Genomic DNA, 70248 nt, shown 5'->3' on the forward strand with positions numbered 1-70248 from the left:
TCAACCAGGCTGGATTCATCAAGAACTGCGGCACCACCGACACCATCTTCGGTGTGCGGATGCTGATGGAGGCTCACAGAGAGAAGAAAATCCCGCTCCACACCGCCTTCCTAGACTTGAAAAAGGCCTTCGACCGAGTCCCGCACGATCTCATCTGGTACGCACACTGCGAGACCACGGCGTGCCTGAGCTGCTCGTACAATGGGTCCAACTCCTATACAGATGTCACAAAAGCCGTGTAAAAGCGGCAGCTGGGATATCAGAGGAGTTTAATATTACCGTCGGCGTACACCAGGGCTCTGCTCTCTCACCACTGCTGTTCATTCTGGTGATGGACACAATTACACACGACCTGTACACGCCCGCCCCATGGACGCTGCTATACGCCGATGATGTGTTCCTGGCCAACCTGTGCAAGGCTGAACTAGAGCACCGAGTCCAACAGTGGCACGACCGCCTCGAGCAGTTCGGGCCCGGCTGAACCTAAAGAAGTCCGAATACCTGACCACTGACAATGAAATGACAGGCTCCATCCACGTGAACGGGCAGGAGCTACCGCGCGCCTCCACCTTCAAGTACCTGGGAACTACTCTTGGGGAAGAAGGCCTACTACAAACTGAGGTGGCAGCCAGGATCAATGCAGCGTGGGGCAAATGGAAGTCCGTCACGGGCATCCTCTGTGACAAGAAGATGCCGATGCGCCTGAAGGCGAAAATCTATAACTCTGTGGTGCGCCCGTGGCCATATATGGCGCAGAGTGCTGGCCGCGACCAAAGAAGTCGAAAGCAGACTCCAGATAATGGAGATGCGAATGCTCCGATGGTCGGTAGGCCTCACCCTACTCGATCGCGTCAGGAGCGAAGAAGTGCGTAGAGCGGTTCAACGTCGTGCCCATCCCCACGGTCATGAGGCAGTCCCGCACGATGGTTCGCCACGTGAGCCGCGCCAAGGAAGAATCCATCATCAAATCTGTAATGAAGGTGACTGTCGGAGGAGCGAGACCGCGTGGTAGACCTAAACAACGCTGGATGGACACGATCAAGGCCGATCTAGAGATCGCGAAGGCAGACCCGACACACGTGGCAGACAGAGAGGTGTGGAAGCAGTACTCAAGGACATTAGCGGACCTCGCCGAGCGCGAGACAAACGCTGAAGAAAAAGAAGAAGAAGAAGAAGAAGAATTCGTCCTGAAAAGCCTTGCGGAGGCTTGTTCCAAGCCTCTGGGAGGCCAAAAAAGGCCTCAAACAGGCCGAAAATCAGCTGTGAGGCAGGCGCATGTGCAGTGAGGTAAGTTTGCCTGTGGCTCGCATGCCAGCACAAATGACTCTGCGTATCACTTGTGGCACACGGGTCATAGATTCACCATCACGGTTCTACTCTAGTCTATATTCTAGTCCGGTCTATATTCTTTTCTATATTCTATATTCCATTCTATTCTATATTCTATTCTGCATTCTATTCTATATTCTATTCTACATTCTATACTCTATTCTATCTCAAAACCCATTTTTTGTGCAAGGAACAACACAAATGCCACATCTAGTCCTTATTGGTTTTCCTGGCACAAGGCTTTGCGCACTCTTTTACACACTTCCCTGCAGGGATTCCGGAATGAGTTGAATGGGTTGAAAATATACACTTTGATGGTCACTCTCATGACAGGAGGTTTACAGCTAGTCCTCGACGATGACCACAACGGAGCCCCAAATTTCTCTTGCTAAGCGAGACAGTCGTTAAGTGAGTTTTGCCCACATTTTATCACCTTTCTGGCCGCAGTCACGTGAACCGCTGCAGTCATTCAGTTAGTAACATGGTCATTAAGCGAATCTGCCTTCCCCGTGGACTTGGCTAGTCAGGCGGTCGCAAAAGGGGATGATGTGACTCCGGGAGTCTGCGACCATCCTAAATACGAGTCACTTGCCAAGCGTCTGACTTTTGATCATGTGACCATGAAAATGCTGCAACGGTCATAAGTATGAAAATCGGTCATTAGTCACTTTTTAGTGCTGTCGTAACTTTGAACGGTCACTAAATGAACCATTGTAAGTTGAGGGCTACCTCTATGTAAAAATGCTTTCCCCCCAGCCTGCTCTCTGTTGGTCTCTTCAATGTCACATACAAGTAGTCCTCAACTTACAACAGTTCACTTTTAGTGACAGTTTGAAGGAATGACGGAACTGGAAAAAAGTGACTTAGCCCCGTGTTTCACCCTTAACGACCATTGGCAGCGTCCCCAGGGTCACGTGATCCAAATTCATACACCCGGCCACTGACTCAGACGGTCGCAGCGGCCCCGGGGTTACGGTATTCCCTTTTGCGACCTTCCAATGAGCCAAGCCGATGGGGAAGGCGGATTCACTTAACAACCAGGTGACTAATTTATCAACTGCAATGATTCGGGGTGGGGGTAGGGGGGGTGGACTAGATGACCTACAAGGTCCCTTCCAACTCTGTTAATCTGTTAAAAAGATCATTTTTCCCTTAACCAGTGTGGCAAGGAAGGTCCTAAGATGGAGCCAAACGCTCTTTAACTGATGTCTCGCTTAGTGACAGAAATGTAGGGCTCCGTTGTTGTCGTAAATCGAGGACTCCCTGTATGGATTAAAACCAGGGGTCTCCAACAGTGGCCATTATATATATATATTTATTTAATAATTAGATAATAATCTGAGAAACCATAGAGATAGAAAAACACCTACACAGCATGAATAAACGAGATGATACCTCCCGCCTACCAGCCATTTGGAAACCCGCCCTCATGAACAGACGACTACCTAACATGAAGAATGACACCAGACTCACACCCATGACAGCCACACAAGATGCCACCACACTTCCACGTAAAAAGCAGACTCACACCCACACGGAAGATGAGACACGACCACAGACCAGAAGCCGCACTGCAGCTGCATCACTACCCGCTTCAAACCCCTCCGACCCATACATGAAGCGAACTGACGCCCACCATGAAGATGCAGCACGACCACGAATGCGAAGCAAAACAGCAAGATCACAGCTCACCAGCTCAAATCCCCCAGCAACTAAGACTAACCTGAGCACAACCGAGCCCCCACCCAAACAGAACACACCTCCAGCCAATCAGAACAGAGCCAACCCCCCAACCAATCAGAACACAGCCAGCCCCACAACCAATGAGAACACACCCCCACCCCATCAGAACACAGCCAAGCCCCCACCCAATCAAGTCACACCCCCTTTGTTCAGTATTTTCCCATGCGTCATTATAGTTGTGCTTTTAAAGTTGTAGCAACGTTTCAGCAGAATCTCATCTGCCAGAAGCCTGATGATGGCAGATGAGATTCTGCCAAAATGTTGCTACAACTTTAAAAGCACAACTATAATGACGTGGGAAAATACCCGAACAAAGCTGAATACCATTATCTATCTATCTATCTATTTATCTATCTATCTATCTATCTATACATATACATATACATATACATATACATATATAGCGACTGTTGGAGACCCCTGTTATATTGTTTGATGACATTCTGATATTATAACAATGTAAAGACTGCTGATATATGTCAAAAGATCACCACGTTCAAATGTTTTTAAACCTTAATTTTCAATAAAAAATTTTAAAAATAATAATCCATAATTATATTATTATCAGAAATTGATGTCCTTTTATTCATGGAATACAAATGCAAATATACACACCTTAAGCAATTGTTTTTCATAGCTTTGAGCTTCTCCTGATTAAAGTTTTTAATCATTTTACATTGATTCTACTGAAAAAATATTTTAATCTATGTTTTCTAAACAGTACAATATGACATGTTGCCAAAATGGAATCTTCTACCTATATAGTGTACAAAAATATTGAAATGATAGATGTATTTAAATGTCAATAAATACAAAATTATTCAATTGTCCAAAAAAAAAAAAAACCCCAAAAAGACTTGTGGACTTCAACTCCCAGAATTCCTCAGCCAGCAAAGGAGGTGGGTCTCCAAGCTTGGCCCCTTTAAGACTTAAGCAAAGCTGGCTGAGGAATTCTGGGAGTTGAAGTCCACCAGTCTTAAAGGGGCCGAGCTTGGAGACCCCCCCCCCAGGTTAAACCGCAGAAAGCGCTTGCCCGGTTCCCGAGGGAAGAGAAAGGCTTGAGTGGGCGTGGCCCGGGAGGGGGGGCGGCGCTCCGAGGGAAGGTTCGACCTTCTGCAACCCGATCGGTGCTCCCTAGCCGGTGGCGCCCGCGGGCACCTCGTGACTTGGGCAGCCTTTCCCAGCCCTTTGCAACTGTCCAGCCTGGTTGGACCCTCCGCAATTGGAAGCAAGCCTCGGCGAGGACGGGGGGTGCGTCCCGACCCGAGACTCCCCCCCCCGGCCCCGCTTGCTGCTCCGTGTTGCAAAGTCCGCTTCCTTGGGCTTTCTTGCTTGCAAGGGTCGCCTTTTGCTCCGAGGGCTCCGCTGGGCGGTGAGTAACACCCCAAAAGGGTGGGTTGGTGGGCTTCCTACCCCCACCAAGTGGGAAGGGGATCCGGAGGAGACCCTGGCATGGCAAGGCGAGGCTGGAGGTCGACAGACCCAGCTGGGGAGCGGGCACCACCCAGCGATCTGCTTTTAAACCTTATCTAATTTTTACACGGATTAACAGCAGCTGGAATTGTGTTTGCACAACAGTGGAGAGAAACGAAGAGATCCCTACAGAGGAAAATGTAATACTATTACTAATGAGGAGGAGGAGGAGGAAGAGGAAGAGGAAGAGGGAGGGGTGGGGAGGAGGAGGTCCTTGGTTAGGACTCAATCTGTTGAGCTACCAACCAGCCCCAAAGGCTGTGAATCTCACTGAAGATGATATTATTATTATTATTATTATTATTATTATTATTATTATTATTATTATTATTATTATTATTATTATTATTATTATTATATACAGAAAGGTATAGATTAATACTCAAAATTTAAAGAGAAGGAAGAAACCGAATACTTTTTTAAACATGGCATTTGTTTTTATCAAGGGCTAACTGGCAGAAACAGAGGTTAGAAACTTTAAAGGTGTAAGAGAATGATTAATTACATAAAGAAGGTTCACTAAAATGGATAAGCAAATATGATTAATATGTGATCCTTATTAATGTTATGAATATTGTTATGATGATTACATCTTAACACTAATTGTACCCAGACAACACACTTGTTTATGCAGGCATGGAATTTTTTTACGTTTAATTAAAAGGTAGAAATCTGAAAGGGGACAGTTGATTGGATAGGATAATGGCATACATGTTTATTAAAGTGAAGGTCTGAAGGGGAATAAATCGTAAGGAGAAAGGTGGTTTAGGGTTTCCAAAAGAGAGAAACCAGGCCCCAAGTTGTACTAACAATTTTTTCTTATCTGGAGCTCCTCCTGATTCCCTACGGGAGAGGCCGTTCACTGTCCACCTGTGCCTTTACTGGACCCTGGTTCCTTAACTGTTCTCCTGGCAGCTCTGTGCATGCGCACCCTGGGAACAGGCTCCAGCTGTTTATCTGCCCCACTGATCTTCGAAGGCAGCTTGTTTATCAGTTTAGGAATGTTAAAAGCTAATAAATCTGAACCTCCCTTTCAAAGAAAGAATGTCAATCAGATTAAAATACAAAGTAACTATGCTAGTTAACAAATTACAAAACCCGTGTCACAGGAGGTAGATCAGCAGGCCCAGTGATCATACATCATCGTTGTGGCTCTGGGCTTGGATTCAGCTCCTGTGATTGATATGAGTTCAAGTGAAGAGGTCATGGCAGAACAATATGAGCCGGCCTGGCTTACTGATTGGACTGATAACCAGGATGAGGAGAGGGACGTGACAAAGGACGACAGACCTGATGTATTAGAATTGTCAGGACTTTTGACCTCCTCTGGTTCCTTATCTGATCAACAGCCGGGAATGGCTGACAGGGAAGTTTTGAGAGAGTCTTCTAGTGGAGATGAGAACTTGGAAAATTTGTGGTTAAATGTAAAAAATAGAAGACGGTTGAAAAGGCAAAATCAGCTGGAGCGAATGAGAAGGGCAAGTCAGTAAATTAGCACGTTGCCTTAATGAGTATAAAAGGACACAACTGGGCTGGTACATTTCGCCAGGAACAAAATAACTATTTGAGTGAAGACGTTACAGCAAAGAGCTCTGAGGCTGGAGATTTATTGCCAGGACTGGTTTGCCGGACAGAGTAAAGATTTATGCTGTGGTTTCTGCCAGCCGTTATCTTGCAAGACTTCTTTCCGTTTGATTTAATTGTGAAACGGCTGCTTTCTGTTTTGTTCATTTGAATTTCGAAGGGGAGTCATAACACATCGTTATAGTAACATTGTACATAATACACTCGTCTTTCAACTTCTGATCCTTTCCTTTACATACTGATTTTAGAATATTATATAGAAGTATGCAGAATAATATTTCCCTTCTTTCTAATTTCTACCTCTATTCTAAATCTTAATAACACAAAGTTTATATTAGTTGGTATATTTTTGTTCGTTTACTGTTTCAATTCTTGTTGATTTTTGAATGTTTCCCATACTCCTCCTTTGGAATTTTGTATAAATTACATTAATCAAACCTATATCATTATAGTATCATTATAAATATTATGATTAAAGTTGTTAACATTGTAGTATTTGCTCCACCTTGTATATAATCCTTCATTGTTTTAATTATTCAACATTTTAATACACATTACTAATAACCATAATAACACTATTTAATAGAATAGAATAGAATTCTTTATTGGCCGAGTGGGATTGGACATACAAGGAAGTTGGTGCAAAAGCTCTCAGTGTACATAAAGAAATAATAAAATACATTAATCAAGAATCATAAGATATACCACTTAGCGATAATCATAAGTTACTAATAATTACCATCATCTTTCAACTTCTGATCTGTTCATCTACATACTGATTTTAAAATGTTATATAAGAATATACGTACCGGTATTTTCCCTCTTTCTAACTTCTACCTCTATTATAAATCTTATTAGCACAAGTCTTATATTAATAAGTATTCTATTTCTATCCATCCAGATGGCAGTAGATTTTAGATCAAACCCTCCTATTCTAGCACAATGCTAGACAGACAGACAGGCAGGCAGCATCCTTTGATTGGCCAAGTGTGATTGGACACACAAGGAATGTGCCTTCGTGCAAATGCTTTCAGTGTACATAAAAGAAAAGACACTTTAGTCAAGAATCATCAGGTACAACACTAATAATAGTCATAGGGTTCAATAAGCAATCAAATCCTACTAGGAAACAGTCCATATAAATCGTAAGGATACAAGCGACAAAGTTACAGTCACAAGTGGGAGGCGATGGGTGATAAGGAGTGGTGAGAAGGTTAATAGTGATAGTAGTGCAGACTTTGTAAATAGTTGAACAGTGTTGAGGGAATTAGTTGTTTAGCAGAGTGATGGCGTTCGGGGAAAAAACTCCCCTTGTTTCTAATTGTTCTGGTGTGCAGAGCTCTGTAGCGTCGTTTTGAGGGTGGGAGCTGAAACAGTTTGTGTCCAGGATGTGAGGGGTCTGTAAATATTTTCACAGCCCTCTTTTTGACTCATGCAATAGACAGATCCTCAATTTAAGGCAGGTTGGTAGCCATTGTTTTTTCTGCAGTCCTAACTCCTCACTGGAGTCTGTGTCTGTTCTGTTGGGTTGCAGAACCGAACCAGACAGTGATAGAGGTGCAGATGACAGACTCCATCCTTCCTCTGTAGAACTGGATCAGCAGCTCCTTGGGCAGTTTGAGCTTCCTGAGTTGGCGCAGAAAGAACATTCACATAAACAACACTTGCTCAACAGCAGAGACCTTGAAATGTTTAGGAGATCCTATAATATCTCGCGACTTAAAATGGACACCGAACATCAACACCAGCCTTGAAAAGAAGCACCACAAAGAACGTTCTTTCTGCACCAACGGCAAAAGCTCAAGCTGTTGATAGACAGTCCTACAGAGGAATTGTCGAGCCTGTCATTTGCACCTAAATAAACCATCTGGTTTGGCACAGCAATCAAAACAGGGCAGGGAATGAGATCCAACGACAGGACTGCAGGAAAACACACACACACACACACACACACACACACACACACACAATTGCAACCTCCTGTCTTCCATTGAGGATCTAAGTATTATGTACTGCATGAGCCAAAAAGAGGACAGTGAAAATATCTGCAGAGCCCTGGACATCAACTCTTTCAACTGCTTCCCTGCAGGATGCCACTATAGAACAGGGGTGTCAAACTCAACTGCGGGGTGCTTAGATCTGAAATCCAGGAAACAGCCAGCGCCTCTGCCAGCAAAAACGAAGCTCGGGTGGGCCGTGTTGTAGTCTGACCTGGGCTTCCCAAAATCACAAAGCCGACTCCTCGTCCAGACAAAACCCCTTTTATTTAGGCTAATGTGAATTCCTCTCATTCACATCCAGCAAAGTGCCAGCAAAACGGTCTTTCAAGAGGGATTTACAATTATAGACCTTTATTAGGCTGGGAGAGTTGCCAGGCCAATATCTTTCAAACGCCACACTGTAGCAGCCATTACTTGGCAAGGAGTCAGGAACAGACCTTCACCCTAATGAATTGAACTAATTGTCTCCTGCAAACCTCACTCCCCTTTCGCTCCTCTTTTATTCCCTATGGGAGGGGCCATTCTCCGTCCAACTGAGCCTTTACTCCCAAGCCGACCCTTATTCCTTAACTGTTCCCTTCTCCTGGCAGCTCTGTGCATGCGCACACTGGGAACAGGCTCCAGCTGTTCTTCTTCCCCACTGATCTCCGACTCGGAAGGAAGCTGATAATTGTCAGACAGACACTGCTATTCTCATTTTTTTTCCTCTTCTCATCTTCCCTACTACCTTCTCCTATGGATATATTATGATTTATCCACTCTGATTGTATCTTAGGATTTATGATTGCATTGTTAAGATTGAGGATCTATGACTTGTCCCTTTGTTGTTTGTACGTACACTGGGAATCTGCGCACCAGAGACAAATTCCTTGTGTGTCTGATCACACTTGGCCAATAAACTATTCTATATGTGTTGGCTAGGGGAACTCTGGGAGTTAAAGTCTATCCATGCTGGCTAGGGGATTCTGGGCGTTACGGCCCAGCAATTTTGGCTGGGGAATTCTGGGAATTTGTTCCTTTGGGCTGGGGGATTCCTGGAGTTGAAGACCACACATGCTGGTTGGGGAATTCTGGGAGTCAAAGTCCATCCATTTTGGCTAGGGAATTCTGGGAGTTGGCACATACATGTTGGCTGGAACATTCTGGGAGTTGAAGTCATCCATTTTGGCTGGGGCATTCTGGGAGTTGAAGCCATCCATTTTGGCTGGGGATTTCTGGGAGTTTTAAATCCACCCGTTTTAAAGTTGCTAACTTTAGAAAACTGCTCTAAAACCACGCCAGATTTATTCACTGAACATGACCAGAGATTTTCTCCCAAATCTTTGCTTCCATGCTTCGAGCTCTCCTGCACAAGTCTTGTCTTGTGATTTTGCATTTAGATTTTAAAAAATAAATAAAAATCACAAGCATCGATCATTTATAATATCTTTCAGGGGTGCAGGGAATCCTTCATTTACAACCCGTTCGTTCGGTGACTCTTCAAAGTTACCAAGAGACCAAACAAAAAAATTACTTATGTCCGATCCTCGCACTTATGACTTTTTCTTCGTCCAGGAACGTTCTGGTCTCCAGAGAAGATGGCTGACATTCCAAGGGACTCTATGAAGTGGCACCTCTTCACAAGGAATAGGGACGTCACTTACCGCATCCCTGCCCTGATCTACCGGCCTGCGGAGACCATTTTCCTGGCTTTTGTGGAGGAACGCTCCTCACCCCGGGACGAACACGCCAAGGGCTTGGTGATGCGATGCGGACTCAAGGAGGGCCTGTCCGTTAAGGTAACCCTGCAGCCCAAAAGGTAGCCATGATCTTCTCAATCTATACAGGTGTCCTCGACCGTTGTTCCTTAGTTGTTCCCTTCTTCTGGCAGCTCTGTGCATGCGCATACTGGGAACAGGCTCCAGCTGTTCTTCTTCCCCACTGATCTCCGACTCCGAAGGCAGCTGATAACTGTCGGACGGCCCTGGCCCCATCTCTGCCTCCAACACAGAGCCCTCGTCCGAGCCTTCCCCAGACTCCAGGACTGGCCCAGGTTCCTCCCCAACTTCCTCACTGTCCGAGTCTACCGCCAGCTCCGCGGGCCACTGGCGGGCCACAACAGTGGCTAAGGGAAACATTTAAGTGAGTTTTGCCCTGTTTTTACAGCCTTTCTGGCCACAGTTGTTAAGGGAATCGTTGCAGTTGCTAAGTTAGGAGACTCTGAGTTCTAGTCCTGCCTTAGCCATGAAAGCCAGCTGGGTGACTTTGAACTAATCACCAGCTGAAGGGGAGTTGTAGTTCTACTTTTAGAATTAAAGCCAGCTGGGTGATTTTTGAACCATTCACCAGTCTCCTAGTGATTGGCCCAAAGTCACCCAGCTGGCTTTCATGCTTATGGTGGAACTAGAACTCACCATCTCCTGGTGATTGGCCCAAAGTCACCCAGTTGGCTTTCATGCCTAAGGCAGGACTAGAACTCACTGTCTCCTGGTGATTGGCCCAAAGTCACCCAGTCAGCTTTCATTCCTAAGGCAGGACTAGAACTCCCCATCTCCTGGTGATGGGCCCAAAGTCACCCAATCAGCTTTCATGCCTAAGGCGGGACTAGAACTCACCATCTCCTGATGATTGGCCCAAAGTCACCCAGTTGGCTTTCATGCCTAAGGTGGGACTAGAACTCACCGTCTCCTGGTGATTGGCCCAAAGTCACCCAGCCGGCTCTCACTCCTAAGGCTTCCAAAGACTAGAACTCACTTGTCTCCTGGTTTCATACCTTAGGGACCGTCTGCTCCAGCTGGAATCTGTACAGGTAGTCCTCGACTTACAACCACTCATTTAGTGACCATTCAAAGTTACAACAGAGAACCGGTTGCTGAAATTTTTTGAACCCCCATCCCTGATGGTAACCTTCCCTTGGAGCCGAGTGTGCAGGACACAAATATTCTGCCACTGGTGGGTCTGGGTGTGGAGTTGTGTTTCAAGTTCGGCTAAAAATAAACGGCACACACATTCCCGTCGCGTTAGCCTCCAAAATTAAAAATATAGCCGTTTCTAGCACTTCGCTCTGCTAGCATCAAAAAATAAAAATAAAAACATGTCAAGCTCCTCTATAGAGAAGGCATGTGTGACATAAAAATGTACATCAAATGTACATAAAAATGAATCAATAGACTTTTGATAATCTGATCCATAGGATGCTTTGTTAGGGAAAATACTGCAGTATGGACCCTTCTACTCCAGAAAAATGACATTTTCTAGGAGGAAGGAGACCCTTCCATTTAGTGAATACAGCTTATATAAGTTTAGCAAATCACATGGTTACATAATCAGTCCTGTTTCCATATACGGATGTTATACATTTTCATAAAAGGTTCCAACCTCTCGTGGACCACTTTCAACATCAAATTCCAGAGGATTATAAGAAAACATTAATATCTTTGAATGTGACACTTCTAATGACAGAGCGCCCCACAGCACGTACCTCTAAATTCATGCCAAGTACAGAGAGTTGTAATATTATTCCTAGCGGAAAACACATTTCATAACTGTTCTAAGCTATAAAAGTTCAAACTGCAGACACAAAATGGCTTCGGTTCGGCTCTTTATATCCTCAGGTGTAATAACCAAAGTTTACTTATAACAATTCCACCGTTTTTTCCTTTTGTAAGTAATTTACACCTGAGAATTTCATTAAAAAAAAAAAAAATATTTGTCATTACACTCGCAAGCGGGTGCAACGAAATGAGGTGCTCTTCTACAAGTAAAACTGGACAACACCATTGAAAGAAAAATAAAAACTAAACACAACAAACCATACAATAATCTCTATACAATTTAAAAATGTAAATGCCCCATTACTCTCAGCCATTAAATTCCACAAAAATCTTATGACCCTGCATTCAAACTCAAAACTGCCCTTGGATAAAAACTGTTCTTAAATCTAGTCATCCTTGTTCTTAATACCCTGAATCTCCTTCTCGATGGTAATAGTTCAAAGAGCTGATGTCCCGGATGAGAGGAGTCATTCAATATATTAAATATCTTCCTCTTACATCTATTCCTATACCGTTCTTCCAAAGAGGGGAGTGAGCAGCCAATGATGTTTTGGGCCATCTTAATCACCCTCTGAATTGCCTTTTTCTCTGCCACTGTGCAGCTCGAGAACCATACACAGAGACAGTAGGATAATATACTCTCAATTGAACTCCGATAGAAGGTAGTCAGTAGACTCTCAGCCAGTTGTTGTTTCCTAAGAATCCTTAGTAAATACAACCGTTGTTGTGCCTTCTTAATTAAAGCAGCGGTGTTTGCACTCCAGGTCAGGTCATTTGTAATGATGGTCCCGAGATACTTACATTACTAACCTGTTCCACACGAACTCCCTCTATATACAGTGGCTGAATGTCTGCTCTTTTTTTCCTATAGTCCACTATAACCTCCTTGGTCTTCTTAATGTTAAATAGAAGATTATTATTTTTGCACCAGTGAGATAGCTGTAATACCTCATCCCGATATGCAAACTCATCATCCCCAGAAATAAGTCCTACAAGCGTAGTATCGTCTGCAGATTTTATTATCTTATTGTTGGGATGTTTATTTGTGCAATCAGATGAATAAATGGAGAACAGCAGTGGACTAAGGACACAACCTTGCGGAGTGCCAATGCTAAGTGTCTTGACAGTAGAAATTTAATCATTCAGTTTAACTCTTTGTGGACGATTTGTTAAAAAAATCCAATATCCATAAACAAATAGAATCTGGAAAAACTAGATCTTTGAGCTTGGCTATTAATCTGTACGGTATGATGGTGTTGAAAGCAGAACTAAAATCTGTGAGCAACATTCTTACATAATTCCCCGGTGTTTCCAAATTTCCATCAGGCTCTTGCAACATCAGCCTAACTTCCTGCTTACTAAACGTCTTACGTTTTACTTCAGGTTGCTTAGTCTTACAACAGCAGAAACACAACTTACATAGCATCACATTCTGTAAAAGAGGCATCGTTAAACACGAATGTTTTTCCTCTATATTTCTTCACACATTCATCCACAGATTCATGATCGGCACCTCATCGTATAATTTAATTTCTTTGTTTATATCCTTAACATGGGCAGTTGTCACCGGCAGTCCTTGACTTAACGGCCACAATAGAGGCCAGAATTCCCGTTACTAAGCAAGACAGTTCTTAAGTGAGCGTTGCCCCGTTTTAGCTGCGTTAAGCAAATCACTGCAGTTGTTAAGTGAAAGGCGTCCCCCATGAGGAAGTAAGTAACCGTGTTACTAAGTTAACAACTGCAGTGATTCGCTTAACGGCGGCAAGAAAGGACCGCAAAATGGGGCAAACCTCACTTGATAAACGTCTCGCTTAACAACAAAAATGTTGGTCACACGTTGAGAACTTGCCTCTATTTAGTAACAACGAATAGCGGATAGAAACATATATGGAAATAAAAGTGGTGACGCCATTTTCCCTACACCCCCTGAAATTTCTCCTTGGGGTTTAAGGGTTCTAGATTTAGAAGCCCGTATCAATGGACTTTCCAGAATAGAGAATAACAGAGTTGAAAGGGACCTTAGAGGTCTTCTAGTCTAACCCCCTGTTCAGTCAGTGCAGGAAACAGTCTCCTGTTTCAGACAACTGGCTGTCCAGTCTCTTCTTTAAAATCCTCCAGGGATGGAGCACGCACAACTTCTAGTAGCAAGCTGTTCCACTGGGTTAATTGTTCTGTCAGGAAATTTCTCCTTATTTCTAGGTTGGATCTTTCCCTGAACAGCTTCCATCATCCGTTGCTTCTTGTCCTGCCTTCAGGTGCTTTGGGGAATAAGTTGACACACATCCCTTCTTCTTTGTAGCAGATCTTGGAAGATCGCCCCTAAATTCTTTCCTCCGGTAGACCAGACATACCCAGTTCTTAATTCAGACTTATTTTGACCAGGGGTGGGTTTCAAATAGTTTAACAACCGGTTCTCTGCCCGGTTGCTGGGTGGGCGTGGCCGAGTTGGCCTCCTGCACCACCCTGGTTATGAAAACGGGCCGTTGGGGGGGGTGCATTTTCGTCCTCCCCGGGCTCGGGAGGCTTTCCTCGAATCTCCGGGAAGGCAAAAATGGCCTCCTCCGGGTCAGGAGGCTTTCTGGAGCAGTGGTCGCCAGCCAGTGGGCCGGGGACCACTGGTGGTCCACGAGAAAATTTTGGTGGTCCGCAGAGAAATGTCCCTCCCAAAGCAATTAATCCAGGCTGCACGGGAACACAAGGCTGCACCGCCCACATGGCCCGCGGGAACACAAGGCTTGCATTACGAGCAACACGAGGTAGTGAGGGGAGGGGGGAAAGGGCGGAGGGGGAACTTGTCCCATGCACCCCACACGCCTGGCCTGGCCACTGGGCTGCTTCTTTCCGCTTCTTCCTTCTTCTGCTTTTGGCTGCACGCAAGGAAAGCAGAAAAAAATCTTTCTTTCTCTCCCCCAAACTCCGCCAGAAAAGAGTCTTTGGGGACCCTGCAAGGCCTCCTGCTCCAAGAGGCTGCGCCGGTAAAGACTCATTTCTGGCCGAGTTTGGGGGAGAGAAAGAAAGACTTCTGCAGCTTCTGCTGCTTTCCTTGCATGAAGCCAAAAGTCTCTCTCTCTCTTTCTCTCCCCCTGAGAACAGAGCTGGAGACAGTATCCTGCGATCCCAAATAAAGAACAATCAATTGGTAGGAAAACGGGGTGGGGGATTTCCCTGCAGACTTTTTGGGGGGGATTTTCCCAGGGTCTCTGGTCCGCGGGATTTAAAAGGATGAGTTTGGGGGTCCCTGAGGTCCAAAAGTCTGGCGACCCCTGCTCTGGAGGCTGTTTCCAGCCTTCTGCAACTTCCAGAATGCCTATTTTTCGCCCTCCACAAGCCTCCACATGGCCCTGCGCTAATCTGCGATCCAAAACGTGCTGTGTGGGGACTCCTGGGAGGAGTGGGTGGGGCCAGCCGAGGGTGGGATTTGCCGGTTCACCGAACTGGCCATAAGATTAACAAACCAGTTCACCTGAACCGCTGCGAACCGGTAAGCAGCCCACCCCTAATTTTGACCCTTATTTTGTCCTAGTGGGGTCCTTTCACCCGTCTGAAGACAGCTGGGCTGCCCAATCATCGCACCATGAACCCGTGCCCAGTTTACGACAAGAAGAATGACGTCGTCTTCCTCTTCTTCATCTGCGTCAGGGACGGCATTTCGGAACAGCATCAGATTAGGACGAGGAGAAACGCTGTCCGACTGGGCTACATCTCCAACGAAGGTGGCAGCCGCCACTGGAGCTCAATGACTGACCTGACCGAACAGGTGATGGGTGATGATGAGGCGCAGAAATGGGCGACCTTTGCCGTGGGACCAGGCCACGGAGTACAGCTGAGTTCGGGGCGCCTGGTGATCCCAGCTTATGCCTACTACGTCCACAAGTCCTGGTTGGGGTACTCCTTCCCGTGGTGGGTCAAACCCCACTGCTTCAGCTTCTACAGCGACGACGGCGGGCAAACCTGGGCCCGGAGTGAGCTCCTCAAAGCCCTGAAGACCACCGAGTGCCAGATGGCCGAAGTGACCGGCAAGGACAACAGTCAGGTGTTATATTGTAACGCCCGAAGTTTGCACAAATTCCGAGCCGAGGCCTACAGCGCGGACAGTGGGTGCCATTTTGCAGACCACGCCCTTTGCAAACAGTTGTGTGAACTGCCTTCGGGGTGTCAAGGAAGCATTGTGAGTTTTTTCCCCTCGGATCCGGGCCCAAAGAAGGACCCCAACGCGTCAACCTCTGAGACGGAGGCATCTCCATCGTCTGCTTCGCCCAGCTGTCCAAAGTCATGGTTGATGTTCTCACATCCCACCAGCAAGAAGAAGCGGGTGGATCTGGGGATCTACCTGAACCCTTCCCCGATGGAGCAGAACAGGTGGACGTCCCCTTGGATCCTAAATAAAGGACCCAGCGGGTACTCGGATTTGGCTGTTTGTGAAGACGGGGAACCACTTGCCTTCGGCTGTTTGTTTGAGTGCGGAGAGCACAAGGCATACGAGGACGTCGTGTTCTGCCTCTTCACCCACGATGAGCTCCTGAGAAACGTGAAAGTGTGAGGGAAAGTCCGTCCGACGGCACGTCTCCCTCAGCGAAGGAGCTCTGTAAAGGGTGGTTCTGTGCTTGGCAACTGACCGGGAAGGCCCTACAGGCTCTTCCTCGCGTCACATCTTGTGTGTTAAGCTGCTGGCTTTTAATTATAACAGAATCACAGAGTTGGGAAAGGTCCTTAGAGGTCTTCTAGTCCACCCCCCTGCTCATGCAGGAGATCCTATATCATTTCAGACGAATGGCTGTCCAATCTCTTCTTGAACACCTCCAATGTTGGAGCATTCACAATTTCTGGTGGCATGCAGTTCCACCGATTAATTCTTCTCACGGTTAGGAAATGACCTCCTTAGTTCCGGGTTGCTTCTCTCCTGGATCGTCCTAAAGACGCTAAAGGAATAGGTAATAGGAAAAATGAGAAGGATAACGGTAATAAAGCTCTTACTATATGGTTTGATATCCTAGGGCTGTGGCCCACTACCGGACTGTAGGCTGTTTGGAACTAGGCTGTGCAAGCAGCAGGCAAGCACGTGTGTGGCGCGAAGCTCCACTCGGTGGTGCGCGAAGCTTTACTCTCATGAGTAAAGTTCTATTCGCGTGAGCGGAGGGTGTTGGCGCTCACGCAGAACTCTGCATGCTTGCACCCGCATCTGCCACTCACACAACACCATCCCCTCTCTCCCTCCCCTCTCCACGCTCCCCATGCCAAGCCAAAAACGTTGGGGACCACCATCCCAGTGCATAAGACAGCGCTGTGGGAATTAAGTGTTCCGCAGAGTGACGGCGCTAGAGGAAAAAGCTGTCTTCGTGCCTAGCTGTTTTGGTGTGCAATGCTCTATAGAAATTAAAAATTTAAACAGTTAATGTCCAGGATGTGTGGGGTCTGCAGATAATTCCTGCAGGAGACAGGTCCTTAACGGAAGGCAGGCTGGTTGCAACTGGTTTACCTTGGTGACTATATTTTTAGCCGGATTCCCCTTATCTTAATGGCTCTACTTAAGTGTTTCCCTGGTCAGCTTTGTTACTTTTGTAACAGCAGGCTGCTCTGAGTTTTCCTTTCAGCTGGTGCTTCTTGGTTTTCTTAAAGGGCCGGCTTAAGTCTTTTGGCACTGCTTTAGTGGTTCCTGGCACTGTCCTTTGGGGTGCACTCCCCAGAGGGTGTACGGGACCCACCCTTTGACTGTAAGAATTGCTGTAAGGTGGTAATCGGGGCCTTGGCAGCTTTCAAAGCCAGGGTCTTTATATCTTGATACCAAAATAAAAGTATATTCTTGTACCACACCTTGTGTGTTTGGCGACTCATCTGCTTCGACACCAAGCTAAGGCCCAGTTTTGGGGGACAACATTTAAGCGAAACGTCTCTCTGAATTGGAATTCTTTATTGGCCAAGCGTGAAGTTTTGTCTTAATAAAAGAAGACGTGTGATGCATTGTGAAAAGTTATGGTCATGTCATCCTCAAATACATTTAGTTAATATTTGTCACCCTCTGTTTCCAGATATGGTCGTCTAAGTCAGCAGTCTTCAAAAGAGCCGTCTGGGTTTTTTTCTTCTCTCTCTCTCTCTCTCTTTTCTTTCTCTCTCTCTCTCCCCCCTTCTCTCTCTCATTTGTTTCCCTCTCTTCCCCCTCTCTCATTTCTCTCTCTCCCTTCTTTTTCTCTTTCACTTCTTTCTCTTTCCTCTCTCATTTTCTCCCTCCATCATTTTCGCATTTCTCTCTTTTCCTCCCCTTTTCTCTCACCTAAAGAATATTTCAGTCAAAAGAAAGATATGGTTAATAAAGTTAAAGTTTTGTTCGTTCGGGTTCAAAATTGCATCAGCATTAAAAATAGTGACTTACGACCGGTCCTCGCGCTTACGACCATCGCGGCACCATCCCCATGGTCACATAATCAGAATTCAAGCTCTTGGCAACTGGTATCCACAGGAGGTCCTCAACCTACAACATTTAGTGACCCAAGTTACAACAGCGGTGAAAAAGTATCTCATGACCGCTTTTCACACTTATGACCAATGCAGCATCCCCATGGTCATGTAATCAAAATTTGGATGCTTGGCAACTAACTCGTATTTATGACGGTTGTCCTGTCCCCGGGGTCACCTGATCCCCTTTTGCAACCCTCTGATGAGCAAAGTCAACAGGGAAGCAAGATTCACTTAATGACCGTGTTACTAACTTAATCACTGCACTGATTCACTTAACAAGAAAGGTTGTAAGATGGGGCAAAGCTCACTTAACAAACGTCTCACTTAACGACAGAAACATTTGGGTTCAGTTGGGGTCGTAAGTAAAGGACTGCTCATATCAGACTCAGGACTGCAGCACCTCGAGTGACCACTAGGGGGCCGCAGGCAAACTCTCCCTTCACATTGTGTGAAAGGCATCAACTTTCGCCAACAGGGGTGCCCTTCCGATGCGTCGATCTGGCGCATGTGTGTACGATGCAACCCGTGCACGTGTGCAGAATGTACTTCTCACGAAACACATCGCGGCTCCCCAGAAAAATCTTTTCATATTAGAATTATAGGCCTTTATCTATCTATATATATATAAAAACAAAATATCCCTCACGCATCACCACAAAGTCTCCAGAACCGTAAAGCCTACAAAATTGAAATTTGGCCCTCTTGGCTTCTAGGTGCTCACTAAGAAAGGATTTTTCCAAATAACCCTCAGAGCATTTAGAGTATTTCCTATGTTGTTGTTATTATTTATTATTTATTTATTTATTATTATTATTATTTATTTTTATTATTTATTCTTATTTTTATTCTTATTATTTTTATTTATTTTATTATTTTTCTTTTTTTTATTATCATTATTTATTATTATTTATTATCATCATCATCATGCTCTGATGCTAAGGCAGTGACGGCTAACCTATGACACGCGTGTCCCTCGTGACACGCCGAGGCACTTTGACTGACACGCCTGTTGGTGTGGGGAAAACTGCACATGTAGAGGCTGCCTGTGCTTGGCTCCAATCCCTGCTCCCTGCTTGTTGCGTGGAGGCGTGGTGTCACCGCTGCCGCAAGATCTTTGCAGCAGAGAACCAGTTTTAACCGCCATAAACTGAGGTTTGTCCGTTTCATTACCTCAGGAACGCTACAGAAGGATAGGAGATCCGTGAGGTTCACAGCCCTGTAAGGTGGCCTTCCGATCCCCACATCCTGCACCTGCAGCCCTGAGACCAGGGAGACGAGTTTCACGGCCCTGTGTGATCCCCCCAGCCCTGTCCGTCATAAACCAAATCATTGATATTTCTTGAAGTGACACACGACGCGAGGAAGGCTACACTTTTTCCCGATTTTCGACACGCCAAGCTGAAAAGATTAGCCATCACTGGGCTAAGGTGTTCTACTCCACCTCCCCACCTGAAAAGAAGTCCCCTTCCAAATGCAAAACACAAGCAGAGCACCAAGCAGCTTTAGTACAGAACAGTTGAGCTAAGCCACGCCCCAGGCTCCTTGCTGTCTCCTCCTTGCTCAAACAGCAAATACTCTTTCCGTTTCCAAACAGCCCTCAACTCTCCCACACTGACAGGACGCTAGCCAGATGAATACCGATGGAGGCTGGTAGGCAGAGGCAGAATTTTTTTACCCCCTTCTTTTCCTCCCCCCAAAAAACTAAGCCCGGTCACAGAGATTCGTAGCGAAGCACGTGGGTCCCCGGCTCGTTCGAAAATACGACGCGTGTCTTGCATAAAGAACTTATCGAAGTCCCGATGTTTCGCGTGCAGCTCAGCTGCAAAAACCCGATGCCATTTCCGCGGGACGAAATTCGTTGCAATAAGGGGGGTATCCGACGCCCGAGTTTTTGCTCCCGCGGACTCCACACGAGCCCCGTGGCCGTGCACACGTGCACACACACACACACACACACACACACAAGCCGCTTGGCGCTGCGCTGCGAGAGGAGCCTGGCGCCCGCGGGCGCCCGGCCGGGCTCCATCCCTCCTCCCCACCCCACCCCCCAGTCCCGTAACTCCGCGGTTGCTGGGGCCGGTAGGTGGGGCCCCGGGGGGGGGAGGCACGTCCACCCGGTAGAGCAGGGCTGGCGGGGGAGGAGCGGAGGAAGGGAGGAGGAGGAGAAGAAAACCGGGGAGGTTCCGGCGTTGCAGATCCTCGCGAGCAGCAGCGGCCGCCGAATCCGCAGCGCGGTGAGTGAGGGGCGCGGAGATGGGGGAGAGGGAGGGAGGAGGAATTCCCGGGGGAAAGGGGGGGCGAGGGAGGGGAAATCCTAAGGGGGGGAAAGGAGGGCTGGGGAGGGAGGAGTCAGGGGAGGGGAATGCGAGAGGGGTAGGGGAGGGGAGGAAGGGACAATCTTGGGGGAGGGATAGTCCTGGGGAGGGGAAGGGGGTTCAGGGAGAGGGAGGGGGGAAGGAGAATCCGGGGGAGGGGAGGTTGAGGGAGGGTCAATGCTCCGGAGGGGAGCGGAGAGGGGAGGAAGGGACAGTTTTGGGGGAGGGATAGTCCTGGGGAGGGGTAGAGGGGATTCAGGGGAGAGGGAGGGGGGAAGGGAAATCCGGGGGAGGGGAGGTTGAGGGGAGGGTCAATGCTCCGGAGGGAGGGGCAAGGAACCCCAGGAGAGGTGGAGCTCTCCCTCCCCGATCAGGAGGCTGTGAGTTCGATCCTAAGTAGAGGCTAGTATTTGGAATAGACCCTCCTGCTTGGGGGGTTGGACTAGATGACCTTCAAGGTCCCTTCCAACTCTTGTTATTCTACTCTCGAGTTGTGGGAAAAAGGGAGACGGGGAGAAAAGGGGGAGAAGGAATCCTGGAGGGCATGGGATTCTGGGGAGGGAGGGGGAAAATCCCTGGGGAGGGGCGTCCTGGCGCAAGCATGACCCCCCACCCCAATTGCAGAAAGCTGCCTTCCCTCCTTCCATGGGGTGGAGGCCACTGCTCTCCCCTCCCACCCACTCTTCCCCCTCCCTATCCCACCATTGCTTCCAGAGAGAGACCCCTGCCATTCATGGGCCCCTCCCTGTCTTCCTCTCCCCCCCCACACACACACACACAGCAGGAAGGAGGCGCCCAAAATGCTGGCAGCAATTAGATAATAGGCCCATTGTGGAAAAAAACGCCCTTCCCGAAAGGTTGCCAGGCTGGAAATTTTTAAAAAAGGAAGATTTCTGATTAAGACGCTTCCCTGAACTGCAAGGACTTGCCTTAACAACCGGAACAAAAAGAGATAAATTAAAAGACGGAGGTCTGTCAACCTTGGGAACTTTAAGATAGGTGGACTTCGTGGGAAGTTAAAACCCACCCCTCTCCTAGAAAAAACGAAATATTTCGAGGGTGTATTAAAAAGGGAGGATATTTCTCCTCAAAGAGAAGTAGAAACTCAAGAGAAGGAGAAACTCAGCCCCTTCCCCCCTATCTTTGTCAATGGGATATTAAGGCCTGGGCCGGTCTATTCTACATTACAAAGATCTACCCCCTTCAGGCAGAGCCATAATAGGAATTGCCCAAAGCCCTTTCACCCAGCAAGAGTCAACCAAGCCTAGGACCTGTTGTGGCCCGGAGCTGGCAGCAGAGTCTGAAAGTAGTGAGGAGGTTGGGGAGGAACCTGGCCCAGGTGTGGAGGCTGAGGAAGGCCCGGAGGAGGGTTCTGCATGCGCAGGGCTGCCAGAAGAACAATTGAGAAAGCAGGGCCAACTCAGGAGTAAGGCCACACCTCGGAGATGATTGGCCCCTCCCATAGGACCTTAAAGAGGAGCGAACGGGATGTGAGCTTTTGCAGGAAGCAACTAGTTCGTCTGTTCGATTCAAGCGTTGAAAAGTTCCGCTTGACTCTGTGTCGAGTTTGGCCTTGCCCTGCGTCTTCGCCATTTGTTCTCTGGCCGCGTTCCAAGCGCAGTAAGGTGGGTGTTTATCAACGTCCCCCTGAAAGCCTGTTTGTGAAGCCTTGCGGGCTGGGAATGAATGTAATTCACAGCCGTGGAAATAGAAGGGGTTTTGCCGGAACTAAAGTTGTGTTTTATGCTTTCTAAGGAAGCCTAGGTCAGAACAGGAGCCAAAAGGCAACCTACAAAGTTACCCCTGCCTGTCCCCGTGGGAGTCTGGCAACCAATCAGAACACAAGCTCAAATTCAAAACCCAACAGAGGGCATAAAACCCCGGCAGGTATTTTCTTCTATTGAAACGCCTGTTCCTCCTCTTTGTTTTTTAGGGGCCGACCTTTGCCTAACCCAGGGGTGGGATTCAAATTTTTTAACAACTGGTTCTGTGGGCGTGGCTTAGTTGGTGAGCGTGACTTGGTGGTCATGTGACTGGGTGGACGTGGCTTGGTGGTCATGTTATTGGCTGGGTGTGGCCAAGTCAATATCACTCACATTGTGGCCTGCATCTCCTTGCCTGGATTCTTGTGACAATGGGGATGCTGCAATAGTCGTAAGTGTGAAAATGGTCATAAGTCACTTTTTCCAGTGCCATTGTAACTTTGAATGGTCACTCCACATAAGCAAAGTACCAGCAAAGGTGGCGGGGGGGAACTCCAGAGAAGTTCCTGAGACAGGAAGTCTAGTCCTGCCCAGAATGTAATAAGGGTTAACGGAGAGGCAGTTTCTATAAGCAACACCAGAATGTTTCCTTCCTGCCTTCCTTACAGGATTAGCCCTGTAATTTCTTCTAACAACCGGTTCTCCGAACTGCTTAGAATGGTAACAACTGGTTCTAGTGAATAGGTGCAAACTGGTAAAATCCCACCCCTGGTCTAACCTCACATGTCTCAACCTCAGGGGCTCAAAGATGGGTAGACTTCAACTCCCAGAATTCCCTTGGTGGTGAATTCTGGGAGTTGAAGTCCACCTACCTTAACCCTGTCAACAGAGCATTCCGATGAGCTGAAAGTTCTATTGCTGAAGGTTGGAAATGTTGGCGGTTTTTTTTATTATTGAGAATGAGATAAGTGGTTAATTGGAAAAGAATGGACAAAAGATACAAGTATATTGATTTAAAGTAAGATGAAATATATAAAATAGAATTAAGAAGATTGAAAAGCGGGGAGGAGTTATATAGAAGATATAGAATGGTAAATAAGATAGGTAATTGTATATAAGATGAACATGAATTTAATTGAAGTCCATACAAAGAGAGGTGATCTGGGGCCAAGCTACTTTCTAAAAAGAAGTTTTATGTTTTTGTGTTTTGTGTGTTTATGTTTGACTGAGAATTAATAAAATCTTGGAGGAATGTCAGATGAGAATAATTGCAAACAAGTCAGAGGGAAATATAAATATGATGACTATATAACAGATAAATATAGAAAAGAAATGTAATTGAATAAGAGTAAAGAGAAATAATGAGAAATTTGTTAAAAGATATTTATGTGTCCATATGGAAATGGGATAAATTAGAATTATGCAGTATAAAATAATGTTTTATCTGCCTTGTAAAGATTTACAATGGAAAGAGGTTTTATGTTTTCAATGTTTAATGATGTTTTGTTTGTCTTTAAAATTAATAAAATTTGTTTCAAAAAAAAAAAGAAATGTTGGCGTGATCTGACGTCTCTTTTTTCCCCCTCCTGGAATTTTCCCGCCTCCAGAAAAGATGGCTGAGACTTTGGGGGTCTCTGAGAAGGTGACCGTCTTCCGCCAGGAGCAGGACCGCACTTACCGTATTCCTGCTCTGCTCTACCTGTCTTCGGAGTCCACCTTCCTGGCCTTTGCGGAGGAACGCTCTTTGCCCCAGGACAAATTCGCCAAGTTTCTGGTGATGCGACGTGGACAGAAAGAGGGCCTGTCCGTGAAGGTAACCCTGCAGCCCCAAAGCATCCGTGATTCCCAGTTCTCTATCTCAGTTTATTATACCTCCCACCTATTCTGACCCAGCTCCCCAAGTAGGACAAACCCTCTGTTGTTGAAGCAATGGTTTATTAGCTGTGCCAGCAGTGTCGGCAAAAATTTTCTCTCAACACAGACAAACAAGTCCGTCCGTCTGTCCGTCCGGTGGATGAATAGTTATCTGCCACACCTATTCATCTCTGCCCCCTGCCTTTTATCCCCAGGGCTTAGATGGGCCTTCTAGCTCTTCTGTCCTGAGGACTGGCCCCTTGATTTCCACTGCTCCCATCTCCTCTGCCTTCTGCGTATCTGCATGACAGGCACTGTACCCAGCTGTTCCTCCTCTTCCTTATCAGCCGCCTCCAGACCTGAAGGCTGTTGACTCTCCATCTGAGGGTTGACGGACGGCCCAGGCTTTCTCTCTCTCTCTCTCTCTTTCTCTCTCTCAGACAGACAGAGAGAGAGAGAGAGAGAGACAGACAGACAGAGAAAAAGAGAGACAGAGTAAGAGAGACAGAAAGAGACAGAGAGAGAGATGGGCAGAGAGACAGAGAGAGAAAAAGAGAGACCAGTAAGAGAAAGACAGAGAGAGTGAAAGACAGAGAGAGAGAGAGATGGTCAGAGAAAGACAGAGAAAAAGAGAGACTAGTAAGAAAGAGAGAGAGAGAGAGAGAGAGACAGAGTAAGAGAGAAAGAGAGAGAGAAAGAGAGATGGGCAGAGAGACAGAGAGAGAAAAAGAGAGACCACTAAGAGAAAGACAGAGAGAAAGAGAGAAAGACGGTCAGAGAGAGACAGAGAAACAGAGAGACTAGTAAGAGAGAGACAGAGAGAGAGAAAGAGAGAGACAGGCAGAGAGAGAGAGAAAAAGACAGACAGAGAGAGAGAGAAAGAGAGTGACGGGCAGAGAGACAGAGAGAGAAAAAGAGAGGCAGAGTAAGAGAGAGAGACAGAGAGAGGTGGGCAGAGAGAGAAAAAGAGAGACCAGTAAAAGAGAGAGAGAGACAGAGACAGAGAGAAAAAGAGAGAGGCAGAGAGGACAAACAGACAGAGATAGAGAAAAGGAGACCCAGAGAGAGAGAGAGAGACAGAGAGAGAGAAAAAGAGAGACAGAGGGAGAGAGAAAGAGAGAAAGAAAGAGAGACGGGCAGAGAGAGAGAAAGAGAAAAAGAGAGACAGAGTAAGAGAGAAACAGAGAGAAAGAGAGAGAGAGAAAGAAAGAAAGAAAGAGAGAGAGAGAAAGAGAGACCGAGTAAGAGAGAGACAGAGAGAGACAGAGAGAGAAAAAGAGAGACCAGTAAAAGAGAGAGAGAGAGAGAGAGTCAGAGAGACAGAGAGAAAAAGAGAGAAAAAGAGAGAGGCAGAGGCAGAGAGGACAAACAGACAGAGATAGAGAAAAAGAGACCCAGAGAGAGCGAGAGACAGAGAGAGAAAGAGAGAAAGAAAAAGAGAGACACACAGAGAGAGACAGAATGAGTGTAAAGTGAACAATACACCCGAGGCTGGGTGTGGCAAGAGGTGGCTGGGAGGGGTGGGGCAAATAATTTAACAACCAGTTCTCTGACCTAATGACGGGCGGGGTAGGCATGGCTGGGTGGTCATGTAACTGGGTGAGTGGCGTCGAGTTGGCCATGCCCAACCAGTCACACTGGTTGTTCAATCATTGGCTGCCGGTGTTTTCTGTGGGAAACGGGTCCAACTGGGTCTTTGAGTGTTTAAGGTTGCCGATCCCTGGTTTAGTGCCAAAGAACAGAAACAGGTCCCAAGTCTTTTCTTTCTCTTTGCCCAAGAAAGCCGACATGATGGTCCCAGAATTTAATGGGACAGTTTCAGATCTGACCCGCGTCGTGTCTTTCTCTCTAGTGGGGACCCCTGGAAACTCTGGACACTGCCATCCTACCCAAATACCGCACCATGAACCCGTGTCCGGTGTACGACGCCAAGGAAGGCACCATTTTCTTGTTCTTCATCTGTGTTCTCGACCACATCACAAACACACAGCAGATCGAGAGAAGCAAAAACGCAGCCAGGCTGGGCTACATCTTCAGCAAAGATGGCGGACGCACCTGGAGCCCAATGATGGACTTGACCAAAGAGGCGATTGGAAATGATGTGAGCAACTGGGCCACATTTGCTGTGGGACCCGGCCACGGGGTGCAGTTGAGCTCCGGGCGGCTGGTCATCCCAGCCTACGCTTTCTACATCCACACACATCTCTTTGGACACCCGCTCTTCTGTGGCACCAAGCCTCACTGCTTCACCTTCTACAGTGACGATGGTGGGAAGACGTGGCTAAAGGGCCACCTTCTCCCGAAACCGCTGCAGGCGTCGGAGTGCCAGATGGCTGAGTTGGTGGACCGGAATAATAGCCTGGTGTTATACTGTAACGCCCGCACCAGTGGCCCATACCGACTTGAGCTCTTCAGCAAGGACGGGGGATGCCGCTTCGAAGCGCCAACCCGATCTCGGAAGCTGCAGGAAACACACAAGGGTTGCCAGGGTAGCGTGGTGAGTTTTCCTTCCCCACAACGGGGATCTGGGTCTTCCTTGGCCTCCTCAAAAGCCCCTGAATCGTGGCTGGTCTTCTCCTATCCCACCAACCAAAGGAAGCGTGCGGATCTGGGCATCTACTTGAATCCCCATCCATTGGAGGGAAATTTCTGGAAGACCCCTTGGATCTTGAATACGGGACCCAGTGGCTACTCGGATCTGGCTGTTTGCACAGGGGAAGATCCCCTCTTCTTTGGCTGCTTGTTCGAATGTGGAGCGTCGACGCCCAGCGATGAGATCGCCTTCCAGCTGTTCAGTGGTGCAAAACTCCTAAAAACTCAGAATGCAGCCTCTGCAGGAAAGGATTAATTCCCTCCAAGTCGGGCCACTTTTGGGAAAAGTGCAGAGAAGAGCAACCAAGACGATTAAAGAGCTGGAGGCAAAAATATAGAATGGTTGGAGTATTTGGGTTTGGCCAGTCTAAAAAAAGAAGGACTTGGTGGGGGGGACGACATGATAGCAGTCTTCCAGTATTTGAGGGGCTGCCCCAAAGAAGAAGGGTCAACTTATTTCCCAAAGGGGCGTGGCACCAAGGCAACCCAGTCAGATAATCAGTGGGAGTCCCCTTATTAGCACCAACTTTGCCCCCACTGTCCTGGTTACCTTCTGAGCTGGAGAAAAACTGTCCTAGGAACAGCCTTGGGCTGCAGAGAATCAAGTCCAAAACATGGTCAACAAAAACTGTAACTTAAAGTCCAAACAAGCCAAACTGAATTAGTTTGGCAGGACAGGAGCAAGAATCTCAGGCTCGAAGGTTGTGGCAAAACCAACATGGTTGGGAAGACGCCCAGAACGCAGATAACCAAAGTCAACACAAGATAAATTCACATTTGCTCCCAGAAGCTGCCACACTTGGCATGCATCTCTTTTAAACTCTCTTCCCAGGTGTGCCTAATGAAGGGAATCAGGGCCCTTTCCTCCCCCCGTAAGCCATGCAACACACATTGCTCTCTTCTCCATTCCTCCCCGAGTGCCCTAGGATGAAAAGGGGTGGGCCTGGGTCTTTCTCTGAACTCCATCTCCCTTGTTTTACCTCGCCCCTGCTCTGCCCAGCCAGACTTTGCCCTTCCCCAGTTTTCTCCACAGCCCATGGAGCCACACTCCCACTCCCTGTCAGCTGCTCGTCTTCCTCCTCGGATTCAGACTCTGACAGGGGCATGACACTTCCAAAGCACCTGAAGGCAGGGCAAGAAGCAACGGATGGAAGCTCATCCAGGTAGAGAAGAAACCTGGAGAAACTTCCTAACAGTGAGGACAATGAACCAGTGGAACGGCCTGCCACCAGAAGTAGTGGCTACTCCATCGCTGGAGGCTTTTAAGAAGAGACTGGGCAGCCACTTGTCTGAAACAGTATAGGGTCGCCTGCCTGAGCAGAGGGGCTGGGCTAGAAGACCTCTAAGGTCCCTTACAGCTCTATTCTGATTCTCTGGGGCCCATCAGCTCCAGAGAAGGATTAAATCCTAGTTTTTAAGTGAAGCATTGATCCAGACGGGTTTACAGGCAGTCCTCCACTTACGACCACAAATGAGCCCAAAATGTCCACTGCTCAGCAAGAGGATTGTCAAGTGAGTTTCCCCTATTTTTCTACCTTTCTTGATAAGTCAGGCTGTGATTAAGGGAACCTGGCTTCCCCATGAAATGTTGCTTGTCAGAAGGTCGCAAAAGGGGATCAGGTGAGCCCCGGTACACTGCAACCAGGGGTGGGATTCAATTTTTTAAACAACCAGTTCTGTGGGCATGGCTTAGTTGGTGGGCGTGGCTTGGTGGTCATGTTATTGGCTGGGCGTGACCAACTCAACATCACTCCCATCGAGGCCCTCATCTCCTCGCCTGGCCTCTCATGACATGGCAGAAGGGCCACCTTCTCCAAAAACCACTGCAAACACTGGAGTGCCAAATGGCTGAGTTGATGGACCAGAATAATAGCCTGGTGTTATACTGCAATTCCCGTAGCCATGACAGATACCGGGTCGAAGCCTTCAGCAGAGATGGTGGACACCTCTTCGAAGCCCCCTTCAAGTCTCAGACAGTGGAGGCGCCTAGTAAGGGTTGTCCAGGTAGCGTGGTGAGTTTTCCTTCTCCACAACGGGGGTCTGAGTCTTCCTTGGCCTCCTCAAAGGCTCCCGAATCGTGGCTGATCTCCCTTCCCACCAACCTAAAGAAGCGTGCAGATCTGGGCATCTACTTGAACCCCTGTCCATTGGAGAAAAATTCCTGGAAGACACCCTGGATCTTGAACATGGGACCCAGTGCCTACTCAGATCTGGCAGTTTGCACAGGGGAAAATCCTCTCTTTTTTGGCTGTTTGTTCGAATGTGGAACGTCGACGCCCAGTGAAGAGATCGCCTTCCAGTTATTCAGTGATGCCAAAGTCCTGAAAGAAAAGGAAAGGCAGTAAAGAGTAAATAGTGAAACAAGAAAATATGAAAAAATAGAGATGTATAGAATTATATAGATTATATAAAACAAAAGAAATTGAAGGGAGAGGAAATAAAGAAAAAGAACAAATAGTGAAATAAGAAAATAAAATTAAAAAATAGAAATATATGGAATTATATAGATTATATAAAACATAATAGAAACTGAAAGGAAAGGAAAAACAGTAAAGAAAAAGAATAAATAGTGAAAAAAAGAAAATATGAAACAATAATTATATAGCAGCAGCTTCTGATCTTGACAGTAGTTTTAGATGCGTTTATATTTTTTGTCAGGGAATTGCGCAGCCCGTGTCCACATGGAAGTCAGAGGCACTGAGATGAACTTGTAGTTTTATATAAATAAATATATTTTATAACTATATATACAGCAAACTAGGCTAACAGGAGCATCAGTCAAGACAGCGGGAAGATCCTGAGGTAAATTACAAGGCAAGCAGAAGAAAAAGGCGGGAAAAAAGGGAACCTCCCCTCCCCACTCACACAACCAATCACAACACAGCTTGCCTCATGCAGGAGCCAGCCCCACCCCCTGCTCCAGCTACCAAATTTAAATAGCTTAACGTTTCCCCTGAATAGAATAAAAGAGAAAATAATATAGAATAGAATTAGAACTAGAATAGGGAAGAGGAGAGAGAAGAGTTGGAAGGGACCTTGGAGGTCTTCTAGTCCAACCCCCTGCTCAGGCAGGAAATCCTATATCATGTCAGACAAATAGTTGCTCAGTCTCTTCTTAAAAACCTCCAGTATTGGAGCACTGCTTTTATGTCACCCCTGGTCCTTCTTTTCATTAAAATTACATCCTAATTTCCTTCTTTCCATAACCCACCTTTCCTAATCTTCAAAAACATGTAGGCATAAGCTCTTTTTTTTTTCTTTTTGAGCAAAAAAAATCCATGAGGGATTTGCAGCCACGGATAAATACAGTTATCGATCTTTCCTAAATCAATTTTGCCACCTCTGCTAGTTTTGTCGCCTTCAACAGCCGTTCCTCCATCCTGGATATTTTATAATCTTTCCATTTTGGCACAGATTAATAATCTTACAGTAATAATCACATTATAATAATCTTCCCTGGCTCTTTTTAATTGGCTGTTCATTATTCCCAGCTGGAAAATAAACTCATTTCAATTAAATGTGGATTTTGAAACTTTTTTTTATATAAATAAAAAATTGAATAAATAAATGAATATGACTTTGAACCCAGAACTTTCTGGCTGTTTGACCAATCTACCAGGCATAATCAAATGACTCTTAATAGTGTCCATATTTCAAACATAAATTTGAAGTACCTTTATACATTCTAGATAATTGTTCTGCAGTCACAGACCGACCAACCATCATTTTGTAAAAAAAAAATAAATCCCTCTTTAAGTTGTAACATCATGTTAACTGGGAATTGGTTTTTTAATCTGGGTAAAATAAATCACTCTATTCCCAGGAACAGGAATTGAACCCTGATATTAAGGCTAGAAAGCCGGAAAACATGACCCATGAAAGCCATCTGGGTAACTTTGGGCCTATCATTCTCTCTCAGCCTAACCCACCTCACAGGGTTGTTGTTACGGAGGAAATGGGAAGAGGAAGGTGTCTTGGGCATGTTCATCCATAGGTAGGTAGAGAGAGTGAGAGAGAGAGAGAGATACATGATGGATAGATAGATTGATAGATATAGAAATAGATAGATAGATAGATAGATAGATAGATAGATAGATAGATAGATAGATAGATAGATATAGACACCCCCTCTTCTTCCTTCCTTCTTTCCTTTTTGTTAGTTCCTTGCTTTCTTTTTTCTTGATTCCCCTTCTTTCCTCTCTTTCCTTCTTCCTTTCCTTTTTCTTCCTTCCGTCCTTCCTTTTATAAGCGGAAAAGTACTAATTTCTTCGCCAAAACAAAAAATGTTTTGCAAAATAAATAAATAAAATGATAGTTTAAAAAGCCAAGAATATGTCCTACTTGTCATGCACGAATCTGTCCAGTAGGTGGCAAAATAGCCATTCATCTTGAAAGACTAGACTAGACCAGCTGAAAAATTCTGGATTAAAAAAAATAATAATTCCTAGCATTATCCGCCTATCAAGGCACACAGTCCCTGCCTTCTTAGAAGCAAATATTAGGAAATAAGTTTACAGAAGAAACACACTAGTGGGGAAGTTTGCAAAGGGTGCTAAGAATTCTAAATCTCCAACGGAAGAGATGGCTCCAACGTGCAAATTTGCACCAGAATATTTACTGGTCCAATCCGCCCATCCAGACAGGTTGTAGGAAAAAAGATTCTTTGCAAGCAAATAGGATGGACAGAAAAGGCAGGAAAAATGAAAACAATGCACAAGTAGCCAGTTTGGTGTATATACTGTAGTAGTGGTGAAGGTGCTGGCAACGGTTAGTTCTAGTCCTACTGCCTTAGGTACAAAAGTGAGGCGGGTCGTGCAATCACCAGGAGACGGTGAGTTCTAGTCCTGCCTTAGGCAAGAAAGTCAGCTGGTTGACTTTGGGCCAATCACCAGGAGACTGTGAGTTCTAGTCCCGCCTTAGGCACGAAAGCCAACTGGGGGACTTTGGGCCAATCATCAGGCGATGGTGAGTTCTAGTTCTGCCTTAGGCATGAAAGCCAACTGGGGTATTTTGGGCCAATCATCAGGCGATGGTGAGTTCTAGTCCCGCCTTAGGCATGAAAGCCAACTGGGGACTTTGGGCCAATCATCAGGAGACGGTGAGTTCTAGTCCCGCCTTAGGCATGAAAGCCAACTGGGGGACTTTGGGCCAATCACCAGGAGACAGTGAGTTCTAGTCCCGCCTTAGGCATGAAAGCCAACTGGGTGACTTTGGGCCAATCACCAGGCGACGGTGAGTTCTAGTCCCGCCTTAGGCATGAAAGCCAACTGGGTGACTTTGGGCCAATCACCAGGAGACGGTGAGTTCTAGTCCCGCCTTAGCCATGAAAGCGAACTGGGGGACTTTGGGCCAATCACCAGGCGATGGTGAGTTCTAGTCCCGCCTTAGGCATGAAAGCCAACTGGGGGACTTTGGGCCAATCACCAGGAGACGGGGAGTTCTAGTCCTGCCTTAGGCAAGAAAGCTAATTCTCTCTCAGCGCAACCCACCTCACAGGGTTGTTGTTATGGGGAAATAGGAAGCGGGGGTTATTAGCCCTGCAATGAGTCTAATAGTGAACCGGGCTCTGTGTGTGTGTGTGTGTGTGGAGGCATTTTCAAATGATTTTACCCAGCCCCGTTTGGATGCCCTCGACTGTCCTGTTAACAGCTTGCTAGGTTTACCCGCAAGGTTCGCCTTCCGCTCCGGGGTGCAGGAGCCCCGTCAGGGAGACCCCGGCCTCCTTGCATATTTTGCATGGACTTGAACCTGGGGGAGGGAGGTCTCCCCACCAAGGCTGCTGTCAATCACCCCTCGGCGGGGGGGCAAACCACCGCCCTTTACCTTCTCCCCGCGCGCCCTTCCTGCCGGATCCTATCCCGATCCAAGAGCTGCCCCCACCCCCTCACCTCAATCCCCGCCCGGCTTCCCCGTCTGCTTCCCATTATTCGCCGCCGCCGCCTCCTCCTCCTCCTCCTCCTCCGGTTTCCCGGGCGGGCCGGGGCCGGGGGGCGGCGGCAGAAGGCGCGATGCTGCGGGCGGCGGGGCTGCTGCTGGTGGCGGCGGCAGCGCTCGGTGGGCTGTGCGGGGCGCCGGGCGAGACCTTCAGCTCCATGCTCAGCATCCGCCGGGCGCTGGGCACGGAACGGGCGCTGCTGGGCCACCTGCGCTCCTACCTGGAGGACGAAGCCAGCCGGCTGCGGGACCTGGACAGGTGAGGCGGGAGGGAGGGAGAGCGGGAGGGACACCCTCGTCTCCCTTCCTTCCTTCCTTCCTTCCTTCTCCGTCTGTCTATCTTGTCTGTCTTTCTTTCCTTTCTTCCTTCCTTCTTTCTTTTCGCCAGTCTCCTTCATTCCTCTTTTCTTTCTTTCTCTTCCTTCCTTCCCCGTCTGTCTATCTTGTCTGTCTTTCTTTCCTTCCTTCCTTCCTTCCTTCTTTCTCCAGTCTCCTTCATTCCTCTTTTCTTTCTTTCTCTTCCTTCCTTCCCTGTCTGTCTATCTTGTCTGTCTTTCTTTCCTTCCTTCCTTCCTTCCTTCCTTCCTTCCTTCCTTCCTTCCTTCCTTCCTTCCTTCTTTCCCAGTCTCCTTCATTCCTCTTTTCTTTTCTCTCTCTTCCTTCCTTCCTCGTCTGTCTATCTTGTCTGTCTTTCTTTCCTTCCTTCCTTCCTTCCTTCTTTTTCTCCAGTCTCCTTCATTCCTCTTTTCTTTCTTTCTCTTCCTTCCTTCTTTTCTTGCTGTCTCTTTCTTTCTCCTTTCTCTCTTTGTCTCTTTCTTTCTTTCTCACTTTCAACCTTTCTTTTTCTTTCTTCCTCCAGCCCTCCCTGGCCTTTCCTTCCTCCCCTCCCTCCTCTCCTCCCCTCTTCTCCCTGCCTGTCTCAATTCTTTTTTGCTTGCTTGCTTGCTTTTTTTTCTCCATTCCCGTTCCTTCCTTCCTCCCTCCCCTCTCTCTCTCTCTTTCTTTTGTTCATTCTCCGTTCCTCTTCCTTCCTTCGTTCCTTCTCACTCTTTCTTTCTTTCCTCCTCTTTCTCTCTTCATGCGCCTCCATGCCCCTTCCTTCCTCTTCTTTCTGTTTTCTTTGTCCATTTTCCTTCCTTCCTTCCTTCCTTCCTTCCTTCCTTCCTTCCTTCCTTCCTCCTTCCTCCCTTCCTTCCATCCACCTTTTCTCCTCCCTCTTCTTCTTGGTTCTTTCCTCCCCTTCCTTCTTTCTCTCTTTCTCTTCGTTCCCCCTTCCCTTTTCTTCTTCCCTTCCTTCTTTCACCCCGGCAAGTGGGTTGCACTCCAAGTGCCAAGAAAAAGTTGCAGCTCAAGGGCTGATCTCTCACCCAAACATTATCTCGCTTGGACCCCAATTGGTCTTAAATCCACTAAGGTAAAAGCCTTTTTTCCCCCACTACTTTGCATTATCGGTTGGGATTTCAAAACAGAGACTGGGACCCTGCTGGCATTCAGTTAAGCGGCCTCTCAAAGCAATGCTGAGCTCATTTTATGTTGCTTTTGATTTCCTTCTGCCAAGTTCTCTTTTGCAGACCAAATTCCCCAACTTTAAGTGGAAAAAAAGACCGCTTTAGTGCACCTTAATTTTCAGGGATTATTGCTTAGAAGACTTAAAATAACTTTATTGCCACGTTGAACGTACACTAATTGGCATACATTAAAATGAAATTCCGTGGCATACAGCTACATACGCTATACGTAGTATATATTGGAGGCTCTCCACCTCCAATACACACTACATAAAGATGACAACAATAAATAAATCCAAGATTAGGCATATATTATGTGTGTATAATATATTATGTGTGTATAATACACATATATTATGTGTGTATAATACAGCCTAGTTCACATGTATACTTGTACATGGCAAGAAAAACTAATCTTGCGAATTTGCCAGACATATGGCATAGGGAACAAAGCTGTTACAGAATTTGGAAGTCTTGTTGTAGGTACTTTAAAACCTCCTCCCAGAGGGGAGCAACAGAAACAGACCATGAAGTGGGTGTGTGGGGTCTCTAACAATTAAGCGTTAAGAGTTGTTAACCTAATCTTACGTAGCTTTTTCTCTGGTAATATTACACTAATAACTAGAAACACTTGCTAGACCAATACTGGAATACAGCTCATCAGTCTGGACCCCACATTATGTATCTGATACTAACACAGTTGAGAAAGTCCAGAAATATTTCACAAGAAGAGTTCTCCATTCCTCTACTCGTTGCAGAATACCTTATGCCACCAGACTCGAAATTCTAGACCTAGAAAACCTTGAATTACGCCGTCTTCGGTCCGATCTAAGTATAGTACATAAAATCATACATTGCAGTGTCCTACCTGTCAATGACTACTTCAGCTTCAACCTTAACAACACAAGAGCACACAATAGATACAAACTCAAGGTTCACCGCACCAAACTTGATTGCAGGAAATGCGACTTCAGCCACAGAGTGGTCAATGTCTGGAATCCTCTACCTGACTCTGTGGTTTCTTCCCCAAACCCCCAAAACTTTAACCTTAGACTGTCTACTATTGACCTCACCCCTTTCCTAAGAGGTCTGTAGGGGACCTGCATAAGCGCACCAACCTGCCCACCGTCCCTGTCCTATTGACTCTGTTTTTTTTCCTTATATGTATCCCTGTATTCATAACTATGTTTTTACTTATACCTATTATCTTGTAAGCAATTGACAAATAAAAATAAATAAATAAATAAAATGCTTTGAGCTCTAAGCACATAGCGCTTATAACCAGCATCCTGAATGACAGGAAGCAAGCTTTCTATAATCTTCTCCACCGTCCTCACCACTCTCTGTAGGGACTTTCTATCTGAGACGGCAACAAACAGGGATGCAGAGAAGAGCAACCAAGATGATTAGGAGGCTGGAGGATAAAACTATGAAGGACAGTTGCAGGAATTGAGTGTGTCTCGTTTAATGAAATGGTAGAGTCTCCTTCTTGAGCGGGGGGGTTGGACTAGAAGACCTCCAAGGCCCCTTCCACCTCTATTTGATTGATTAATAAATGATAATAACAATAATAACAATAAAACGCCATTTCTGTTTCCCAGGTTCTACCAGAAGATCCAGGTTTTGCATCAAGGATCGAGCGGCACCATGGCGAACCCGTTGATGGCGTTTGCCCTGATCAAGAGATTGCAGTCGGACTGGAGGAACGTGGTTTACAGCCTGGAAGGAAGTGAGAACATTCAAGGTGCGCCTTCCTCACAACTCTTTTAAATGTGTCTCCAGGAGTACGACCAAATAACAGCAATCTTTGATTTATTACTGTTTGAATGAATGGTTGTAAATCGAGGACTGCTTTCTGTAGACCACCCCCATTGTGAATGGCATGGCGGCCTAGTGGTGAAGATGCTGGCCTCCCGTTCAGAAGGTTGAGAGTTCAGTCCTAGGTAGCTGCAGATATTTCTATCATAGGACACAAAGAAAAGAGGAAAAAAAGTCTGCTGGTAACTCCACCTAGACATCAGGAAGTGCATCCAGCCAGTAAATGCTCAGCTCCATCCAGTCACCCCGACTCTATGCCAAATTAAGTAATAAAAAGAGAATTTGAAATTACAGCCATGCTGAAAGGAAGTGTTGTGGCCTGCTGGCGGCGAGCAGAGCTGCAGCAGAGTCGGACAGGGAGGAGGTTGGGGAGGAACAAGGGCCAGTCCTGGAGGCTGAGGAAGGCTCGGACGAGGCCCCTGCGTTGGAGGCAGGGATGAGGCCAGGACTGTCTGGCAGTCATCAGCTGCCTTCAGAGTCGGATTGCAGTGAGGTGGAGGAGCAGCTGGAGCCTGTTCCCAGTGTGCGCATGCACAGAGCTGCCAGAGGAAGGGAACAATTAAAGAAAAAGGGTCGACTCAGGAGTAAAGGCTCAGGTGGATGGTGAATGGCCCTTCCCACAGGGATTAAAAGAGGAGCAAAAGAGGAGGGGGCTTTGGCAGGAAACAATTCGTTCATTTGTTCCAGCAGTGTGAAGCAGTGTATCTCAGAGACGCTGTGCCGAGTTCTTCCTTGTCAGCACTGCGTTTGGAAATATTTACTTGGCAGCTCTCCAAGCTAGATGAGGTCTGTGCTCCTAATCACACCCTTGAAAGCCTGTTGGCCGGGCCTTTGGCTGAAGGTGAATGCAATAAATTCACCTTTGTTTAATAAAAGGAGTTTTGCTGGGACAAAGAGTCTGCTTAGTACTTTTGGGGGAAGCCGAGGTTAAAACAGAAAGTTACTTAAAAAACCAGTCATCACACTTATGACCAGTGTAACACTTGATCCAAATTCAGGTGCTTGGCAACCAGTTAGTATCTACAACGGTTGTAGCATCCCAGGGTCAGGTGATCACTATTTTTCACCTTCCCTGCTGGCTTCTGACTAGCAAATCAGTTGAGAGAAGCTGGGTTCACTTAACGACCATGGCCAAAGAGGTTTTTAAGCAGATACGGGGCATCAATTTGTCTGAAGTGTTTTAGGGTCTCCTGCGTGAGCAGGGGGTCAGACTGGATGACCCCCCCCCAAGGTCCCTTCCCACTCTGTTATTCTGTTGTCCCAACTGATCCGGTTTTTCAGCCCTGAAGGTCAGCTATCACCGCTTAGAAGACCGTCTACCTCTCTTTGAGGATCTCGAAGGAGCAGCGAGGGCCCTCATGCGCCTTCAGGACGTCTACGCTCTGAGCGTCCAAGGGTTGGCCAGAGGCCGATTTCAGACGGCCAGCGGGGCCCGTCCTGATCTCTACCGTCCCTGCCAGGATTTTGTCTTGTCTGCCGATGACTGTTTCCACATCGGGAAGGTGAGTCACCGAAAGCCAAGATAGCCAAGAGACGATTCCTCAAACAAGGAAATCCCCAGTTGTGGGTTCTCCCGCCCTCCACACCAGACGCACATACATACATACCCTGGCCTTGTTTACTAAAGGGAAACTTGGAATACAGGTAGTCCTTGACATACATCCACAATTGAACCCCAAACTTTCTGGGAGACGTGTGTGTTAAGTGAATTTCGGCCCCGTTTTTACGACCTTTCTTGCCGTGGTTGGTAAGTGAATCCCCATGTGGTGGACGAGTTAGTAACCCAGCTGTTCAGCGAATCTGGCTCCTTCCGTTGATTTTGCTAGGGTCACGAAAGGGGATCATGCGACGCACACACCTGGGACACTGCAGCTGTCATAAATATGAACCAGTGGCCCAGCATCCAAGTTTTGATCACGTAATCATGAGGAGGCTACTGTTGTGGCCCCAGTGACGGCAGGCGGAGCTGGCAGCAGAGTTGGACAGTCGTGAGGAGGTCGGGGAGGAACCCAGGCCAGTCCTGGAGGCCGAGGAAGGCTCGGACGAGGCCTCTGCATTGGCGGCAGAGATGGAGCCAGGGCAGGCTGGCCGTCATCAGCTGCCTTCAGTTGGACGGCAGTGAGGCAGAGGAGCAGCTGGAGCCAGTTCCCAACCTGCGCATGCGCAGAGCTGCCAAAAGGAAGGCACAATTAAGAACTCGGGGCTGACATGGGAGTAAGGCCACAGTTGGATGATGAATGGACCCTCCCATGTGGATTAAAAGAGAAGGTAAAGGGGACAGAGTGTTGTGGTTAGCCGGCAGCAGGTGCAGACGGCTAAGGAGAGCGAGGACTCAGGTGAGGGGCCAGGACCATCAGGGAGTGGACTGCTGCCTTCGGAGATTGTGGGAGCTGGCAGCAGCAATGAGGAGGTTCCCGAGGAGCCTGTGCCAAGTGCGCATGTGTGCAAGATTGCTGTTACACAGGCAACTCAGGAGTAAGGCTGTAAGGTAATGGCCCCTCCCTCAAGAGGATAAAAGCCAGGTTTGGAAAAGCGTTCTTTGCAGACAGCAAAGAAGCTCTGGAACTCAACTGGTGGACATCTTAGTTTGTGTTGGGAGAATTCTGTAAATTAGTCCTTATCTCTGGGTTTTTGGCAGCCTTGACAAACAACTTGGCAAGGCTCTTTCTTGTCGGAGCTAATTGTTGGAAAGCAACCTTCAGAACAGAATTCGTTATTAAACCTTAAAAGGTGGGGGCTGCCGCCTTTGTCTGTGTTTGCCCTCTGGGAACCCGTCTGGGTCAGAACAGGGGGCTTTTGCAGGAAACAACTCGCTTGTTGGGTTGTCTGTTTGTTCCAGCCTCGTGAAGATCTGTCTGTATAACTCAGCCCTTCCTTGTCAGCACTGAGCGTGGAACTATTTACCAGACAGGATTGATAAAGGTCTGAGCTCAAGAGTCTACCTTCGCAAGAGTGTTTGCCAAGCCGTTGGCTGACCGTGAATGAAATAAATTCACATTAATGTAATAAAAGAAGGTTTTGCCAGGACTCCGAATGTACTTAATGCTGTTTGAGGAGGCCTAGGACCAAAGACTTAAGTGGGAAAAACCGCCAGCTATATCACATTTTCCCACCCGCTTGTAACTTCGAAAGGTCACTAAATGAACTGCTCTAAGTCAAGGACTACCTGTACACCGGTCCTACGAGAGCTGGTGGCAGAAGCTTGGAATTAGCTGGCGGGCCATCTTGGCAGAGCTTTGGGGTGTCCACTTTGGTTCCAGGGGAGGCCAAACCATCTCGAATGACAGGGGCATCCATCCAGGGACGACGGCTCTTGATCTCATCTTTCTACAATCCGGTGTGGATTGGTACATCCGAATCAGTTTCTTGCAGGTGGCTTATGACAAGGAGGATTATTACCACTCCATCCTGTGGATGGAGGAAGCTGTCCAGCTCTTCCGGATCTCCTACGGGGACTGGAACACGGAAGATGAGGGGAGCCTGGAAGAGGCCCTGGACCATTTGGCCTTCTCCTACTTCATGGTGAGCCAGGCAGGGTTTCTTTCTTACTTTTCCTTCCTTCCTTCCTTCCTTCCTTCCTTCCTTCCTTCCTTCCTTCCTTCCTTCCTTCCTTCCTTCCTTCCTTCCTTCCCTCCCTCCCTCCCTCCTTCCTTCCTTTCTCTCTCTTTCTTTCTTTCTTTCTTTCTTTCCTTCATTCCTTCTTTCTTTTTCTTTCTAATCCTTCCTTCCTCCTTTCTTTCTTTCTTTCTTTCTTTAGTTTTCTTCTTTCTATCCATCCTTCTTTCCTTCCTTTTTTCTTTCTTTGCTTCATCCCATATTTTTCTTTCTTTTACTCTCTCCTACCCACCCTCCCTCCCTCTTTCTTTCTTTCCTTCATTCCTTCTTTCTTTTTCTTTCTAATCCTTCCTTCCTCCTCTTTCTTTATTTCTTCCTTTGTTTATATATTTATTTAGTTTTTTCTTCTTTCTATCCAACCTTCCTTCCTTCCTTTTTCTTTCTTTGCTTCATCCTCTTTTCTTTCTTTTCCTCTCTCCCACCCTCCCTCTCTTCCTTCTCTCTCTCCCACCCTCTTTCTTTCTTTCTTTCTTTCTTTCTTTCTTTCTTTCTTTCTTTCTTTCTTTCTTTCTTTCTTTTCTTTCTCTTCCTTCCTTCCTTCCTTTTTCCCTTCATCCTATCTTTTCCTTTCTTTTCCCCTCTCCATTCTCTCTTCCTCAATCCCTCTTTCTTTCTTTCTTTTTTCTCTCCCTCCCTTCCTTTTTTCCCCTTTTCTTCATCCTATTTTTTCTTTCTTTTCCTCCCTCTCTCCCTTCTTCCTTTTTTCTTTCCTTTTCCTCTCCCTTCCTTCCCTTCCCCTCTCCCCCATCCCAAGTCCAGTAGTATCCCCAAATTGCACAAACCCAGGGGGGGGGATTGCTATTATTTTGAGAGTTAAAAATGAGGAGTCCGCAGATCTAGGACGCCTCAAAACTCAAGTCATCCAGTCTTGCTTGGGTTAAGTTGCTCCCTGTTCTTCGTCACCCACTACCTTGCAGCCTCCAACCATTGGCTAAGCACCTGGAGGCAAAAAAATCTCCATTTCATGGGTTGACTGAGAGAAGGAATGTCCGTTAAATCCAAACGTCCATTAAATCAGAATGCGCATTTGTACCCATCTATATCTATGTAAATCACATCAATCATGTCAGGTATCTGGATAAAATTAAATTTAGCACATTTTAGGGGATGTTTGTCCACTAAAGGGAAATGCAATTAAATGCAAACTTTATTGGTTTCTTCCCAAATCTATTAAATCAAGGTTTTATTCTTTACTTTTTTAAAAGTATGAGTGGAACAAAATCCTGAAACAGCCGAAGATAATATTTTTCATAACACATGTCCAATCTTGAGTTTGGGATTGTTTATTTTTTTTTTAAAAAAACAAGTTTTATTGATTTTACAAACAAACAACAAAACAAAACATCATTAAACATTAAAAACATAAAATCTCTTTCCATTGTAGATCTTTACAAAGCAGGTAACATATTGCTTTATATCACGTACTTATAATTTATCCCATTTCCATATAAACACGTAAATTCCCTTTACCAAATTCCACATTGTTTCTCTTTAATCATTCTTCAATCATATTTCCTTTCTAATTTATCTGCTATTCAGTCATCACATTTATATATTCCTCTGGCTTGTTTATAATTATTCTCATCTAGTCTTCCTCCGAGATTTTATTATTTAAATCTTAATTAAACACACACACATAAGACATAAACATAAAAACATAAAACTTTCTTCTAGAAAGTAACTTGGCCCCAGATTAAGTTTGGGATTGTTTATAATGCTTTGTTTCACAGGCAGCATGAAGCTTTTAGACTGGGGTCAGGAAGGGGTTGCTTCGAAATTTAAACCCAGACTGTCTTTATTCCTACAAAACATTAACTCTCCACTTCTCTTCTCTCTCTCTTTCTCTCTCTCCTCTCCTCCTTCCCCTTTGAAATCTCTCTCTTTTTTTTTTACAAGGCAGGAAACATTTCTCACGCCTTAAAGCTATCCCAGGAATTTCTTCACTACGGTATGTGCTTCTCGGAAAGAAAAATTCAGATTTATTTGATCTGTCAGTCTAACACCACCCCTTTCAAAATTGTGGTTTTAATAAATTCCATCACGTCTTCACTGCCAAAGGAATACTGTATTTACCCGAAAAGGAGGAAACTATGAATTTTGCATGCAAAATTCCAAAACACCGTAAAGATAAGCGAGAGAAAATCTCACTCCTTTCCTTTTTCTATATTCTCGGCAAACAGAATAGGCCTCCCACTGAAAAAAAGTGAATTATTTTTTGGGGAAAAAATACACTAGGTTTGAAATTACAACAGGCCTCCCTAGAATTATTACTACAGGTTGTCCTCGACTTAGAGCCATGAGGGAGCCCAAAATTTCTGTTGCTAAACAAGGCGGTTGTTAAGTGGGGTTTTTGCCTCATTTTACGGCCTTTCTTGCCAAAGCTGTTAAGTTGTTAAGTGAGTCGCATGGCCGTTAAGTTAATCTGGCTTCCCCGTTGACTTTGCTTGTCAGAAGGTCACAAAAGGGGATCACCTGACACCCCCCCGGGACCCTGCGACTGTCATAAGTATGAATCAGTTGTGTCTGAATTTTGATCACATGACCAGAGCCTGCAAATGGTCGTAAGGGAGGGAAACGGTCATAAGTCCCTTTTTCCAGTGCTGTTGTAACTTCAAAAGGTCACTAAACAAACGGTTGCAAGTTGAGGACTACTGGTACAAATAGAAACATAAGAAAACATTTAATTTCTGCATTTATTATTGCTTTTCTCGTTACAACAGTCCGTTCACTAAATGAATGGTTGTAAGTCCCTGACTTACAACTGGTTGCTTTATGACCGTTTGAAATTACAGATACAGATACAGATGAACAGATTTGGAAGGGACCCTTGTAGGTCATCTAGTCCAACACCCCTGCCCAAGCAGGAGACCCTACCCCATTTCTGACACAATGGGCCTCTCCATAGCTACTTAGCATCCGTTTTCAGCGCTAAGATGGTCACACACAATTAGGATTACATTTTGAGCATTTGGCAACTAGCTTATCTTTACAGTCATTTGTAGCATCAAGTGGCTGCGATTTGCAGCGGTTTTGTTTTTTTTTGCTGGTTTCCGGTAAACAAAACAACACACCCCATTGGAGGAAATGGATTCACTTAACGACTGCATTCTCTTAACAATGACGGCATTTGCTTAAGGAAAAAACAGGTCGAATCCAGTCATGTGATGTTTTGACTTACAACTTTAACCACTTATGACCTTTATTCTGGACTCAATCTCAGTCACAAATTAAGGATGACTTGTAAATTAAGGATTACTTCCTTTGGGGTAAAATATGATAGATTTTATTTCTTTCAAATTTTATGGCATCACTTGCAATGAAAGAGAAGGAGCAAACCAAATATTATAAGAAATGGGAACTATTGAGAGGGATCTCGGAGTCTTAGTGGACAACCAGCTAAATAGGAGCCAGCCGTGTGCAGCAGCAGCCAAAAAAGCTAATGCAATCCTAAACTGCATTCACAAAGGGATAATAGAATTAAACATGTTAAGAAGAGGAGTGTTATAGTAATAGAGATATTATTTATATCAATAAGAATAAGATAAGAATAGAGACTTAATACCAAAGTAACGAACATGATTGTAAATTTTAATTGTTATTGCACAAGGTATTTGTACCCAGACTATATACACATATATATATATATATATGAACTTTAGGTAAGAACATATTCAACCACACAGTTTTATTCTGAATTTGTTAATCGGGAGGCACTGCTGTTTCCTAAAAATATGCTTCCTAATCATGAGCACTGTAGAATTAAATAATCTCCATTTATTTTGCACTGTCTGGGTATGATTAAGCGACCATTGGAAACAGCTTGGAAAGGGTTCCTTAATTTTATTTTTTTCCCCCCAAACTGGTAAGTGATATTTTGCACCATCGTGAATTTCAGACGCTGAGTCAGACTGTTGTTAGAGCATCAGGAACAGAGAAAAAACATTTTTCTAGCCAGCTGGCAAGTCATCCTCTGGTTGGAGAAAAGGAAACACGCAGACTTCCAGCAGGGTTTTTCAAACTGAGTTCTGCACAGTTTGACGGGATCCTTGGAGGTATTAAGGACCAAAAGACCAAAAATAAATAAATCACTCTACTGGAATGTTCCTGGCAGTTTTCAGAAGTGTCTGCAGGTCAAAAAAGTCAAGATGGAGGCCAGGACGATGTAATGGAAGCTCTGCCTGTGGTTTTTTTAAAATTTGTGCGACTGTTTGAGCTTAAATGGATTCCAGAGGATGGTAGAGGTCAGGAAGGCCTGAAGGAAAATTGTCCATGGAGTCGCAATGGGTCGGACACGCATAAATACAGGGAGATATACTTCATTGGATAACAGATTAACAGAATTGGAAGGGACCCTGCAGGTCATCTAGTCCAACCCCCATTTCTGAAACATTTAAGTATCTTATATACTATTTTTTTTTTGAATTTCCTTATTTCTTACGCAACAACAAAGCCCACTGTTCCATCTGCAATCTCGATTTTTTTGGACCAAATCCTGAATTTCCCGCTTCCCCTGGCATTGTTCTCATTAAAAATAGAACCCTGATTTGTTTGGCTAAGAAGAGGCAGGACTGCTGTTTGTCTGAAATGGCATAGGCTGGGACTCCTGCCTGAGCAGGGGGTTGGACTAGATGACCTTCATGGTCCCTCCCAACTCTCGTTATTTTGTTACAGCCAGTGCTTGACTGACAACCATTTGTTTCAAAGTTACAACGGCACTGGGGAAAAAAAGTGACTTATGACCATTTTTCACACTTATGACCGTCGTGAAATCCCCCTGGTTACGTGATCAAAATTCAGATGTTTGGCCACCGACTCCTATTTACGACAGTTGCACGTCCTTAACAAACGTGGCCAGAAAGGTCGTAAAACACAACTCTATTGAGCAACTGTCTTGCTTAGCAATAGGAATTTTGGGCTCAGTTGCGGTCCTAAGTCGAGGACTACCTGCAATTGGGAATTTCGTAATTTTATTTTTTTCTGCGCTGGAAATATTGCTTCTGCATTTCCAAATAGGTCTTTTTCTGAAAGTCGAAACAGAAATAAATTAGAAACAAAAGTTTCACCCTCCAGTCAATTTTCTAGGCGTAGAATTTTGCCTCTTGATTAATGGTTCCATTTGAAAAAAAAAATATGAAGGTCCAAGAGCTTTTTTTTAAACCCTCTGCCATATAATGTCCCAAAAGTGCTTTTTCTGGAGGCAATATATATATATAAAATTTTACCAAAAAACCCTACCCAACTTGTCTACTAGTAGTAAAACAAATAATATACATATTATTATATGATTATAGCTATATTAACTTATTTGTAGTCATATTAATTATAGTAGCATGCTTATGGTCCTAAATAATATTCATCTTTTTTTACATACACATAACAATAATCTTTCATCTTTTAACTTCCACCTCTTGGATCTAACCACCGATAAAATCTGTCCCAGGCTGAATAATACTCTGTGTCTCTTTTTATTCTTCATTTTTAACGCCAATCTATCCATCTCTGCCCAATCCAATATTTTCCGAATTATGTTTTCATCTGGTGGGGTGTCCTCATTTTTCCAATATCGTGCAAATAAAATTCACGTTGCTGCCAACACACGAGGCATTCATTAAGTTTGTAGTCCCTTTTATCACAGCTTTCTGGTATTATTCCTAACAAAAAAATATGGCTTCGAATCTATGGGCTGCTTAATCGTCTTTTCCAGCCACGTGTGTATTTTCGTCCAATATTGTCTTGCTTTGATACGTGTCCACCACATAGGATAATAGGTACCTGGCATCTGGTTACATTTCCCCAAGAAGTGCCCGATCCATTTCAGGGGTGAAGGATAAGGAGGAAAGAAGGTCCTGGGTTGGAAACCGCCTTCTTCTATCCTGGTTTGAAGATGGTTGGGACCATTTTTTTTGTCCTCTTCCCCAGATCCGGGCAACGAGCGGATGGAGAGGAACGTCTTGAAGTATGAGAAGCTTTTGAGGAAAGAACAGGAGGAGGGGAAAGGACAAATCACGCTACAGAGGCCCAACGCGACCCACCTGGAGACGCGAGATGCTTATGAGGAGCTCTGCCAGAGGCTGGGGTCTCAGGTGGGTGAGGAGAGGAGGAAGGATTTTAAGGTGGACCACAACGTGATGTGTCCCTGGGTGAAGGCCTCTCTGACGGAGGGAGACCCATTGATTCTATTTGATTCTATAGGTCTCGGCCAGAGGTGCATATAATCTGCCTTTTCTAGGGGAATTCCCATCTTCCGTGGAAGTCTTGCTTCCACTTTAGCCTTACAACAACGAGCCTGCAAGGTAGGCCGCTCTGAAGGATCCAAACCTCATCCGAATCTTCCTTGGAAAAGAGAGGAATTCTTTCTTTCTTTTCTTCCTTCCTTCCTTTACTTTCTTTCCTTCTTTCTTTCATTTCTCCTTTCCATCCCTCTCTCCTCCTTTCCTTCCATCTCTCCTTTGTTCCATCTCTCTTTCCTCCCTCTCTCCCTCCCATCTCTCTCCTCCTTTCCTTCTGTCTTTCTTCCCTTCCTTTCTCCCTTCCATCTCCTCTCTCTCCTTCCTTTCTCTCTGCCTCCCTTCCCTCTCTCCCTTCTTTCCTTTCTCTCTTCCTTCCATCTGTCTCTATCCTTCCTTTCTCCCTCCCTCCCTCCCTTCTTTCCTTCCCTCGTTCTTCCTCCCTTCCTTCCTTTCATCTCTCCTCCCTTCCTCCCTCTGCCTTCCTTCCTTCCTTTCCATCTTTCTCTCTTTCTTTCTTTCTTTCTTCTTTCTTTCTTTCTTTCTTTCTTTCTTTCTTTCTTTCTTTCTTTTTCTTTCTTTCTTTCTTCCTTCCTTCCTTCCTTTCTCCCTTCCTTCCATCTCTCTCATCCTTCCTTTCTCTCTTCCTCCTTCCCTCTTTCCTTCTTTCCTTTCTCTCTTCCTTCCATCTGTCTCTATCCTTCCTTTCTCTCTCTTTTCCTCCCTCCCTTCTTTCCTTCCTGTTCTTCCTCCCTTCTTTCCTTTCATCTCTCTCTTTCCTTCCTCCCTTCCTTCCTTCCTTCCTTCCTTCCTTCCTTCCTTCCTCTTCCTTCCTTCCTTCCTTTTCCGTCTTCTTTCTTTCTTTCTTTCTTTCTTATTTTCTTTCTTTCTTTCTTATTTTTCTTTCCGTCTTTCTTTCTTTCTTTTTCTTTCTTTCTTATTTTCTTTCTTTCTTATTTTCTTTCTTTCTTTCTTATTTTTCTTTCTTTCTTTCTTTCTTTCTTTCTTTCTTTCTTCTTTCTTTCTTTCTTTTTTCTTTCTTTCTTTCTTTCTTTCTTTCTTATTTTCTTTCTTTTTTCTTTCTTCTTTCTTTCTTTCTTTCTCTCTCTCTCTCTCTCTCTCTCTCTCTCTCTCTCTCTCTTTCTTTCTTTCTTTCTTCTTTCCCCTCTCACCAGTAAGGCGACTCTGGACCTTAAAGACTTAAAAATGGGCCTTCCAGCCTCATCACCTTCCCCGTTCTGATTCCCTTGCAGTTAGCTTCTACCAGATCCCAACGCATTTCTAACATGTTTTCTAGTCCTCATGAATCTCCCAACTGTTCCAATTGACTTGAAATAGTCTACAAAAGCTGCGAAGAGATTTTTAGCAGGAGGAGGCCTCCTTTCCCCAAACCAAGTTGGTGGGTGTAACTATAAGAAACCCCCCCCCCAAAAAAATGTGGCCCAAGGACAGTCTATTAGTGCCCCAAATAAAATAAATAATCCAGAGATGTCCCCAGGAGGGGTTTATTAAAGGCAAGCTGTTTAGTTTAGTTTAGTTTACTGTCACTGCACCTCGGCGTAACAAAATTAAGCACCATCTTCAGTATGCATTTAGAACAAACACAAACACACACCCTTCACACTCCACACACTGAATGGAAAACCCCTGATATTGCATGAATGTTGCACTACACAGCAGAGATCGACAGAGCTACAGGCCTGGGATAGAAGCTGCTTTTCAGCTTATTTGTCCTGGTTTTTATTATTCTCCTGTACCGTCTGCCAGATGGTAACAGTTCAAAAAAAAAAAGGGTGTGTGTGTGTGCGCTGGATGAGTTGGATCTTTGAGGATGTTTTGAACTTTCTTAAGACAGCGGGAGCTATAAAGCTCTTCCAAAGAGGGGAAGAGGGCAACCAATTGATCCTCTGGGCAATGACGTTCACCCTACCTGGAGCACTTTCCTATCTGCCCCTGTGCAATGGGCAAACCCTACACAGGTGTGCAGTAACAACACAACGTTGCCAAGATGGAGAAATACCCCATTAGAGATTTTTGATGGATGCAAACCCAACGCTGTCACCTTGCAGCGAGAAGGGACGGGGGCAAAGGAATTAAAATAAATGAATAAATTGTGATCCGTATTTTATTTTATTATTTTTTTTAAAAAAAATGCTGCTTTGCAAAACGTTCCCATCCTTACGCTGGGTTTCCTTTCAGCCAGCCCACCGTCGTCTCTCCTGCTCCTACGAGACCAACCGCAGCCCTTGGCTGATCCTGCAGCCGCTGAAAAAGGAGTTGTTGCACCCGCGGCCTGAGCTGGCCTTGTATCACGACTTCCTCAGCTCTTCCGAGGCGGAGAAGATCAAAGCGCTGGCGGCTCCGGGCGTAAGTGATGATGGCGGGCTGTGGGTGCAGTGGAGGGATTCAAATGTTTAAACTACCTGTTCTGTGGGCGTGGCTTGGTGGGTGTGGCTTGGTGGGGGCGTGGCAGGGAACGGTTCCTGCAAAATCCCCCTTCCCTTCTCTCCCCACCCCGCTAACCTGCTTTCCAGCTCCGTTCTCCTGGGCAGGGCAACCAAAGGAGACCCAGCCGATCAGCTGTGGGAGTGGCTTGATGGGCGTGGTGTTCTATGGGCGCGGCTTGGTGGGCGTGGCAGGGAACGGTTCCTGCAAAATCCCCTTCCCTTCTCTCCCCACCTCACTAACCTGCTTTCCAGCTCCATTCTCCTGGGCAGGGCAACCAAAGGAGACCCAGCCGATCAGCTGTGGGAGTGGCTTGATGGGCGTGGTGTTCTATGAGCGCGGCTTGGTGGGCGTGGCAGGGAACGGTTCCTGCAAAATCCCCCTTCCCTTCTCTCCCCACCCCGCTAACCTGCTTTCCAGCTCCGTTCTCCTGGGCAGGGCAGCCAAAGGAGACCCAGCCAATCAGCTGGGCTCAATGGGAGGCGGAGAATAGATAGGGGCGGGGCCAGACAGAGGCGGGATTGGCCGGTTCTCCAAACTACTCAAAATTTCTGCTACCGGTTGAATCCCACCTCTGGGGGTGTGAATGTCTCCTTCTGCCTTTCTCTTGCTGTGAAGGGCTAGGGAGACCTCGACCTACAATAATTCATTTAGTGGCCATTCAAAGCTACAACGGCACTCCAAAAATGTGACTTATGACCATTTTTCATAGTTACGTCCATTTGCAGCCTCTCCTTGCTCACGGGATCAAAATTCAGACACTCAGCAACCTGTTCATAGTTATGATGATAATTGCAGCGTCTCGGGGGGGAGTGTCAGGCCGTCCCCTTTGGCAACCTTCTGACACGCAAAGTCCACGGGGAAGCCGGATTCACTTAACAACTAGGTTGCTAACTTATCAACGGCAGTGATTCGCTTAGCGACTTGTGGCAAGAAAGGTTGCAAAATGAGGCAAAACTCACTTGTAAAACAAAATGTCTCACCTAACAACTGAACTTTTGGGCTCGATTGTGGCCGTAAGCTTCTGTTCATTTAGTGTCCGTTCAAAGTTACAACACTGAAAAATGCGACTTATGACCACTTTTTAGGACCATTGCAGAATCCCCATCACCGAACGATCAGTTCAGATGTTTGGCCACTGTCTCGTAGTTATGACGGTTGCTTTTGGCAATGTTCTGACAAGTAAAGCCAGTGCAGAAGCCAGATTCACCTAATAATAACTGTGTTACTGACTTAACTGCCGCGATTCGCTTAAGAACGGTGCAAGAAGGTCATAAAAATGGGACAAAGCTCACAGTCTTGTTTAGCAACAGAAATTTGGGGCTCAAGTGATAAGATACCAATAGAGGAAAAAGTAATTGAAAAAAAAATGTGAATGCGTGGAAATGAATAGATTAACATTAGAAATTAAAGAAAAAGAAGAACCTGAATATTACATGGTATGGGACTTGATTTATCAATGGCTAGAAAATAAAATTAATTAAAAGGGATTAGACGTATTTATAGTGCAATAAGAGAAACTAGTGTAATAGATACACTGAATGCTACTTATATTATATATATGGGAATGTGATTATTATTATTATATGTATGATGTCCCAGGGTGGGATACAAAAGCAACAAAGTCACAAAAACAGGTGAAGTCCCTTTAATTCCTTCAGCTTGGCTTCAAAGCTCCAATTATCATTGACTGGAGGAAAAAACTCCCCCACAAACAGTCACGAAAAGGAGGAAATGCCATCCAAACTAAAAAATACCTATAAATTATAAATAGGAAAAAAACAACACAAACTACACTGAAGCAATTAAGGAGACAAGGCAGGATAAGGGCTTGAAGACGTCCACGGATATCGAAATACACACACTGGGAAGGACTCCAGAACTCAGATAAGAACTGTAAATTATTTCACGCTTTGCTTCCAGCACTGGGCCATGAGCAGTTTGTCTTTTTAAACAGTCCTCCCAGCTGCAGCCCATGAAGGGGATCAGGGCCCTTTCCTCCCCCATAGACCACACCATTCATGTTTCTCCCTTATCCAATCCTCCCTGTGTGCACTAGGATGGAGAGAGGATGGGCCTGGGTCTTCCTCTGAATGCCCAGCCGGCCTGTGACCTTCCCCAGTTTCCTCCGCAACCTCTGGAGCCACACTCCCACTCCGTCAGCTGTTCCTCCTTTCCCTCGGAGTCAGACTCCAACAAGGGCATGACACCTATTCTTTTTTTCTAACTGATAAAAAAAAATGCTTCCTGAGCCATTTGAATCTTTGGGAGAAATAAAGATAAACACACTGGGAAGGACGCCAGAACTTAGATAAGAAAGGATAGACTAGAATTATTTCACGCTTTGCTTCCAGCACTGGGCCATGCGCAGTTTGTCCTGTTAAACAGTCCTCCCAGCTGCAGCCCATGAAGGGGATCAAGGCCCTTTCCTCCCTCATAGACCACACCATTCACGTTTCTCCCATATCCTCTCCTCCCTGCGTGCCCTAGAATGAGGAGGGGGTAGGCCTGGGTCCTGCTCTGACTGCCCAGCCGGCCTCTGCCCTTCCCCAGTGTCCTCCACAACCTCTGGAGACACAATCCCAGTCCCTGTCGGCTGTTTCTCCTTTCCCTCAGAGTCAGACTCCAACAAAGGCATGACAATATGGTTATACTGTTAAGAAGAATATTATTAGTAATTGTCAAGCACATGAAATATATATCTCATCGACACGTGACTGAAATGGCATTATTAACGTATTGTATGTTAGAAAATTTAAAAAAAATTAATTAAACAAAAAAAGAAATAAATAAATTTGGGGCTTATTTATGGTTGTAAGTCGAGGATTGCCTGCGCAGTTAATCTTACTTCTGAATCTTGTCATTTTTCTCCTTTTTCGTGAAGCGGTTAAATTCTTCTTGTTCATTTTTCTAAATCTGTTAAGACTCATTAAACAGGAGAAGGTATTTTTTTACCTCAGGGTTTACTCTTAAGAGAGAGCGGGAGATGCCTTTTGGATGCCTATTTCTCCAATATTTTGGATAGCTTCTCTCTCTCTCTCTCTCTTTTTTCTTTTTCTTCCTTTCATGCATTTTCTCAGTTTAATATCTCTTCCCATTGCTGCAAATCTGGAAGTAGTTTCCATTCAGTCCTTATAAATATAAATATAAATATAAATGGTAGATCAAAGCATTAGAGAAATGAAAGATTCCTTTCAAACATTGGGGGAGAAGGGAAGAAAAACAGGAAGGAATTAAAAACAAAAAAACCCCCAAGAAATCATGTAAGTGATTTTATTAGTCCTCAACTTACAACTAAACAGAGGCCCAAAGTTCAGTTGCTAAGCAAGACAACCTTTCTTGCTACTGTTGTTAAGCGAATCACTGCAGTTGTTAAATTACTCACACGGTCGTTAAGTGAACCCAGCTTCTTCCCCCATGGAGTTTGCTTGTCAGAAGGTCGCAAAAGGGGATCACAAAATCCCAGGACCCTGTGACCATTGTAAATCTGAGTCAGGTGGCCAAGCAGCTGAATTTTGATCACCTAACCATGGGGATGCTAATGGTCGTAAGGGTGAATAACGGTCATAAGTCCCTTTTGTCAATGATGTGGTGACTTCGGATGGTCACTAAGCGGACTTTTCCTTCTCTTCTCCTCTCTTTTCCTCTCCTTTTCTCTCTCCCTCATCCTTCTTCCCCTGTTTTGCTCCAGTTGCGGAGATCTGTGGTGGCCTCAGGAGAAAAACAGGAACAAGCCGACTATCGGATCAGCCAGAGGTAAGAAGGGGGGACTTCAACTCCCAGAATTGCCCTGCCAGTCATTATTATTATTATTTCTTCTTCTTCTTCTCTTCTTCTCTTCTTCTTCTTCTTCTTCTTCTTCTTCTTCTTCTTCTTCTTCTTCTTCTTCTTCTTCTTCTTCTTCTTCTTCTTCTTCTTCTTATTATTCTTCTCCTCCTCCTCCTCCTCCTCCTCCTGTCCTAACTTTCCTTCTTCTTCCTTTCCTTCTTCCTCCTGTCTCAATTTTTCTTCTTCTTCTTCTTCTTCTTCTTCTTCTTCTTCTTCTTCTTCTTCTTCTTCTTCTTCTTCTTCTTCTTCTTCTTCTTCTTCTTCTTCTTCTTCTTCTTCTTCCTTCTCCTTCTCCTTCTCCTTCTCCTTCTTCCTCCTCCTCCTCCTCCTCCAAACCCACTTCCTTCTATCGGTAGCACTGATTATGTTTCTTTCCTTCTCTTCCTCCTTCCTTTTTCCCTTTTTTCTTCCTTCCTTCTCCATCTTCCCTCTCCTCTCCCCTTCCCTCCTCTCATCCCTCCCTCTCTCCCTTCCATATTTCCTTCCTTCCCCATTCTCTCCTCCTCCTCTTTCGCCTTTTCCTATATTTATTCATTTATTCATTAGATTTACTGCATATGGTACCCCTTTCACTGTCACACAACAGTGGATAGCTTAAAATCTTCCTTCCTTCCTTCCTTCCTTCCTTCCTTCCTTCCTTCCTTCCTTCCTTCCTTCCTTCCTTCCTTCCTTCCTCCTTCCTTCTTCCTCCCTCCCTCCCTTCCTTCCTTCCTTCCTTCCTTCCTCCCTCCCTCCTTACTTCTTTCCTTCCTTCTCTCCCTCCTCCCTCCTTCCCTCCTCCTTCTCTTTCTCCTTCTCCCATTTTTATTCATTTATGTATTACATATATTGCATATGCCAGTGGACAGTGGACAGCTGTCCTAAGACAGTGGACAGCTCAAAAACTCTCCTGGTGCCTTTTTGGAAAGAGCCCAACCAAGCCAGCCACGCCTGGACCTTTCTCTGTCCATTATTTCAAAATCTGCCTCCCTTTCCAGCACCTATTTTTTTCCCTTTCGTGCCCTGAGCTTCAGGGAGCCCATCAAAAGGGGAGTGTTGGATTTGTACCCCGAGAGACCCTTGACGCGCCTTTGCCCAAATTACGTCCCCAGAGGCTAAACGTCCATCCTTTCTTTTCTTTTTTTAAACACTTTTATTGGTTTTTTAACAAACAAACAGAAACATAAAAACATCTGCTCTCTTCGATACTTATATACAAACAGTGTGTCGGTTGGTTCATCAGTTTTGTGCATTCATTTCGTAGTCACAATTACAATTACATTACATAATAACTCTTATTATCAATTCAAACTTATATATCCACATATCATTATTGAAAAAAAAAGATTTGACTATACTTTTATTCAATCATGCCCCGACAGATAAGGATAGCAAGAATGTTTAAGAACAAATCGGAAAAATGTTGGAAGTGTCATCAGATACCTGGTTCATATTACCATATGTGGTGGACTTGTGAGGATGCTAGAAAATACTGGACTAAAATCCGCATGTGGTTGGAAAAAATGACAAAGAAGCATATAGATTTGAAACCGGAGCTTTTCTTATTGGGAATCTTACCAGATGTTTATAGTAAAGATTTGAAATACTTGATTGTAAATGTATTGACTGCGGCTAGGATTGTATTCGCAAAAATTGGAAAAATGAGAAAATTCCATTGCAGGAGGAAGTTATTAAGAAAATATTGGAATGTGCTGAGATGAGTAGATTGACATTTGAAATTAGAGAGCAAGAAGAGAAACAATTTTATACAATTTGGGACCTTTTCTATCAATGGCTGGATGATGAAATGCAAAAATAGAATATTTAGAATGTTAGGTAATAAGGAATATTATTGACTTTTCTTCTCCCTTTTCTTTTGCTACTTGACATTACATTTATAAAATGTTTTTTTTCTTTTTCTTAAGATAGAATTGGTATGATTATATGATTTGTTATAGAAAACGTCCATCCTTTCTGAATTGCCTTCAAACGCCTCCTTTACAAAGCCTGCCTGGTTTTTCTTCTCTGCACCTCCTTCTCCAGAGGGATGAATTTATAACCCCCATGAATCATTTTCCCCGTGAGCGTCTGTCTGAATGGAGGGGAAATGACTCCAGACAGTCTCTTGAAAAGCCAAGAAAGAGAGAGAGAGAGAATATATATTTTTATATATACATATCAAGTTGCTATAGCTGCGCAGCCGCCCCTAAAATGTGTTTTTCGTGATCTCACCGCTGAATTTTGCAACACGCAGAGGAAAAACCCTTAAGCGCTTCTCCAGCAGTTACGGAAAGAAAAAAGGAGTTAACTCTTCCCTCCCCTCTGAGGCTCCGTAGAAAAGAGATTTAGCCTGGTTTGCTAGGTCTCAGATCAGAATCGGGCCAGTTGAAAACTCTTTTAAATACTGGTTAGCAATGTACCTGGGAATGGTTGTGGGAATTGGGTTATTGGATGCTTTCAGGTAACCTTTTACTTTCTTTTCTTTTTTTTTGAAAAGCTGCTTCTTCTGCAGCCTGGTAACTTTCTTCTCCTTCTCTTCTTTTCCCTTATTTTGTCTTTTTCCTCCCCCCTCCTCTTCCTCCTCCTCCCGTTCTCTTTCTCCTCCACTCTGTAAACCCCACTCCCGTCCAGCACTGATGATGTTACCTAGTTGGGTCATGAAATGTCTGCAAGAAAACAACTCAGCTCAGAGAGCACCAAGGACGCACACCACCACCACTACTACTACTACTACTACCACCTCCCTCCTCCTCCTCCTCCTCCTCCTCCTCCTTCTTCTTCTTCCGCCTCCTCCTCCTCCTCCTCCCCCCTCCTCCTCCTCCCCTCCTCCTCCTCCTCCTCCTCCTCTTCTTCTTCTTCTTCCTCCTCCTCCCCTCCTCCTCCTCCTTCTCCTTCTCCTTCTCCTTCTCCTCCTCTCTGCAAACCCCCCTCCCTTCCAGCACTGATGACATTACCTAGTTGGGTCATGAAACGTCTGCAAGAAAACAGCCCAGCTCAGAGAGCACCAAGGAACCTCACCGTCCTCCTCACCCCTCTTCCTCTTCTTCTTCCTCCTCCTCCTCCTCCTCTCCCCTACTTTGATTAGAGTTATGAATTAAGTCAGAATAGCAGAATAATTTAACAATAGAGTTGGAAGGGACCTTGGAGGTCTTCTAGTCTAACCCCGCTGCTCAGGCGGGAGACCCTACCCCCTTGCAGACAAATGGCTGTCCCGTCTCTCCTTGAAAGCCTCCGGTGTTGGAGTATCCGCCGTTTATGGAGGCAGCTCGTTCCAAAGTCACGGAATTGCTCTCGGGCGGAAGCCATTTTGTGGCTCGCTGTCGGGCTGCCGCTATTCCTGGATCTTTTTCAGCGCCTGGCTGAAGGACAGCCTGGATCCCGTGGTCAGGGCATTGGGTCGAAGGGCTGCGGCCCTAACAGGCTTGAATATCCAGCACCCTTACGCAGAATACCTCCAGGTGGTCAACTACGGGCTGGGAGGCCACTACGAGCCCCACTTCGACCATGCGACGGTGAGTAAACCTGTTGCAAGCCGATTGCATGGGAGAAGAGCTTTTCCATCCTCTGAGGCAAAAATAGCCAGGCTTTCATTTCTAACCAAGGATTTCCCCAAAAGGAAAGAACATGACAGTGATGGGGGGTAATAATATCTCCCTTAAGCACAAAAACCAGCTGGGGGACTTTGGGCCAGTCACCAGGCGACGGTGAGTTCTAGTCCTGCCTTAGGCATGAAAACTGGCTAGGTGACTTTGGGCCAATCACCAGGAGACGGTGAGTTCTAGTCCTGCCTTAGCCATGAAAGCCAACTGGGTGACTTTGGGCCAATCAGCAGGAGATGGTGAGTTCTAGTCCTGCCTTAGGCATGAAAGCCAACTGGGTGACTTTGGGCCAATCACCAGGAGACTGGGAGTTCTAGTCCCACCTTGGGCATGAAAGGCAGCTGGGGGACTTTGGGCCAATCACCAGGAGACTGGGAGTTCTAGTCCCGCCTTAGGCATGAAAGCCAACTGCGGGACTTTGGGCCAATCACCAGGAGACTGGGAGTTCTAGTCCCGCCTTGGGCATGAAAGGCAGCTGGGTGACTTTGGGCCAATCACCAGGAGACTGGGAGTTCTAGTCCCGCCTTGGGCATGAAAGGCAGCTGGGTGACTTTGGGCCAATCACCAGGAGACTGGGAATTCTAGTCCCGCCTTAGGCATGAAAGCTAGCTGGGGGACTTTGGGCCAATCACCAGGAGACGGTGAGTTCTAGTCTCATTTTAGGCATGAAAGCTAGCTGGGTGATTTTGGGCCAATCACCGGGAGACGGGGAGTTCTAGTCCCGCCTTAGATGCTTTTGGGGCCAATCCCTTTCTCTCAGCCCAACCCACCTCACAAGGTTGTTGTGGGGAAGATAGGAGGAGGAGGAGTATTGTGAGTATTGATAGGAGGAGGGGGGAGTATTGTGTATGTTAATCACCTTACTTATAAAAAAAATAACAATAAAGGTGGAGAAAAAATAAAAAATAAAAGTATGTCGGGAATTGACCCCGCGCACGCAAACGATACGGGCGTTGTAAACTCCCCGGCTGATCTTGCCACAAACTGGTCTCAGTTCAAAACACAAATAAATGTCCTTTTCTCTTTCCTTCTGATCCAGTCGAGGAAAAGCCCCCTGTATCAGATGAAATCAGGAAACCGAATAGCTACGTTGATGGTCTACGTGAGTTTTCAGTCTCTTTATCTTCCCTTCTTCCTCGGACATCCAGGGCAGGATTGAACTCGGGTGAAGGGTGCAAGAGATAGCCGAACTGGCTCTGGGTTCCCCCCCCCCTTCATTCATCCATCATCATCATCATCTCATCATCCATCATCATCATTCATTCATCTATCATCATCCATCTCATCTATCATTCATCATCTCATCTGCTCATTCATTCATTCATTCATCATTTCTCATCATCATCATTCATTTCATTCATTCATCTCATTCATTCATCATTCATTCATTCATCATCATTCATTCATCATTCATCATTCATTCATTCATTCATCATCATCATTCATTCATCATCATCATCATCTCATTCATTCATCTCATTCATCATCATTCATCCATCATCATCATTCATTCATCATTCATTCATTCATCATCATCATCCATTCATTCATTCATCATCATTCATTCATCATTCATTCATCATTCATCTATTCATCATCATTCATTCATCATCATCATCATCATTCATTCATTCATCATCATTCATTCATCATTCATTCATCTCATCTCATTCATTCATTCATTCATCTCATTCATTCATTCATTCATCTCATTCATTCATCATTCATCATCATTCATCATTCATATCATCATCCATCATCATCATCATCATCATCATCATTTCATTCATCATCATTCATTCATTCATTCATCTCATTCATCATCATTCATCATCATCATCTCGTCATTCATCATCATCATCATTCATCATCATTCATTCATTCATTCATCTCATCATCATTCATCATCATCATCATTCATCATCTCATTCATTCATCATCATCTCATCATCATCATTCATCTCATCATCATCATCATTCATTCATTCATTCATCATCATCTATCATCATTCATCATTCATTCATCATCATTCATTCATCATCATTCATTCATCATCCATCATCATCATCATCATCATCATCATCATTCATTCATTCATCATCATCATCATTCATCATCATTCATTCATCATCTCATCATCATTCATCCATCATTCATCATTCATTCATCATCATCATCATCATCATCATCATCTTCATCATCTCATTCATCCATCATCATCATCTCATTCATCATCATCTCATCATTCATTCATTCATCATCATTCATCATCATCATCATCATCATCATCATCATCATCATCATTCATTCATTCATTCATTCATTCATTCATCATCATCATCATCATCATCATCATCATCATTCATCATCATCATCATCATCATCATCATTCATTCATTCATTCATTCATCATCATCATTCCATCATTCATCATCATTCATTCATCATTCATCTCATTCATTCATCATCATTCATTCATCATTCATCTCATTCATTCATTCATTCATTCATCATCATCATCATTCATCATTCATCATCATTCATTTCATCATTCATCATTCATTCATCATTCATCATTCATTCATTCATTCATTCATCATTCATCATCATCATCATCATTCATCATTCATTCATCATCATCATTCATCATCATCATCATTCATCATCATCATCTCATCATATTCATCATCATCATCATCATCATCATTCATCTCATCATTCATTATCATTCATTCATTCATCATCATCATCATTCATCATCATTCATTCATCATCATTCATCATCATCATTCATCATCATCATCATCATCATTCCATCATTCATCATCATTCATTCATCATTCATTCATTCATTCATTCATTCATCATCATTCATCATCTCATCATTCATCATCATTCATTCATCATTCATCATCATTCATTCATTCATCATCATTCATCATCATTCATTCATTCATTCATCTCATCATCATCATCATCATTCATTCATTCATTCATCATCATTCATTCATCATTCATTCATTCATCATCATCATTCATTCATTCATTCATCTCATCATCATTCATCTCATCATCATCATCATCATCATTCATCATCATCATCATTCATCATTCATTCATCATCATCATCATCATTCATTCATTCATTCATTCATCATCATTCATTCATCATCATCTCATTCATCATCATTCATTCATTCATCATTCATTCATTCATTCATCATCATCATTCATCATCATCTCATCATCATCATCATTCATCATTCATTCATCTCATCATCATTCATTCATTCATTCATCATTCATTCATCATCATCATCATCATCATTCATCTCATTCATTCATCATCATTCATTCATTCATTCATCCATTCATCATCTCATCATCATTCATCATTCATTCATCTCATCTCATCATCATCATTCATTCATCTCATTCATTCATCATCATTCATCATTCATTCATTCATTCATTCATTCATTCATTCATCATCATCATCATCATCATCATCATTCATTCATTCATTCATCATCATTCATCTATTCATCATTCATCATTCATTCATTCATTCATTCATCATCATCATTCATCATCTCATTCATTCATCTCATTCATCATTCATTCATTCATTCATCATCATCATTCATCTCATCATCATCATTCATTCATCATCATCATTCATTCATCATCATCATTCATTCATCATTCATTCATTCATTCATTCATCATTCATCATTCATCATTCATTCATTCATTCATCATTCATCTCATCATTCATTCATCATCATCATCATCATCATTCATCATCATCTCATCTCATTCATTCATTCATTCATTCATTCATCATCATTCATCTCATCATCATCATCATCATTCATTCATCATCTCATCATTCATCATCATTCATTCATTCATCATCATCTCATCTATTCATTCATTCATCATTCATCATCATCCATTCATTCATCATCATCATCATTCATTCATTCATTCATTCATCTCATCATTCATCTCATTCATCATCATCATCATTCATCATCATCTCATTCATCATCATTCATCATTCATTCATTCATTCATCATCATCATCATTCATCCCATCATTCATTCATTCATCATCATTCATTCATTCATCATCATCATTCATTCATCATTCATCTCATCTCATCATCATTCATTCATTCATCATTCATTCATCATTCATTCATTCATTCATTCATTCATTCATCATCTTCACCTCATCTCATTCATTCATTCATTCATCTATCATTCATTCATTCATTCATTCATCCACCCAGCTCAGAGAGCACCAAGGACCCCATAATCCTCCTTCTCCTCCCTCTGCAAATCTCACTTCCTCCTAACACTGATGATGTCGCCAAGTTGGGTCACGAAACGTCTGCAAGCAAACAACCCACCTCAGACAGCATCAGCCACACAGTCTCCCTCTCGGCAAACCCCATGGCCGCCTAGTATTGATGATATTTGGGATAAGGAAACATCAGTATGAAAATTAGCGGGTCACCTTATTTCCCCAAATGCTTATATTATAGGTCAGCTTATTGTCTGTAAGAAAATAAGGGGTGGGGCTCAGGGGCTAAGATGCCAGAGCTTGTCGATCCGAAAGGTCGGCAGTTTGGCTGTTCGAATCCCTAGCGCCGCGTAACGGAGCGAGTTCCCGTTCGTTGTCCCGGCTTCTGCCAACCTAGCAGTTCGAAAGCATGTAAAAAAAAAAAAATGCAAGTAGAAAAATAGGAACCATTTTGGTGGGAAGATAACTGCATCCCGTGCACCTTCGGCGTTTAGTCGTACCGGTGTCATGCCCGTTTTAGTCTGACTCGGAGGAGGAAGCCCAACAGCCGATAGCGAGCGGGAGTGTGGCTCCGTTGGCTGTGGAGGAAACTGGGGAAGGGCAGAGTCTGGCTGGGCAGAGCAGGGGAGAGGTAGAACAAGGGAGAAGGAGTTCAGAGGAAAACCTAGGCCCACCCCCTCTTCATCCTAGGGTATGCAGGGAAGAACGGAGAAGGGAGCAAAATGGGTTGCCTGGCTTACGGGGCAGGAAAGGGCCCTGATTCCTTTCATTAGCTGCATCTGAGAACACAGTGTATAAAAAAGACAAGCTGCGCGCAGCAAGCTATTGGGAGCAAACATGAATTTATCTTGTAGCATCGTGGCTTATCTGGGTTCCTGGCGTCTTCCCAACTGTGTGTGTTTTGCCGTGCTTTCAAGTCTGAAATTCCTGCTCCTGCCCTGCCAAACGAATTACTTCAGTTTGGTTTGTTTGGAGTTTTAGTTACAGTTTGTGTTTACCCTGTTTTGGACTGAATTTCCTCCAGTTAAAGGCTGTTCCTGGGAGAGTTTTTCTCCAACCGAAGGTAACCTGGACATTGGGGGCAAAGTTAGAGTAAATAAAAGGACTCTCATTGCTGCTCAGATTGTGTTGCCTTTGTGTCACGCCCCGGTCATCGCAGCCGGCCACATGACCACGGAGACGTCTTCGGACAGTCTCCATTGGCTCTTCTTTGGCTTCGTAACGGAGATGAGAGCACAACCTCCTAGAGCCAGAAACAACTAGCACGGATGCGCGAGGGGAGGTTTTCCCTTTATCTATTCTCCAGAAGTTGTGAGTATTTCCTCACTGGAGCTCAATGGAGGAAGCCAGGTTCGTTTAACAACCACACTGCTAACCTATCCACTGTAGGGATTCACTTAATGACTGGGGCGATAAAAGTCATAACATGGGGCAAAACTCACTTTACAAACATCTCATTTATCAACAGAAATTTGGGGCTGAGTTGTGGTCGCACCTCAAGGACTCCCAGGGTCTTCAAGACACCTGTCCTAGAAAGGTGACCGGCGCCTAGTACACCAGTTCCTTTCGGTGGAAGGATCTACACCGCCCCAAAATCGGTATATTTATCCTTGTGGCCTAAAGCTTGAGGGCCCCTCGAGGCTTTAAGACAAGACCACCACCCCGCCCTCCAATAATATAATCATCAAATAATTAATAATAATCTGCAACACCATGAAACATCCAGATCTGCCTTGGAAAAGCCTCCCCGGGTAGATTAAAATGCCAAATTCAGTTGGAATATCTGGCAAGTTCGTAAGCATCGATTCCTCTTGGCTTCTAGCGGCTCGCTAAGAAAGGATTCTTCGAAATGACCCATCAGAGCATTTAGAATATTTCCTATATTATTATTATTATTATTATTATTATTATTATTAACACGCTCCGATGCTAAGGAGTTCGACTCCCCCTTCCCACCTGGAAAGAAATCTGTTCCAAAGGCAAAACACAAGCCAAGGAGTTTCCGTTTCACAGCACCACCAAGCAGTTTTTAGTCCAGAACAGTTGAGCTAAGCCACGCCCCAGGCTCCTTGCTGTCTCCTCCTTGCTCACCCAGCAAATACTCGTTCTGTTTCCAAACAGCCCTCAGCTCTCTCACGCACTGACAGGTGACAGGTGAATACCGATGGAGGCTGGCAGGCAGGGGCAGAATATTTTTTCTCTCCCTTATTTTCCTCCCCCCAAAACTAAGCCCTAGCACAGAGTTTCGTAGCGAGGCCCGTGGGTCCAAAGCTAGTTAATAATAATCTGCAACCCCGAGAAACATCCAGATCTGCCTTGGGAAAGATTCCATAGGTAAGATTAAAATGTCGGAACATTTGGCCGGACCGTGGTAATAGTAATATTTAAAAAACAAAACCAGAGATTTCTTTGCAGATTCTTTCCACTTTATTTGAACTCAAGGCACCCCCCCAAAAAACGGTTTGGCCACCGGAGGTGAAGAACAGGAAAATAACCCCCAAAGCTTTGAGAGGAGGGTGGGGGAGCCTGCAACCACCCCTGAATTGCGCCTCTCCACAATCCTCACCCCCTATTTCCACCCCACTCCCTTTCCTTGTTCCCAAATAAAAGCGTCGAAGGCAGGTTCAGAAAGGGAAGGAGGCGTTTGGGTTGTGAATCTCCCGGGGACAGTCAGGAAAACGCCTGGAAAACTTTTGTGTGGCTCGCGGAAAACATTTGGTTGCATTTCTGGATCTGGATCTGGATCTGGATCTAGGAGGGGAGGGGGATCATCCGGACGAAGGATCAGCGAACGATTTAAACAGGTGGACGTTCAACGGGGCAGCTTCCTTCCCCGGTTGTGCTGCGCGAGAACTTCCGAATAAGAGCATTTGTCAACCTTGGTGGCTTTAAAGACACCGGGGGACAGACGGACGGAACTAGAACTCCCAGAATTCTGGGAGTTCTAGTTCCGTCCGTCCGTCCCGTATTAAAGTCACCGAGGGGCACAAACACTGCAGACACAGAGAAGACAATTCACCAGGTGAGGCTACCCCACCCTGGCACGGTTCAGACATGCTGGGGTTGCAAGCGAATCGGGTGGCTGGCTGGCTAGCCAGCCATTTTGGAAACTGCGCACCGGGTGGGGCGTTTTGGATGGTGCCGGGTTCGGGAAAGGGCCGCCCCTTTCATGCGTGGGAGAATAATGCCTCGGCTGTCGGAAAACAGTGGCCGCGTACGCACAAGTCGGGAGAGTGGGTGAAGCGAGGAAGGTTGGATGAAATTCCTCCCCCCCAAAAAAAGCCGGAGTTTACCCAACATCCTGGATTACCCGCCGATAGCCATTTAAGGAAGAAACAAGCCAGGATCTGACGATTTCGGGGGAAGGGGCAAAGGGGTGAGGGGGTCCAGCCAGGATGAAGTGGCGAGAAACAGAAAAACTGAGCCGGACACCCGGTTTCTTCGCGGTGAGATTTGTACCGATGGGTCGGTGGCGGATGACGGGGAAGAGATGGGACATGCCACGATGCGTCCGATGTTGGTTTATTTACAAGAGGTGCAGGAGGGACCATCGGAGGGGTGTGGTACTAACAAGCAGGAAAAACACTGTGAAAGAAAAGAGAGAAAGAGGAGACGTGTTTAGCTGGGGAACCTCGATTTTAGCGTTGCCGTCTTGCGTGATGACGCCCGCCCCGCATGCCAGATAGTCCTCGACTTACGACAACGAAACGCCCAAGTTTCTGCCGTGGAGCGAGCTTTTTTTAAAGACCGTCTTTAAAAATGACAGTTGGCCTGTTTTACGACCGTTTTTGCCAGGCTTGTTGAGTGAATCGCTGCGGTTAAGCTACTTAAGACGGTCGTTAAGTCAATCTGGCTTCCCCCGATGTCAGAGGGTCGCAAAAAAAGGCATCACGTGACTCCGGGACGCTGCGACCATCACAAATAGGAACCGGTGGCCAACCGAATATAAATCATGTGACGATGGGAAATGCTGCCACGGCCGTTAAGTGTGAAAAAAGGGTGGTGAGTCAAGTTTTCTCGATGCCATAGTTTCAGTCACCGAACGTTTGTAACTCGAGGACTATCCGTACGGTTCTTCCCGCCAGCTTTGTCCCTCCGAGCTCCACCCCAGCCCCAATCTAGCAGCTCAACAACATCTGGTGACCACAACCGCCAGCCTTACCATTGAAATCCGCCGATGGGCTCCGTGAACCTGTGACGGATGAGGAACGTTGCCACGGCTTCCGCTACCTGAAAGAGAGAGACCGGAGGGGGGGAGGGTTGTTGTTTTTTTCCGCGGAGACGAAGGGGACTCTCCCCCTTTTCCCTGGGACGGGCCCTCCCCAACCCACTGGGAACCCCTGCGTTCTGCACCTTCCTTGCTCTCTCCCGCAAAGGAACCGTTCACGCTGACGGGTCAGGCCTTGCCCACTGGAGCCCGGAAGGTGGTTTCCAGAGAACATTAACCGAACTAACAACGGAGTTGGAAGGGACCTTGGAGGTCTTCTAGTCCAACCCCCCTGCTTAAGGAGGAGATGATCCTAGGCCAATCTGGACAAATGGCTTTCCAGTCTCTTCTTGAAAATCTCCAGTGATGAAGGACCCACCATGCTGTGAGGCAAGTTGTTCCATTGATCTGTCTGTCCATCAATCATCTATCAATCGTGCCTGTCTCTGTCTAATCAATCTATCTGTCAATCATCTATTTAGCTATCTATCTTCCCTCTCCCTCCTCCATCTTTGTCTCTATCTGTCTATCATCTTTCATCTATTTATCTATCATCTCTCTCTCCATCTATCTTTGTCTCTAACCTGTCTATCATCTCTTTCATCTATCTATCCATCCATCTTCTATTTATCTCTCCATCTTTTTGTCTCTATCTGACCTATCATCTCTTACATCTATCTATCTATCTATCTATCCATCCATCCATCCATCTGTCTCTATCTATCTATCTGTCTGTCTGTGTCTGTCTATCTATCTATCTATCTATCTATCTATCTATCTATCTATCTATCTATCATCTATCTATCTATCTATCTATCTATCATCATCTGTATCTATCTATCTATCTATCTATCCATCCATCCATCCATCTGTCTCTATCTATCTATCTGTCTGTCTGTCTGTCTATCTATCTATCTATCTATCTATCTATCTATCTATCTATCTATCTATCCATCTATCTATCTATCTATCTATCTATCTATCTATCATCATCTGTCATCTATCTATCTATCTATCTATCTATCTATCTATCTATCCATCCATCCATCCATCCATCCATCCATCCATCCATCCATCATCTGTCTCTATCTATCTATCTATCTATCTATCTATCTATCTATCTATCTATCTATCTATCTATCTATCTATCTATCCATCCATCCATCCATCCATCCATCCATCCATCCATCCATCATCTGTCTCTATCTATCTATCTATCTATCTATCTATCTATCTATCTATCTATCTATCTATCTATCTATCTATCTATCTATCTATCATTTCTCTCTCTCTCTCTCTCCATCTATCTTTTTCTCTTGTCTATATGACCTGCCTATCTTCTATCATATATATCTTATCTACGTATGTCACAGAATCTTAGCGCTGGGACCTTGGAGGTCATCTAGTCCAACCCCCTGACCAAGCAGGAGACCCTACACCATTTCTGACAAATGGCAGTTCAGTCTCTTCTTGAAAGCTTCCAGGGATGAAACTCCCACAACTTCTGAAGGCAACTTCTGTTCCATGGGTGGATTGTTCTCCCTGTCAGAAAGTTTCTCCTTATTTCCAGGTTGAATCTCTCCTTGGTCAGTTTCCATCCATGATTCCTTGTCTGGCTTTCGGGTGCTTTGGAAAATAACTTGACCCCTTCCTCCTCTCTGGGGCAGCCCCTCAAATATTGGAAGATGCTCTCCTGTCTCCCCTGGTCCTTCTCTTCCCTAGACTAGCCAGGCCCAGTTCCTACAACCATCCATCTTATGTTTGAGCCTCCAGTCCCCTAAAATCATCCTGGTTGCTCTTCTCTGCACTTTTTCCAGAGTCTCAACCTCCTTTTTATAGTCTGGTGACTAAAACCGGAGGCAGTATTGACTTTTCTCGAAGTCTCAATGTCTTTTTTTTTTAATCTCATGCCAACCAAAACCATGACCCTGCTGGTTAGGGAATTCTGGGGGCTGAAGGACACACCCCCTCAGGTGAGGGGTGTGGGGGGGGGCAACCAGCTTAGCCCCCCCCTTGAACGAGCCTGACCCGGCAACCTCGTTTCGAGTCCAGCACGGAGAAGGTCCAAACGACCACGCGCACTCACTTTCTCCGGAGCATCCTCGTGGACTGCGTGGCCGCACTGTGGGAGCACCTGGATCTGGAATTTCCCTGCGGGGGAAAAGGAGAAGAGAGCCGGGTGTTGGGTCAAGGGCTAAGGCCCCGGTCTAGGAGGTCGTGAGTTCGAGTCCCGCGGGGATCCCACCCAAGCCAGGGGAAGGAAATTTGGGCCTGTTTCAAGCCAAGAAACCCTACGACTTCGGAGAAACACGAGGGGCCTTGTTGGGGCAGCATAAAAAAATAAAATACGCCAATTAAATTTGGGGAAGTGGCTGCTGTTAAGGAGGGCACCTTTTTAATCGTTTGAGAATCCGGCGAATGCATCAGAATATAATGGCCTTGGTAGGTTCACTGAATGAATGGAAGGAAGGCAGCGGATGTCTGTAGTCAGTGGGGAAGAAGGCGGCCTTCCTAAAACCCGCCCTGGACCGGAAAGCTGAAGACTTTTACCTTGCATTTGGCCAATGGTGAGATCTTTATCCAGTCTATCGACGCCTAGAAATGGAGGGGGGAGGGAGTTGGGGGAGGGGAGGGAGAAAAGAGGAGAGGCCCCTAGATGTTAATCCAATGCTCTTGCCAACTTTCGAATTTATTCTTTGCATTTCTGAGTTATGTACCTAACAGTCTCTCTCTCTCCCACCTACTATCTCTTTTTCTATCTATCTATTCCTATCTTTCTTATCTACCATCTACCTACTCTTATCTCTATCTATCTATCCATCTATCTATCTATCTATCCCTATCTCTTCTTTTCCTCCTATCATCATCTATCTCTCTATCTATCTATCTATCTATCTATCTATCTATCTATCTATCCCTATCTCTTCTTTTCCTCCTCTTATCTATCATATCTATCTATCTATCTATCTATCTATCTATCTATCTATCTATCCATCCATCCATCCATCCCTATCTCTTCTTTTCCTCCTCTTATGTATCATCTTCTATCTTCTATCCCCTATCTCTATCTATCTATCTATCTATCTACCTCCCTCTATCACCTTTTTCTATCTATTCCTATCTCTATCTCCTATCTTTTTTTAGGTCTCTTCTTTTTCTCCTGTTATCTATCTATCTATCTATCTATCTATCTATCTATCTATCTATCCATCCATCCATCCATCCATCCATCCATCCATCCCTATCTCTTCTTTTTCTCATCTATCATCTTCTATCTCCCATCTCTGTCTGTCTGTCTGTCTGTCTGTCTGTCTGTCTATCTATCTATCTATCTATCTATCTATCTATCATCTATCTATCTATCTATCTATCTATCTATCTATCTATCTATCTATCCATCTACTTACCTACCCCATCACCTTTTTCTATCTATTCCTATCTCTATCTCCTATCTTTTTCTATCTATCTTTCTTCTTTTTCTCCTATCTATCTATCTATCTATCTATCTATCTATCTATCTATCTATCTATCTATCCATCCATCCATCCCTATCTCTTCTTTTTCTCATCTATCATCTTCTATCTCCCATCTCTGTCTGTCTGTCTATCTATCTATCTATCCATCTATCTATCTATCTATCTATCTATCTATCTATCTATCTATCTATCTATCTATCTATCTATCTACTTACCTACCTACCCATTCCTATCTCTATCTCTTTTTCTCCTATTTGTCTCTCTATCTATCCATTCTTATCATCCATCTTTCTCCACTCAATATCCATCAATCCTTCCTTCCCTCCCTTTCTTTTCCCAAATGGTTGCAACTTGGGAACTACCTGTGCATACTCCCATATCAACCCCTCTGCAAAACCCCTCGAAACGTTTGTGAGGCCCGGCTTGGCCTAGTGGTTAAAGGGCCAGGCTAGAGAGTGGGAGAGCGTGACTTCTTAGGGCCTCCTTAGGTACGAAAGCTGGCCGGGCGACTTTTTGGGGCCGGTCCTTCTCTCTCAGCCCAACCCACCTCCCAGGGTTGTTGTTGTGGGGAAAATAGCAGATGGGAAGGTGCGCCGGAGACGTTCGCCTCTTGGCATTCTTGGTCAAAGGGAGGAAAGCGGGAGACGAATAAATAGCTCAATCAATGAGCCTCAGGGAGGGAAGTCGGATAGCGGCTTTGGGCCTCTTCCAGCCCAGCTCGCAAAGGGAGCGGATGAATTCCTGGAAGGAGGAAGGGAAGAAATGGGGAGGGGGAAAGGCAGCCCCACTTACCTGCTAAAAGCAGCAGTTTGGGGACAGGGCAATTGAGGAAGAGGTTGGAGAGACCCCTGAACCAGCCATCCCAGTATCTCTCCGTTTTGGCCAGTTCAATCCGCCAGGTGTAGGCGGCTTCTTTCTTGGTCTGCGGAGAGAGCGGGGGAGGGGAAAGGAGGAAGAAGGAAAATATTCAACCAAGCGAGAGGCCGACAATCGGGGTGTCCACCCGTACAACATGCCTTTGCCTCTTGTAGGAGTTGCCATACAACGGGAGGGGGAAAGCGGAAGTGCGTTCCGACTCTTTCTCTTTAAAAGATTGTAACTAAACTACCGGAGCTTTTGACCTGGGAATAGATTTAATGGGAGAGCGTAATTGGAGAACGTGATTGATGACATCCAGCCCGTGAATGTCCTTAATTGGAGAATCTGATTTATGACACGCCTGGAAGCGGGGGGGGGAAACAGGGTCACACAGGGGACTGGAAATGATTTAAGCCAGAGTTGGCTTCATACAGGGCAGGGCTAGGATGTCGACTCAAATGAATCCCTGGCAGTTTTTTGAAGTTTGGCTCGAGGATCGTGATTTCATTAGGGCGACACCGGAGCATCTCAGCGCCAAAATTTTTTTTGCGCAGGCTTCAGATGCAAAGGACCAGAAAGGGCGAAAAAAAAAAAAAAATAGGGCCGGGAAAAAGTTTCTCACTGTTCTGACCGAGGCTTCCCAAAATCACGAAGCCGACTCCTCGTCCCGACAAAACCCCTTTTATTTAAGATATAATGTGAATTCCTCTCGTTCACATCCAGCAAAGTCAGGCAAACAGTCTTTCAATTACAACCACAGGCCTTATCAGGCTAGGAGAGTTGCCAGGACGGTAACTTCCAAACGCCACGCTGTAGCAGCAATTACTTGGCAAGAAGTTACGAACAAATCTTCACCCTAATGAATTGAACTAACTGTCTCCAGCAAAAAACCACTCCCCTTTCACTCCTCTTTTATTCCCTATGGGAGGGGCCATTCCCCATCCACCTGAGCCTTTACTCAGGAGTCGACCCTTATTCCTTAACTGTTCCCTTCTTCTGGCAGCTCTGTGCATGCACACACTGGGAACAGGCTCCAGCTGTTCTTCTGCCTCACTGATCTCTGATTCCGAAGGCAGCTGATAACTGTTGGATGGCCCTGGCCCCATCTCTGCCTCCGACGCAGAGCCCTCATCCGAGCCTTCCCCAGACTCCAGGACTGGCCCAGGTTCCCCCCGCAACCTTCTCACTGTCCGAGTCTGACGCCAGCTCCGCTAACCGCTGGCGGGCCACAACACTCACCTCCACGTCGTCATCTTTCTTCTTCTTGTTGAGAGACTCCCCGTTTTCGCCTTCCTCTTCCTCTTCTTCCTCCTCTTCTATAATCCCTTCCACGATGGCTTTGGGGGCGCCGGGGCTCGTGGCTTCTTCGCACCTGATTGCAAAGTTTGCACGGAAAATGAGATTAAAATGAAGGCCTTCCAGATTGACAAACTTGAGAAAAACCAGGAAAGTCCCGGAAAAGTCTTTACTGCGAGCGAAAGGAATGTGGACGCGATCTTGGAATTGCCTGTCAAAGCAACGTATGCCTAGCACGGTTAGGAGTGTTTTCGGTAATAGCCATGGCCCCTTCTCCGTGTTTCTGGAGTCCGTTATACATCCCATCACAATAAAGGAGGATATTTGCAGCTCAGACTTGAACTGTGGGACCCTTGGTGCTCTCTGAGCTGGGTCATTTTCTTACGGACGTTTCATGACCCAGCTAGGTAACATCATCAGTGTTAGAAGGGAAGGGGTTTGCAGAGAGGAGGAGGAGGAGGAAGAGGAAGAAGAGGAGGAGAAAGAGGAGGAGGAGGAAGGAGGAGAAGAGGAGGAGGAGGGGGGGAAGAGAAGGAAGAGGAAGAAGGAGGCGGCAGCTGTGGGTC

At 45.4% G+C, this 70248-nt stretch overlaps 4 protein-coding genes and 1 pseudogene across 9 annotated transcripts in view; 4 read left to right on the forward strand and 1 right to left on the reverse strand.

Annotated features, from left to right (window-relative positions):
- The first annotated feature begins 4172 nt into the window (after window positions 1-4172).
- Window positions 4173-17472, forward strand: NEU3 (neuraminidase 3). Of its 2 annotated transcripts, none has more exons than XM_026722622.2 (3): window positions 4173-4444; window positions 9684-9907; window positions 15186-17472. In XM_026722622.2, the coding sequence occupies exons 2-3, from the start codon at window positions 9707-9709 to the stop codon at window positions 16200-16202; spliced, it is 1218 nt and encodes a 405-aa protein (XP_026578407.2). In that variant the 5' UTR covers window positions 4173-4444; window positions 9684-9706; the 3' UTR covers window positions 16203-17472. The 2 variants fall into 2 exon arrangements, with proteins under 2 accessions (XP_026578407.2, XP_087793954.1); XM_087937828.1 differs by having other exon boundaries at window positions 4261-4432; window positions 9688-9907.
- LOC113451251 (sialidase-3-like) lies at window positions 9769-30156 on the forward strand. 5 transcript variants are annotated; one of them, XM_087937829.1, is made up of 4 exons: window positions 20063-20349; window positions 22186-22317; window positions 23741-23946; window positions 25840-30156. In XM_087937829.1, the coding sequence occupies exons 3-4, from the start codon at window positions 23746-23748 to the stop codon at window positions 26833-26835; spliced, it is 1197 nt and encodes a 398-aa protein (XP_087793955.1). In that variant the 5' UTR covers window positions 20063-20349; window positions 22186-22317; window positions 23741-23745; the 3' UTR covers window positions 26836-30156. The 5 variants fall into 5 exon arrangements, with proteins under 5 accessions (XP_087793956.1, XP_087793957.1, XP_087793955.1 ...); XM_087937830.1 differs by lacking the exons at window positions 20063-20349; window positions 22186-22317 and adding an exon at window positions 9769-9907; XM_087937831.1 differs by lacking the exons at window positions 20063-20349; window positions 22186-22317 and adding an exon at window positions 9788-9927.
- LOC148125219 (sialidase-3 pseudogene) lies at window positions 28424-28924 on the forward strand (annotated as a pseudogene).
- Window positions 30157-32581: 2425 nt separating the features above from the next.
- P4HA3 (prolyl 4-hydroxylase subunit alpha 3) lies at window positions 32582-56691 on the forward strand. Its single transcript, XM_087937876.1, has 10 exons — window positions 32582-32772; window positions 35623-35765; window positions 37121-37341; window positions 39212-39361; window positions 41351-41402; window positions 45374-45537; window positions 47881-48048; window positions 51818-51882; window positions 55286-55445; window positions 56572-56691. Exons 1-10 carry the CDS (start codon window positions 32588-32590, stop codon window positions 56689-56691), a joined length of 1428 nt encoding a protein of 475 aa, XP_087794002.1. The 5' UTR covers window positions 32582-32587.
- A 6659-nt stretch (window positions 56692-63350) lies between these two features.
- PPME1 (protein phosphatase methylesterase 1) overlaps window positions 63351-70248 on the reverse strand; it is a 23887-nt gene continuing 16989 nt past the window's right edge. The window contains exons 9-14 of the mRNA XM_087937833.1: window positions 69626-69758; window positions 68321-68450; window positions 66603-66647; window positions 66139-66203; window positions 64008-64075; window positions 63351-63430 (exon numbers count right to left, since the gene is read on the reverse strand). Coding sequence (XP_087793959.1) covers window positions 63412-63430; window positions 64008-64075; window positions 66139-66203; window positions 66603-66647; window positions 68321-68450; window positions 69626-69758 — 460 coding nt within the window. The 3' untranslated portion in view covers window positions 63351-63411. The remainder of the gene's footprint in view (window positions 63431-64007; window positions 64076-66138; window positions 66204-66602; window positions 66648-68320; window positions 68451-69625; window positions 69759-70248) is intronic.

Source organism: Pseudonaja textilis, chromosome 7, assembly GCF_049901715.1.
Source record: "Pseudonaja textilis isolate UNSWEBS1 chromosome 7, rPseTex1.2, whole genome shotgun sequence".
In the NCBI taxonomy this organism is placed as follows: domain Eukaryota; kingdom Metazoa; phylum Chordata; class Lepidosauria; order Squamata; family Elapidae; genus Pseudonaja; species Pseudonaja textilis.

Bases quoted from the DNA above. Each gene is read 5' to 3' on its own strand.
- NEU3 (XM_026722622.2), top strand. From the start codon at position 9,707: ATGGCTGACATTCCAAGGGACTCTATGAAGTGGCACCTCTTCACAAGG. The intron at 9,908-15,185 runs GTAACCCTGCAG...ATTTTGTCCTAG, and splicing joins AGGAGGGCCTGTCCGTTAAG to TGGGGTCCTTTCACCCGTCT.
- LOC113451251 (XM_087937830.1), top strand. From the start codon at position 23,746: ATGGCTGAGACTTTGGGGGTCTCTGAGAAGGTGACCGTCTTCCGCCAG. The intron at 23,947-25,839 runs GTAACCCTGCAG...CTTTCTCTCTAG, and splicing joins AAGAGGGCCTGTCCGTGAAG to TGGGGACCCCTGGAAACTCT.
- P4HA3 (XM_087937876.1), top strand. From the start codon at position 32,588: ATGCTGCGGGCGGCGGGGCTGCTGCTGGTGGCGGCGGCAGCGCTCGGT. The intron at 35,766-37,120 runs GTGCGCCTTCCT...CCGGTTTTTCAG, and splicing joins AGGAAGTGAGAACATTCAAG to CCCTGAAGGTCAGCTATCAC. The intron at 55,446-56,571 runs GTGAGTAAACCT...CTTCTGATCCAG, and splicing joins CCCACTTCGACCATGCGACG to TCGAGGAAAAGCCCCCTGTA.